This window comes from Crotalus tigris, unplaced genomic scaffold (assembly GCF_016545835.1).
Source record: "Crotalus tigris isolate CLP2741 ecotype Arizona unplaced genomic scaffold, ASM1654583v1 scf7180000024422.1470167, whole genome shotgun sequence".
Lineage (NCBI taxonomy): Eukaryota > Metazoa > Chordata > Lepidosauria > Squamata > Viperidae > Crotalus > Crotalus tigris.
Window position 1 is genome coordinate 52,403 of NW_024100588.1, and position 60,948 is coordinate 113,350.

General features: G+C 38.4%; 3 protein-coding genes across 3 annotated transcripts; all 3 read right to left on the bottom strand.

Annotated features, from left to right (window-relative positions):
* Positions 1-15,498: 15,498 nt before the first annotated feature.
* Positions 15,499-24,317, bottom strand: LOC120302056 (vomeronasal type-2 receptor 116-like). Its single transcript, XM_039329975.1, has 5 exons — positions 24,107-24,317; positions 22,088-22,188; positions 17,620-17,847; positions 16,591-16,717; positions 15,499-16,499 (listed from the first exon to the last, which is right to left on the bottom strand). Exons 1-5 carry the CDS (start codon positions 24,117-24,119, stop codon positions 15,601-15,603), a joined length of 1,368 nt encoding a protein of 455 aa, XP_039185909.1. The 5' UTR covers positions 24,120-24,317; the 3' UTR covers positions 15,499-15,600.
* A 12,062-nt stretch (positions 24,318-36,379) lies between these two features.
* Positions 36,380-48,592, bottom strand: LOC120302068 (vomeronasal type-2 receptor 26-like). Its single transcript, XM_039329999.1, has 7 exons — positions 48,505-48,592; positions 43,433-43,619; positions 42,626-42,911; positions 41,126-41,980; positions 38,397-38,624; positions 37,370-37,496; positions 36,380-37,278 (listed from the first exon to the last, which is right to left on the bottom strand). Exons 1-7 carry the CDS (start codon positions 48,590-48,592, stop codon positions 36,380-36,382), a joined length of 2,670 nt encoding a protein of 889 aa, XP_039185933.1.
* Positions 48,593-50,088: 1,496 nt separating this feature from the next.
* Positions 50,089-60,486, bottom strand: LOC120302069 (vomeronasal type-2 receptor 26-like). The gene is made up of 5 exons (XM_039330000.1): positions 60,349-60,486; positions 59,076-59,930; positions 51,759-51,986; positions 51,079-51,205; positions 50,089-50,987 (listed from the first exon to the last, which is right to left on the bottom strand). Exons 1-5 carry the CDS (start codon positions 60,484-60,486, stop codon positions 50,089-50,091), a joined length of 2,247 nt encoding a protein of 748 aa, XP_039185934.1.
* Positions 60,487-60,948: the final 462 nt, after the last annotated feature.

Sequence of the window (60,948 nt, forward strand, 5' to 3'; positions counted from 1 at the left end):
GTACAAAATGGTGGCCATATTAAGACTGCTGCACAGTCTGGCGATAAACTATGTTGTTCTCCTGCCTTAACAAGGTCTCCACAGTCTGGTGGCTGCCATTTTATCCCACTCACAAAATTTGGAAAATTGCCATGTGGCCTGGAGGCAAATAAAAACCTGGATTCCTTCCAAAACTTGAGGTCCAGAGAGTTTTTGAAAGCAAGTGGGAGGGAGCAAGATGGGCAATTGGGGAGCTGGACCAATTATTACAGGGTTATAGCTGGGTGGGATGGGGGGGAGAGAGACAGGAGGGCAGTGCAGCAACCCTATAGTGGGTTGCAAGGGCAAACTGTTGTGTAGTGGGAATGGAGAGGCATTGAAGACATTGAAAGTAGCAGCTAGTTTATTCAATCCACACAGAAGAGGCTCTAGCAGCCGCTTGAGTTATAGTTATATGGACTGCCACTAGGCGGCAGCCAATTATTTTAAAGTATAAATTCCTGCCTAAAACATAGGTTAACAGTATACAAAGACAGACAATCGAGGATTCAAATTGAACAATTAGTTAACCATTTTTATAACAGACATTATGCAATTGAGTTAATACGTAACACAAATAATGACTGGCACGCTGCAGTCATTGTAATTTTGAAAAGGAGCCATATGTAGCTTTTTTGGTGGGTTCTGTTGTAATTTCAAATGTTCATTAAATGGCCTTTGATATGTCGAGGATTGCTTATATTTTTATATATTCTTTCATTGGCATATAGCCATGCTGGTCACATGACCACAGAAAATGTCTTTGGACAATGCTGAGTCCTTCGGCTAAGAAACAAAGATAAGATACGCTAGATTCAGGCACAACTGGATAGGGAAACCTTTGCTTTTAGTGTGCATGTGAACTACGATGACCAATAAAAATAATTTCATACTTCACATAATTCTATATATTGAGTCAGAGATGTCTATCACATACTAAAATATCTCAACACATCAATTTCTGCTTTTATTTATTTATATGTTTTATGGTACACATTTTAAATTCCCTTCCAGAAGGAAAAAACATATGACCTACCCAAATCTTGGGGGAAGGGTAGAAATTGCAACATAGAAGGCTGATCTAATTGCAGATTGCTCTCTGGCTTAAATATGCAGGGGGGGGGGAAATCTGAACATGGACAAATAAAGGAATTTTTCTTAAAGCTTCCTCTTCATGAGATGATGTTTATTGTTAAGTTCAGGTCTCATCACAATGATAAAAGACTTGGGAAGAAAGATACACACCAATAAGCCAGCAATAGAGGAGATCATGGAGAAGATCTCCACAGCCAACATATATTTTCCCCTTGTGCTTAGATAGGTTGGAATAAAGCACAGCCAAACACTGCAGAACACCAACATGCTGAAGGTGATGAGTTTGGCTTCGTTGAAACTGTCAGGCAACTTCCTAGCTAGAAAAGCAGCAGAGAAGCTAACCAGAGCAAGAAAACCCATAAAGCCCAAAACACAATAGAACATAACCGATTCCTCATTGCACTCCATGATGATTTCTTCAGACATTGACTGCATATCAAAATCTGGGTATGGTGGGGATGTTATCAACCATGTAGCACAAAAACATATTTGAACAAGAATGCAAGATAAAAGAATGGAACTGACCATTCTTCCCCCCACCCATTTCCTTAATTTGGAACCAGGTTTGGTGGCCATGAATGCTAGAACCACAACAAAGGTTTTGGCCAATACACAAGAAACTGCCACAGAAAAGATGAGACCAAAAACTGGTTGTCGAATGAGACACACAATCGTGTTGGGTCTCCCAATAAATAGAAAGACGCAAAGGAAAGAGAGGAGGAGGGAAACTAAGAGAATGTAAGTGAGATTCCTATTGTTGGCTTTGATGATAGGAGTGTCTTTGTGTTTCATGAAAATTTTTATTACCAAAATTGTCATTAAAGCAAAGCAAAGAGAAAGAGCAGTCAGACTGATCCCCAAGGGTTCTTCATAGGACAAAAAGGTGATCCGCTTTGGAAGGCACATATTTTTGTCAGGATTTGGATAGTGATCTTCTGCACATGGATAGCAGTCATCCATGTCTAAAAAAGAACACAGTGGAATTGGTATAGCTGATTACAGATAGTGTTATATTCTAATGGTTTAGTCCCATTATATTTGGAAATTTCCTACCCTTCTCCTTTGAAATTTTCCCTTCTGGACACAGATGGCAAGCATAGCAGCAAAATGACTCTCCTTCTTTCTTTGTCTTGCTGTATCCTCTCTCACAAGGATCATTACAGAGAGATAAAGGTAATGCCTATTAATTAATGAAAAAATATTTTAGTATACAGAGGAAAACGGAAGTGCTTAGAGCGATATTGTTACTGTGGAACAAACAGCATGAATTTTGATTAATAAGCAGAAATAGTTTGATGGTATCTTTTTGAGATGTAATTATTCTGAAATAATAATTCATTAATTATTTATCTTTAGATAGATAATTTCATAAACATAATCCCCACTCTCCAAAGACAATTTCTATGCTGGTTAGTTAAAGATGGTTTTCTTAGCTTATGAATTTAAATGAATTTAAATATGAATCCCCAGGCTGAGGATATGGACTTTAGCTTTTATTTAAAACCATGAGAACCATTGCCCATAATTAATACAGGGTCAAAATGAAGGGTACAATATTCTATACCAATTATTAGTATAGAATATACTGTCCTACAAGGATCATTACACAAAGATAGAGGTAATGCCTATCAATGAATGAAGAAGAATATTTTAAGATTCAGAGAGGAAAGGAAGTGCTTGGAGTGATACTGTTAGTGGGCAATCAATAGATTAAAAATAAAGTAGTGTGATAACATAATTTTTATTGTAACTGGTCTGAAATAATAATGAATTAAATATCTACAATATTGGTATTTATGGCCTTCTATCCCCACTGTCCAAAGACAAGTTCTGTGCTGAGTAGTTAAAGTTGGTTTTCTCAACTTCTGAATTTTGAAGCCAGTTTTTATGTCAAAACCATGAAAACCATTGTCCATCATTAACAGAGAGCCAGAATAAAGGGTACAATGTTCAATAGCAATTCTTAGAAAAGTAAAAAAAAATCTGACTGATATTTTTCCTTTCCCATGACATTTGTACCTACTGTAGATTAGTCAGAAATGATGCTTTGAGACTTTAATCAATAAGGGTATTTAAATGAAGGCAGACCAATCTAGATTCAAAAAGCTAACCTGATTAAAGCCTACTGGCCACGTGGTAGAATTCACAGAAATATTGAAAAACTTGTCTGCTGGAGCTGTGGGATCTATTATTCCAACTTTGACCCTCACAAAGGATTGGTTTGGGAATGTGATCCAGTTGATAATATCAAATCCACCAATGAATTCTCCATTTTTGTCAAAGGAGATCTTTTCACCAACACTGTTGTTGAATCTGACATTTCTCAGAAAAGAATGAACCTGAAATATATTGATACTCAGAAAGGAAAAAATAGAGAACAGGACTGAAAGAGGGAGACATAGTTCATATATTCAAAACATTCATATGAATATTTCTTTAAACAAAGAAAATATAAGCATTTTTTTAAAATTTAGTTTTAGGCCAGTATAAAACAAATGACATAACAATCATTCTAACACAAAGGAAGAGATAACATATCAGCTTACTGAAATAAAATTAACATAGATTTGCAAAACAAAACATTTGTAATTTAATTGTGAAAGCTACTTAAGCCAGAGAACTTGTAATGAATATATAATAAATACTAAAAAAATTAAAACTACCATATAATTGTGCTCATGTCACACAATAGCGAAGATATACTCAAAATCCTACAAGCTAGGCTTCAGCGGTATGTGAACCAAGAACCAAAAGAAGTACAAATTATTTTCTTGAAAAGGCAGAAGAAATAGTGAACAAATTGCCAACATTTGCTGGATTATGAGAAAGCAAGTTAGTTCCAGAAAAACATTTACTTCTTTTTCATTGACTATGCTAAACCTTTGATTGTGCGGATCACAACAAAGTGTGACAAGTTCTTGAAAGAGCTGGGAGCATCAGACCAACTGAGAAACCTCTATGCAGGTTCAATAAGCAACAGTTATAACTGGACACAGAACAAATGATTGGTTCAAAATAGGGAAAGGAGTACCACGAGGCTGTATATTTCACCCTGCTCATTTAAATTATATGCAGAGTAAATCACGGAAAACCTCAGGCTGGATAAATCACAAGCTGGAATTAAGCTATCCAGGAAAAATATTAACAACCTCAGATAAGCAGACAATATTACTTTAATGGCAGAAAGTGAAGAGGAAATAAAGAACCTCTTGAAGAAGATAAAACGGGAGAGTGCAAAAGTTAGCTTGAAACTCAACATGAAAAAACTAAGATCATGGCATCTGGTCCCATCACTCCTGGAAAACAGAAGCAGAAGAAATGGAAGCAGTGGCAGATTTATTTTCTTGGTCTACAAAATCACTGCAGATAGTGGCTTCAGCCATGAAATTAAGAGAAGCTTACTCCTTGGGAGGAAAGCTATGGAAAACCTACACAGCATACTAAAAAGCAGACACATCACCTTGCTGTCAAAAGTCTGTACAGTCAAAGCTATGGTTTTCCCAGTAGTAATGTACAACTGTGAGAGTTGGACCATAAGGAAGGCTGAGCACCAAAGAATTGATGCTTTTGATTTGTGATGCTGGAGAAGACTCTTGAGAGCCCCTTGGAGTACAAGGAGAGTAAATCAGTCAATCCTTAAGGAAATGAACTCTGACTGCTTTGGAGGACAGATATTGAAGCTGAAGCTCAAATACTTTGGCCACCTAATGAGAAGAGAAGACTCGTTGGAAAAGATCCTGATGTTGGGAAAGAAGGAAAGCAAAAGGAGAAGTCAAAAGGACAGCAGAGGATGAGATGGTTAGATAGTGTCTTCAGCACAATGAACATTAATTTGGGTAAATTCTGTGAGACAGTGGAGGATAGGGGGGACTTGGGTGTTGTGGTCCATGAGGTTGCAAAGACTCAGACATGACTTAATGATTAAACAATATATAGGGCTATAACAGTTGAATACTCTTCTTACTTATAAAGAGCCTTATACTTGTAGCTGTGCTAAAATTTGATTTCAATTACAGTATAGTTAAAATCAAACAGACAAGAGGGAAGGAACTAACAAGTTAAAACAAAATCTCACCGAAAAGGTCTATATGCATGTATGTATATACAGATAGACACAAAACCCTTTCCAGTTACAGTATGTTTTATCTAGATATTGTGTTGTGTATTTGGCTATATTATCTTATGTTCAAAACAGAGAGAAAAATGGCCATAAGGCATACTAAGTTATGGTAACCTAGATGGGATTCAGGATCGCTTCCCTTGGAGGAGTGATATAATTCAATCTTAGCTCACATACAGAACTGGGCTACAGTGTCTGATATCCCCATTCCTGGACAGCTAGCAAGTGACAGAGGTAGTCAGTGTTCTTCTCCCACAACTAATGTGTTTTGAATGGGAAAATATCTACATTTCTAATGATCATATGAATGGTCTTGAAGGACAGAAAGGAGAGCAACTATCAAGGTAACATTCAAATAAGTACTTGAACCTTGATTAAGAAATATGAGTTGAGAAAACATTTCAGAGAAAGCTTAGTGTATCAAACAAAGAGAATATGGTAGAGAACTAAGCACATTCAGACTTGCAAGATTCAGTTACTACAGTTCTTGCAATAAAATAAATCCTGACCTACATGGTGATGGTTTTTCAGTCTGGTCTACCTTTTAGGGCTGAAAATGTTTTGGAGGTCTCTATATATGAGACAACAAGAAATACTTAAGTACAGGTGGTCCTCATTCAATGGGTGCTTGTTCAGCAATCATTTGAAATTGGTTGGTGCAAAATATATGGTACTGACGACTTCCTTGAAATTCCAGCTGTCACAACACCCCTGTGGTCATGTGATCACAATATTGGAACTTGGTAACTGGATTTCTGACTGTTGCAGCATCCCAAAATTACAGGATTGGGATTTGTAACCTTCCTTGCGGGCTTTCCACAAGCAAAGTCAGTGGATAAGCTGGAAGGAAGTTGGAAGTTGTCATCACATCAACTGCTTCAAAACCTGTGCAGTCCTCACTTAACAATGATAATTGGGAACCGTCACAATTGCTTTTGTAAGCTGCATGGTCAAATGACAGCATACTTTATGACTGTACCACTTAGCAATGGAAATTCTGGCTCTGATTACCATAGTTCAGTAAGGATGATCTGTAAAATGTTCAGTATAATGGAAGACAGACTTACTTTTAGAATGTAAAATCTAAACTTAATTAAAAAAATATTTTTGTAAACTATATTTTACCTATGAAACAAAGTTGCAATAGAAGAGGTTAAGCCAGGGGTGTAAAACTGCTGGCCTGAAGGCTGGTTGCATCATATGGTGTGACCCCCTTGTGTTAGGCAATGAGAAATAATGACCAAAGGGCAAATCCCTTTCTTTTACTGGATGTATTCAAAGAGAGGTAGAATCAACATTTGCTAAGATGCTAGAATTTGAAATTCTGCACTAAGCAAGGGCTTAAATATCCATTTTTAAACCTAGGATTCTTTTATCACTTGGGAGTCTATATGTCTCACAAAAAGTAGGCTCAAAATTAAATCCTACCTTTGTCCTCTTTTATTAACACCTGAGATGTTAAAAACACCTTCACTCCCTTCCCTGCTATTCCTAGAACTCTATTCCTGGAAGCATATAAGGCTGTCCTCATTCTTCTCCATTCATTTGCTCCCAAACTAAGCATGCTTTGCTATTAATTTCTGTGTGTAGAAATAGAGATGACTTTCTAATGGTCCATGAAGTCTAGGAAACTGATGCCTGATAGAAAGGGAACATCTGAATCCTGTTTTGAGTAATCATGTCACAATATAATCATCCGTCCTTCCTCTTCCACGCATGGAATGATTAATAAAGGCATGACTGTACTTTCAACAATCACAGAATTGTGAGTGATTAAAAGCAACTATTCCAAAGAAAGCATCTAGAAAAGGGGTGTAAAACTGCCGGCCTGTGGGCTGGTTGTGTCACACAGAAGCCATGCCCACCCCAGCTCTGACAATGAGGAAAAGGTTGTGATACATCATGACACATCACGTGACATGGTGAGTTTGACACCCCCGATCTAGAAGAAAAAGCAACTACTGCACATCATATGAATGGAACAGATCACCTCATTCTATGTATTAATAGACTGAATTTATGGCAGAGAGATGGAATGTAGTAAGGAGGTGAACTCTCAGCAGGGAAGGGATATATTTCAGACAAGTAAAGAACAACTCAGTTTGAATATTATGTGTGAGAGAAAGAGGATGAAAACACTCCTTCCTGAATAGTTCACAGATTATACTGTGGATACATATATATTAAAGTGTTCAGTCCAGCAAGATTTTGTCTATAGGTATGAAACAAGAAAGAAACCAGCTTGGAAGAATCACCATATCCCATTCTGAATTTTGCAGCCAGTTAATTTCATGGACAGTAGTACATTCTAAGAGACATGGTTACAATTTTGTAGGATACTATTTATAATTTTAACATCAGCATATAAATTTTTCAATTGGTTAATCTATTACTGTATCTCACATTTAAACGTAATGTCAATCTCTCAAGAAATTATTCTTCTCTAGAATCTATGGACAGATCTTGCAATTGCAGATATGGTGGTTTCTGTACTACTCTGCTTACAGACCTACCTGCCACCACACTTGATTATGAACCTTTTTTGTCCCTTCTTTTCCCCTGGATTTGGATGAATACAGAGATTGCAAAGCATGTGCCACAGCATAGACTGCATTGTAAATATTGTAACTCTGGCTACTCATCAGTGTTTCAAACACAGATGTGGGAAGGGTCTCAAGCCTCTCGTGTCCAGTACATTTCTTCCCAGAGGTCTCAGTTTTTGAGTTTGCAAAGAAACAATCAAATGCCTGTTCCCAAAAATCTTTCCGAAAATGATCATGCTGATTGTTGCTGTTTGGATTCAGGTTTTGAAGAAATTCCTGGAAGTCTTGGATCTCCTTTGTATGAACTGCAAAGGATAAAGCACCATGTAGAAAATGGATATCCCAAAATTTATGAATGGCAACTGAGGTGTAATCTGTCTGAGCAGTTATAAGCCAGATCTTATTCTTCTTTGGTATATCCTCCACTTCTGAAAACTGGAGGACGCTTCTCAGAGCTGCTAAGGACTGAATTTCAGCATATAAAATTACCACATTAGTAGTGCTGTTCATGAGGACATGGTAGATATGTAGCCCTTCATCTATGGTATCAGTAAAATCACTGTGAAAAGCTACATTTGGGAACTCTGCTATGAACTCAGTGCAGATGCCATGCTCAGAAAATGTGGGGAGAACCTCCTGGACAAATTTCTCTCCTTTTTCATCCTTTACTACAAGAATTCCAATCCAGATCCATCTAAAATACAGCAATAACTGCAGGAGGCCCTTATATTGGTGGGATTCATTTGGAAACATTTGTTGGAAGAAAACTGCTTGAGTCTCTGTATCCCTGACTGGAGCAGAGCCATATATCAACTACAGAAAGATAAACATATGCAGTTGCAAAGGTCTATGAGAGCCTAAAAATTCATTTGCATTTTTGGGTATCTTTGATGTTATATTGTGAAACATTATGCAACTGGTTGTGTTTATTAGGAAATATCAACCAAGATGTCACTCTTGAGGTATCAGTAAATACATTTTTGTCGAAGTAGTCTCATTTTGAATATTAGAATCTTAGTTCACTTTCTGACATTTGGATATATTTTGCTGTATCCAATAGCCCCACTATCTGTTCAGAGTTATGATTACTCATGCTATTATACTAATCTTATCAAGCAAAAATAGTATCTAGGGATCTGAAAGGATTCTTAGGAATATCACCAAGATGTCATTCTTTAGGTATCAGTAGGTACATTTTCCTAGAAGTATTGTGGATATATCAGCTTTGAACCTTGGATAAATTTCTAGAATTGAGAAATGTTTTGCTATGTCACATATCCCCACTGACTATTGAAACTTACTCATTACTCTCTACTGATCCTATCAAACAAAAAATAATATGTAGGAAATAGGAAAAGGTTCTCCTTTTCACAGAGAGAAGAATATAGATACCTGTGGGGGTATGGCAGAATGATAGTGTATGATACCTGTGGAATTTTGTAGATGCAGAGCACAGTTGCCATGTGAAGAGAGATGTCAGGTGACCCAATGACTGCAGCCAAGGTATTTGGGACCCCACATTTGTAGTTAGGAATGAATTTTCCCTGAGTGAAAGGCAGAACCATTGAAGCGAAGTAAGCCAAGGTTGGACTAAAATTACTGTTAAAAATGTAGAAGCCCAACGTGATGTTGGGTAGGATCTGAGGATTTTCATTAATCTGTTTTATAGTAAATGCTAATGCCAGAACATGCTGGTAATTCTGAAAAAATATTCTGTAAAAGTCTGCTTCACATTATGGCATTTGTAATCCTTCAGTACAAAACATTTTGTGGAATGTGTGTGAAATAATTCTTATTTCTGTGTTCTTATACATGAGAATGGCCCACTTCCAAACAACAGATTTTAAGAATGACTTATATGCAGAAGGAAATTGCTACATTTTGGCACAGAAATCTCAAATGAGAAAATTGATCACGGGAAATATGTGCTTCCCCTTTCTTAATGATAGTAACACCTTCATAAATTAAGCCACATTCCTGTATATTAATAGATATCTAAATGTGATGTGTTATAAATGGAGATTTGATCTCCATTTCAACATTACCTGGAGACTAAAGTAAAATATAACTTCATATAAAATAAACCTAGGCATCCTATTTTAGATGTTTATTCTGGATTTTTTGCCATTAGAGGAAACATTTTGAGGATCAGGTAATATACAAGCAAGACTCATAGCTTGACAATAAATTAATGATGTACTTACATAACTCCATCATGACATCCCTGAGAAGGATTTTGAATAAATTTAATGGGATTGGAAGATGCAAAGAAGACAGAAATAATGCCAGCGATATTAATGTCTCCAAACTGATGATAGGTATGCTGAATAGGAAGAGGCTGATGACAGTCACATTGAAGGCCAGGATCCATGCACACCACTTCAGGCAATACTATCAACAGTAACTCCATGAATTCTAACATCTTCCATGAATGTCTTCTTTCTGGGTGCAAATGCCTCTGTCTGCCACAAGTTATTTGAAGTGGATCAGACTGACCTGCCATCTTGAGATGTTCTTCAGACACAAATATTGAGTGCAACATACTATCAGATCAACACACAGAGCCTTAGGGCTCCCAACCTTGGGTTGGAATATCATGGGGACAATAAATTCCCTAATTCAGTGTCCCTCATGTTTTCATGGAGTCCCATAGGATTTGGAAGAGAAAAACTGGTTAATTTCTTCATGATAATAAGACAGTCACATATGTGAACATTTTCAAAACATGTGAGGGCCTCCTGAGGCAGGGATGCATGAGCAATAAGACAAAAATAAAATTATTTGATCTATTAAATCAAAATAGAGATGTAAATATATGTATGCGTAAAGGCATTATTATAGATCTCTTCTCTTCTCTTCTCTTCTCTTCTCTTCTCTTCTCTTCTCTTCTCTTCTCTTCTCTTCTCTTCTCTTCTCTTCTCTTCCCTTCCCTTCCCTTCCCTTCCCTTCCCTTCCATTCCATTCCATTCCATTCCATTCCATTCCATTCTATTCTATTCTATTCTATTCTATTCTATTCTATTCTTGTTTTATTCCATTCCATGTTCTATTCCATCCAATTCCATTCCATTCTTCCATTGCACTAAATAACATTACTTTCTATTCTCTACTATCCATTATTAATATTTATAATAATATTTTAATTAGTTAATCCTTTCTTACATCTAATGTCTGGGTTTTCAGAGGTCAAAATCCCTGGATAATATTGTTTCCTAGAGTTTATGGACACGGGTTGCAGCTACAAATAGGGTGGTTTCTGCACTACTCTGCTTACAAACTTACCTTCCACCACATTTGATTGTGAAAATGTTTCCTTCTTTCTCTCACCATGGTTGTTTCTCTAGGTTTGGAGAGAGAGAGAGATTGCAAAGCATGTGCCACAGCATAGACTGCATTGTAAATATTGTAACTCTGGCCACTCATGCGTGTTTCAAACACAGATGAGGGAAGAGTTTCAAGCTTCTCTTGTCCGGTACATTTTTTCTCAGACTCCTCCATTTTTGAGTTTGAGAAGAAACAGCTGAATGCCTGTTCCCAGAAAACTTTCCGAAAATGATCATTCTGATTGTTGCTTGGATTTAGATTTTTAAGAAATTCCTGGAAGTTTTGGACTTCTTTTGTGTGAACTGCAAAGGATAAAGTGCCATGTAGGAAATGGATATCCCAAGATTTATGAAAGGGAGTTGAAGTGTAATCAGTCTGAGCTGTTATAAGCCAGATCTTATTCTTCTTTGGTATATCCTCCACTTCTGAAAACTGGAGGAAAGTTCTAAGAACTGATAAGGACTGAATTTCATCATATAAGACTATCACATTGGTTGTGCTTTTCATGAGAACATGGTAGATATGTAATCCTTCATCAACGGCATCATTAAAATCACTGTAAAAAGCTACATTTGGGAACTCTTCTATGAATTCAGTGCAGATGCCATGCTCAGAAAATGTTAAGAGCATCTTCTCAATAAATTTCTCTCCTACAAGAATTCCAATCCAGATCCATCTAAAATACAACAATAAGTGTAGGAGACCCTTGAGTTGGAGGGATTCATTCGGAAACATTTGTTGGAAGAAAACTGCTTGAGTCTCTTTATCCATGACGGGGGCAGACCCATAGGTCAACTAGAGAAAGATAAACATAAGCGATTCAAAAAGTGTATGTGAGCCTCTAAAAACATGTACATTCATTTGAGTCTTTGGGTATTCTTATTCTTATAAGAAATAAGAAACATTATGCAACTAGTTGTCTTTATTAGGAAATATCAACCAAGATGTCACTCTTGAGATATCAGTAAATACATTTTTTGGATGTGGTCTCATTGTGAATATATGAAATTTGCACCTTAGTTCAATGTCTGGAATTGGGGAATGTTTTGCTCGATCAAATATCCTTACCATATATTTGGTTACAATTACTCATGGTGCTATTCTGCTCTTATTAAGCAAAAAATAATATCTAGTTATCTGAAAGGGGTCTCCTTCTTACAGAGAGAAAAAGACAGACATCTGGGGAGGTACAGCAGAATGATAGTGTATGTCTTCAGCACACCTTACCTGAGGAATTTTGTAGATGCAGAGCACAGTTGCCATATGAAGGGAGATGTCAGGTGCCCCAATGACTGCAGCCAAGGTTTTGGGGGCCCCACACTTGTAGTTAGGGATGAATTTTCCCTGAGTGAAAGGCAGAACCATTGAGGCGAAGTAAGTCCAGCTTGGACTAAAATTGCTGTTAAAAATGTGGAAGCCCAGCGTGATGTTGGGTAGGATTTGGGAATTTTCATTGATCTCTTTTATAGTAAAGGCTAAAGTCAGAATATGCTGGTAATTCTGAAAAACTATTCTGTAAAACAATTTTTTTTAAAAAAAATCATTAAGTAAGGTCTGCTTCACATTATAACACTTGTAATCATTCAGTAAAACACATTTTGTGGAATGTGTGAAATAATTTTTATTTCTTGTTCTTATACACGACAATGGCCCACTAACAAACAACAGATTTTAAGAATGGCTTATAGGCAGAAGGAAATTGCTACATTTTGGCACAGAAATATCAAAAGAGAAAACTGATCATGGGAAATAGGTGCTTCCCCTTTCTTAATGATAGTAATAGCTTCATAAATTAAGCCACATTCCTGTATATTAATAGATATTTAGAAGTGATGTGTGATAAATGGAGATTTGATCTCCATTTCAAAATTACCTGGAGACTAAAGTAAAATATAACTTCCCATAAAATAGACATTCTATTTTGGATATTTCTTTATGGAATTCTTGCCATTAGAGGAAATATTTCAAGCATCAGGTAATATACCAGCAAGACTCAGAGCTTGACAATAAATTAATGATGCACTTACATAAATTCATCATGAAATCCCTGAGAAGGATCTTGAATAAATTTAATGGGATTAGAAGGTGCAAACAAGACAGAAATAATACCAGCAATATTAATGTCTCCAAGCTGATGATAAGTATGCCGAATAAGAAGAGGCTCATAAAAGTCACATTGAAGGCCAGGATCCCTGCACACCACTTCAGGCAATACTATCAACAGTAACTCCATGAATACCAACATCTTCCATGAGTGTCTTCTTTTTGGGTGCAAATGTCTCTGTCTGCCACAAGTTATTTGAAGTGAATCAGACTGACCTGCCTTCTTGAGATGCTCTTCAGACACAAATATCGAGTGCAACATACTATCAGATCAACTCACAGAGCCTTGGGGCTCTCAGCCATGGGTTTGAATATCATGGGGACAATAAATTCCAACTTATGGTGTTAGTTCCTCCTATTTTCATGAAGTCCCATAGGATTTGGAAGAGACAAACTGGCTAATTTCTTAATGATAATAACCCAGTCACATATGTGAACATTTTCAAAACATTCAGGGTCCCCAGTAGAGGAACCCAGGAGCCAGAAAACAAAAATAAAATCAATAAAACCTTATAGCAAAGTATAGGCATTAATTAGATTCATTCTGTTATGTTCTGTTCTCCCATGACAATACACTAAACTATTTCACTCTCCATTATACTCCATTCTATTTCAATTACAGGTAGTGTCAAGATACAACTATAATGGGACTCAGACATAATGGTTGCATGTCATGGCTGTTATTAGGTGAAACATATCACTTAACACCCTCACCCATCTCTGCTCACCCCCAATGAAACATAAAATGAATGTGTGGGCCATTAAGTGAAGTATAGGTTGCCTCCTGGGTGGTGGGTGAGGTTAGAAACCTACTACAGGTTCAGGCCCACCTGCTCTGGCCCTCAGAAGGCCTCACCATCCCTGAAATAGCCCATGCTCTACTTTCCACCCCTTGGGTCCATTCAGGCCTCTTCCCATTCCCATCAGTTTCTCTGAGGCCTTAGGCCTAATTCCTACCAAACACTTTTTCTCCTCACCTTTTGAAGAACTCTGAGAACATTCAGAGTACTGGACTTCCTTATTTTTGTATGGCTGCATGGCATGGTAGCACATTTTGTCGCATTCAGGTCATTGCTGCATGGTCCATGGATAAACTCCTTCATTTTGCTGCCTGAACAAACTCTGCACTCTGCAGCATTCAGAAATTTCTACAGCACTGTGGAGACCTCTCTAAGGCAAATGAATGAAGCAGTTTGTCTGGTGGCCATCATTTTGTTCTCTGCCTATTTACAGGTGGGTACAAAATGGTGGCCATATTAAGACTGCTGCACAGTCTGGCGATAAACTATGTTGTTCTCCTGCCTTAACTAGGTCTCCACAGTCTGGTGGCTGCCATTTTATCCCACTCACAAAATTTGGAAAATTGCCATGTGGCCTGGAGGCAAATAAAAACCTGGATTGCTTCCACAACTTGAGGTCCAGAGAGTTTTTGAAAGCAAGTGGGAGGGAGCAAGATGGGCAATTGGGGAGCCGGCCCAATTATTACAGGGTTATAGCTGGGCGGGATGGGGGGGGAGAGAGACAGGAGGGCAGTGCAGCAACCCTATAGTGGGTTGCAAGGACAAACTGTTGTGTAGTGGGAATGGAGAGGCATTGAAGACATTGAAAGTAGCAGCTAGTTTATTCAATCCACACAGAAGCGGCTCTAGCAGCCGCTTGACTTATATTTATATGGACTGCCACTAGGTGGCAGCCAATTATTTTAAAGTATACATTCCTGCCTAAAACATAGGTTAACAGTATACAAAGACAGACAATCGAGGATTCAAATTGAACAATTAGTTAACCATTTTTATAACAGACATTATGCAATTGAGTTAATACATAACACAAATAATGACTGGCACTCTGCAGTCATTGTAATTTTGAAAAGGAGCTATATGTAGCTTTTTTGGTGGGTTTGTTGTAATTTCAAATGTTCATTAAATGGCCTTTGATATGTCGAGGATTGCTTATATTTTTATGTATTCTTCCATTGGCATATAGCCATGCTGGTCACATGACCACAGAAAATGTCTTTGGACAATGCTGAGTCCTTCGGCTAAGAAACAAAGATAAGATACGCTAGATTCAGGCACAACTGGATAGGGAAACCTTTGCTTTTAGTGTGCATGTGAACTACGATGACCAGTAAAAATAATTTCGTACTTCACATAATTCTATATATTGAGTCAGAGATGTCTATCACATACTAAAATATCTCAACACAAACATATTTATATGTTTTATGGTACACATTTTAAATTCCCTTCTAGAAGGAAAAAACATATGACCTACCCAAATCTTGGGGGAAGGGTAGAAATTGCAACATAGAAGGCTGATCTAATTGCAGATTGCTCTCTGGCTTAAATATGTAAGGGGGGGAGATCTGAACATGGACAAATAAAGGAATTTTTCTTAAAGCTTCCTCTTCATGAGATGATGTTTATTGTTAAGTTCAGGTCTCATCACAATGATAAAAGACTTGGGAAGAAAGATACACACCAATAAGCCAGCAATAGAGGAGATCATGGAGAAGATCTCCACAGCCAACATATATTTTCCCCTTGTGCTTAGATAGGTTGGAATAAAGCACAGCCAAACACTGCAGAACACCAACATGCTGAAGGTGATGAGTTTGGCTTCGTTGAAACTGTCAGGCAACTTCCTAGCTAGAAAAGCAGCAGAGAAGCTAACCAGAGCAAGAAAACCCATAAAGCCCAAAACACAGTAGAACATAACCGATTCCTCATTGCACTCCATGATGATTTCTTCAGACATTGAGTGCATATCAAAATCTGGGTATGGTGGGGATGTTATCAACCATGTAGCACAAAAACATATTTGAAGAAGAATGCAAGATAAAATAATGGAACTGACCATTCTTCCACCCACCCATTTCCTTAATTTGGAACCAGGTTTGGTGGCCATGAATGCTAGAACCACAACAAAGGTTTTGGCCAATACACAAGAAACTGCCACAGAAAAGATGAGGCCAAAAGCTGGTTGTCGAAGGATACACACAATCGTGTTGGGTCTCCCAATAAATAGAAAGACGCAAAGGAAAGAGAGGAGGAGGGAAACTAAGAGAATGTAAGTGAGATTCCTATTGTTGGCTTTGACGATAGGAGTGTCTTTGTGTTTCATGAAAATTTTTATTACCAAAATTGTCATTAAAGCAAAGCAAAGAGAAAGAGCAGTCAGACTGATCCCCAAGGGTTCTTCATAGGACAAAAAGGTGATCCGCTTTGGAAGGCACATATTTTTGTCAGGATTTGGATAGTGATCTTCTGCACATGGAGAGCAGTCATCCATGTCTAAAAAAGAACACAGTGGAATTGGTATAGCTGATTACAGATAGTGTTATATTCTAATGGTTTAGTCCCATTATATTTGGAAATTTCCTACCCTTCTCCTTTGAAATTTTCCCTTCTGGACACAGATGGCAAGCATAGCAGCAAAATGACTCTCCTTCTTTCTTTGTCTTGCTGTATCCTCTCTCACAAGGATCATTACAGAGAGATAAAGGTAATGCCTATTAATTAATGAAAAAAATATTTTAGTATACAGAGGAAAAAGGAAGTGCTTAGAGCGATATTGTTACTGTGGAACAAACAGCATGAATTTTGATTAATAAGCGGAAATAGTGTGATGGTATCTTTTTCAGAATTATTATTCTGAAATAATAATTCATTAATTATCTATCTTTAGAGAGATAATTTCATAAACATAATCCCCACTCTCCAAAGACAATTTCTATGCTGGTTAGTTAAAGATGGTTTTCTTAGCTTATGAATTTAAATGAATTTAAATATGAATCCCCAGGCCATGAGAACCATTGCCCATAATTAATACAGGGTCAAAATGAAGGATACAATATTCTATACCAATTATTAGTATAGAATATACTGTCCTACAAGGATCATTACACAAAGATAGAGGTAATGCCTATCAACGAATGAAGAAGAATATTTTAAGATTCAGAGAGGAAAGGAAGTGCTTGGAGTGATACTGTTAGTGGGCAATCAATAGATTAAAAATAAAGTAGTGTGATAACATAATTTTTATTGTAACTGGTCTGAAATAATAATGAATTAAATATCTACAATATTGGTATTTATGGCCTTCTATCCCCACTGTCCAAAGACAAGTTCTGTGCTGAGTAGTTAAAGTTGGTTTTCTCAACTTCTGAATTTTGAAGCCAGTTTTTATGTCAAAACCATGAAAACCATTGTCCATCATTAACAGAGAGCCAGAATAAAGGGTACAATGTTCAATAGCAATTCTTAGAAAAGTAAAAAAAAAAAATCTGACTGATATTTTTCCTTTCCCATGACATTTTTACCCCCTGTAGATTAGCCAGAAATGATGCTTTGAGACTTTAATCAATACGGATATTTAAATGAAGGCAGACCAATCTAGATTCAAAAAGCTAACCTGATTAAAGCCTACTGGCCACGTGGTAGAATCCACAGAAATATTGAAGAACTTGTCTGCTGGAGCTGTGGGATCTATTATTCCAACTTTGACCCTCACAAAGGATTGGTTTGGGAATGTGATCCAGTTGATAATATCAAATCCACCAATGAATTCTCCATTTTTGTCAAAGGAGATCTTTTCACCAACACTGTTGTTGAATCTGACATTTCTCAGAAAAGAATGAACCTGAAATATATTGATACTCAGAAAGGAAAAAATAGAGAACAGGACTGAAAGAGGGAGACATAATTCATATATTCAAAACATTCATATGAATATTTCTTTAAACAAAGAAAATATAAACATTTTTTTATTTAGTTTTAGGCCAGTATAAAACCAATGGCATAACAATCATTCTAACACAAAGGAAGAGATAACATATCAGCTTACTGAAATAAAATTAACATAGAATTGCAAAACAAAAACTTTGTAGTTTAATAGTAAAAACTATTTAAGCCAGAGGACTTGTAATGAATATATAATAAATACTAAGAAGCTTAAAACTACCATATAATTGTGCTCATGTCACACAATAGCAAGGTTATACTCAAAATCCTACAAGCTAGTCTTCAGCGGTATGTGAATCAAGAACCACAAGAAGTACAAATTATTTTTTTGAAAAGGCAGAAGAAATAGTGAACAAATTGCCAACATTTGATGGATTATGAGAAAGCAAGTTAGTTCCAGAAAAATATTTACTTCTTTTTCATTGACTATGCTAAAGCCTTTGATTGTGTGGATCACAACAAAGTGTGACAAGTTCTTGAAAGAGCTGGGAGCATCAGACCAACTGAGAAACCTCTATGCAGGTTCAATAAGCAACAGTTATAACTGGACACGGAACAAATGATTGGTTCAAAATAGGGAAAGGAGTACCACAAGGCTGTATATTTTACCCTGCTCATTTAAATTATATGCAGAGTAAATCACGGAAAACCTCAGGCTGGATAAATCACAAGCTGGAATTAAGATATCCAGGAAAAATATTAACAACCTCAGATAAGCAGACAATATTACTTTAATGGCAGAAAGTGAAGAGGAAATAAAGAACCTCTTGAAGAAGATAAAACGGGAGAGTGCAAAAGTTAGCTTGAAACTCAACATGAAAAAACTAAGATCATGGCATCTGGTCCCATCACTCCTGGAAAACAGAAGCAGAAGAAATGGAAGCAGTGGCAGATTTATTTTCTTGGTCTACAAAATCATTGCAGATAGTGGCTTCAGCCATGAAATTAAGAGAAGCTTACTCCTTGGGAGGAAAGCTATGGCAAACCTACATAGCATACTAAAAAGCAGACACATCACCTTGCTGTCAAAAGTCTGTATAGTCAAAGCTATGGTTTTCCCAGTAGTAATGTACAACTGTGAGAGTTGGACCATAAGGAAGGCTGAGCACCAAAGAATTGATGCTTTTGATTTGTGATGCTGGAGAAGACTCTTGAGAGCCCCTTGGAGTACAAGGAGAGTAAATCAGTCAATCCTTAAGGAAATGAACTCTGACTGCTTTGGAGGACAGATATTGAAGCTGAAGCTCAAATACTTTGGCCACCTAATGAGAAGAGAAGACTCGTTGGAAAAGATCCTGATGTTGGGAAAGAAGGAATGCAAAAGGAGAAGTCAAAAGGACAGCAGAGGATGAGATGGTTAGATAGTGTCTTCAGCACAATGAACATTAATTTGGGTAAATTCTATGAGACAGTGGAGGATAGGGGGGACTTGGGTGTTGTGGTCCATGAGGTTGCAAAGACTCAGACATGACTTAATGATTAAACAATATATAGGGCTATAACAGTTGAATACTCTTCTTACTTATAAAGAGCCTTATACTTGTAGCTGTGCTAAAATTTGATTTCAATTACAGTATAGTTAAAATCAAACAGATGAGAGGCAAGGAACTAACAAGTTAAAACAAAATCTCACCGAAAAGGTCTATATGCATGTATGTATATACAGATAGACACAAAACCCTTTCCAGTTACAGTATGTTTTATCTAGATATTGTGTTGTGTATTTGGCTATATTATCTTATGTTCAAAACAGAGAGAAAAATGGCCATAAGGCATACTAAGTTATGGTAACCTAGATGGGATTCAGGATTGCTTCCCTTGGAGGAGTGATATAATTCAATCTTAGTTCACATACAGAACTAGGCTACAGTGTCTGATATCCCCATTCCTGGACAGCTAGCAAGTGACAGAGGTAGTCAGTGTTCTTCTCCCACAACTAATGTGTTTTGAATGGGAAAATATCTACATTTCTAATGATCATATGAATGGTCTTGAAGGACAGAAAGGAGAGCAACTATCAAGTTAACATTCAAATAAGAAGTACTTGAACCTTGACTAAGAAATATGAGTTGAGAAAACATTTCAAAGAAAGCTTAAAAAGCAAACAAAGAGAATATGGTAGAGAATTAAGCACATTCAGACTTGCAAGATTCAGTTACTACAGCTCTTGCAATAAAATAAGTCCTGACCTACATGGTGATGATTTTTCAGTCTGATCTACCTTTTAGGGCTGAAAATGTTTTGGAGGTCTCTATATATGAGACAACAAGAAATACTTAAGTACAGGTGGTCCTCATTCAATGGGTGCTTGTTCAGCAATCATTTGAAATTGGTTGGTGCAAAATATATGGTACTGACGACTTCCTTGAAATTCCAGCTGTCACAACACCCCTGTGGTCATGTGATCACAATATTGGAACTTGGTAACTGGATTTCTGACTGTTGCAGCATCCCAAAATTACAGGATTGGGATTTGTAACCTTCCTTGCAGGCTTTCCACAAGCAAAGTCAATGGGGAAGCTGGAAGGTAGTTGGAAGTTGTAATCACATCAACTGCTTCAAAACCTGTGCAGTCCTCACTTAACAATGATAATTGGGAACTGTCACAATTGCTTTTGTAAGCTGCATGGTCAAATGACAGCATACTTTATAACTGTACAACTTAGCAATGGAAATTCTGGCTCTGATTACCATAGTTCAGTAAGGATGATCTGTAAAATGTTCAGCATAATGGAAGACAGACTTACTTTTAATTAAAAAAATATTTTTGTAAACTATATTTTACCTATGAAACAAAGTTTCAGTAGAAGAGGTTAAGCCAGGGGTGTCAAACTGCTGGCCTGCGGGCTGGTTGCATCATATGGAGGCCAGTCCCACCCCAGTTCTGGCAATGCAAAAAAAGTAATGATACATCACGACACATCACGTGACGTGGCAGGTTTGACCCCTTGTGTTAGGCAATGAGAAATAATGACCAAAGGGCAATGCCCTTTGTTTTACTGGATGTGTTCAAAGAGAGGCACAATCAACATCTGCTAAGATGCTAGAATTTGAAATTCTGCACTAAGCAAGGGTTTAAATATCCATTTTTAAACCTAGGATTCTTTTATCACTTGGGAGTCTATATGTCTCACAAAAAGTAGGCTCAAAATTAAATCCTACCTTTGTCCTCTTTTATTAACACCTGAGATGTTAAAAACACCTTCACTCCCTTCACTGCTATTCCTAGAACTCTATTCCTGGAAGCATATAATTTGCTCTCAAACTAAGCATGTTTTGCTATTAATTTCTGTGTGTAGAAATACAGATGAGTTTCTAATGGTCTGTGAAGTCTGGGAAACCATTGCCTGATGGAAAGGGAACATCTGAATCCTGTTTTGAGTAATCATGTCACAATATAATCATCCGTCCTTCCACTTCCATGCATGGATGATTAATAAAGGCATGAGGGTACTTTCAACAATCACAGAATTGTGAGTGATTAAAAACAACTATTCCAAAGAAAGCATCAAGAAAAGGAGTGTAAAACTGCCAGAGTGCGGGCTGGTTGTGTCACGCAGAAGCCACGCCCACCCCAGCTCCAACAATGGGGAAAAAGTTGCGATACATCATGACACATCACGTGATATGGTGAGTTGGACACAACCGATCTAGAAGAAAAAGCAACTACTGCACATAATGTGAATGGAATAGATCACCTCATTCTATGTATTAATAGACTGAATTTATGGCAGAGAGATGGAATGTAGTAAGTAATGTAGTTAATCCATTACTGTATCTCATATTTAAACCTAATGTCAATCCCTCAAGAAATTATTGTTCACTGGAGTCTATGGACAGATCTTGCAATTGCAGATATGGTGGTTTCTGTACTACTCTGCTTACAGACTTACCTGCCACCACGCTTGATTATGAAACTGTTTCCTCCCTTCTTTAACAAATCTTTTTTCCCTGGATTTGGATAAATACAGAGATTGCAAAGCATGTGCCACAGCGTAGACTGCATTGTAAATACTGTAACTCTGGCCACTCATTAGTGTTTCAAACACAGATGTGGGAACGCTCTCAAGCCTTTCCTGTCCCGTACATTTCTTCTCAGAGATCTCAGTTTTTGAGTTTGCAAAGAAACAATCAAATACCTGTTCCCAAAAATCTTTCCGAAAAAGATCGTGCTGGTTGTGGTTGTTTGGATTCAGGTTCTGAAGAAATTCCTGGAAGTCTTGGATCTCCTTTGTATGAACTGCAAAGAATAAAGCACCATGTAGGAAATGGATATCCCAAAATTTATGAACGGCAACTGAGGTGTAATCTGTCTGAGCAGTTATAAGCCAAATCTTATTCTTCTTTGGTATATCCTCCACTTCTGAAAACTGGAGGAAAGTTCTCAGAGCTGCTAAGGACTGAATTTCACCATATAAAATTACCACATTAGCAGTGCTGTTCATGAGGACATGGTAGATATGTAGCCCTTCATCTATGGTATCAGTTAAATCACTGTGAAAAGCTACATTTCGGAATTCTGCTATGAACTCAGTGCAGATGCCATGCTCAGAAAATGTGGGGAGAACCTCCTGGACAAATTTCTCTCCTTTTTCAATCTTTACTACAAGAATTCCAATCCAGATCCATCTAAAATACAGCAATAACTGCAGGAGGCCCTTATATTGGTGGGATTCATTTGGAAACATTTGTTGGAAGAAAACTGCTTGCGTCTCTTTATCCATGACTGGAGCAGAGCCATATATCAACTACAGAAAGATAAACATATGCAGTTGCAAAGGTCTATGAGAGCCTAAAAATTCATTTGCATTTTTGGGTATCTTTGATGTTATATTGTGAAACATTATGCAACTGGTTGTGTTTATTAGGAAATATCAACCAAGATGTCACTCTTGAGGTATCAGTAAATACATTTTTGTCGAAGTAGTCTCATTTTGAATATTTGAATCTTAGTTCACTTTCTGGCATTTGGATATACTTTGCTGTATCCAATAGCCCCACCATCTGTTCAGAGTTATGATTACTCATGCTATTATACTAATCTTATCAAGCAAAAATAATATCTAGGGATCTGAAAGGATTCTTAGGAATACCACCAAGATGTCATTCTTTAGATATCAGTACGTACCTTTTCCTAGAAATATTGTGGATATATCAGCTTTGAACCTTGGATAAATTTCTAGAATTGAGAAATGTTTTGCTATGTCATATATCCCTGTCTATTAAACTTACTCACTACTCTCTACTGATCCTATCAAACAAAAAATAATATGTAGTAATCAGAAAAGTTTCTCCTTTTCACAGAGAGAAGAATATAGATACCTGTGGGGGTATGGCAGAATGATAGTGTATGATACCTGTGGAATTTTGTAGATGCAGAGCACAGTTGCCATGTGAAGAGAGATGTCAGGTGACCCAATGACTGCAGCCAAGGTATTTGGGACCCCACATTTGTAGTTAGGGATGAATTTTCCCTGAGTGAAAGGCAGAACCATTGAAGTGAAGTAAGTCCAGCTTGGACTAAAATTGCTGTTAAAAATGTGGAAGCCCAACGTGATGTTGGGTAGGATCTGAGGATTTTCATTAATCTGTTTTATAGTAAATGCTAATGCCAGAACATGCTGGTAATTCTGAAAAAATATTCTGTAAAACATTTAAAAAAAATACATTTAGAAAAGTCTGCTTCACATTATGGCACTTGCAATCCTTCAGTACAAAACATTTTGTGAAATGTGTGAAATAATTCCTATTTCTGTGTTTTAATATGTGAGAATAGCCCACTATCAAACAACAGATTTTAAGAATGACTTATATGCAGAAGGAAATTGCTACATTTTGGCACAGAAATATCAAATGAGAAAACTGATCATGGAAGTATGTGCTTCCCCTTTCTTAATGATAATAACAGCTTCATAAATTAAGCCACATTCCTGTATATTAATAGATATTTAAATGTGATGTGTTACAAATGGAGATTTGGTCTCCATTTCAACATTACTGGAAGACTAAAGTAAAATATAACTTCACATAAAATAAACCTAGGCATCCTATTTTAGATGTTTCTTTCTGGATTTTTTGCCATTAGAGGAAACATTTCAAGCATCAGGTAATATAACAGCAAGACTCAGAGCTTGACAATAAATTAATGATGTACTTACATAAGTCCATCATGAAATCTCTGAGAAGGATCCTGAATAAATTTAATGGGATTAGAAGATGAAAAGAAGACAGAAATAATGCCAGCAATATTAATGTCTCCAAACTGATGATAGGTATGCCGAATAGGAAGAGGCTGATGAAAGTCACATTGAAGGCCAGGATTCTTGCACACCACTTCAGGCAATACTATCAACAGTAACTCCATGAATACTAACATCTTCCATGAGTGTCTTCTTTCTGGATGCAAATGCCTCTGTCTTCCATAAGTTATTTGAAGTGGATCAGACTGACCTACCTTCTTGAGATTTTCTGCAGAGACAAATATCGAGTGCAACATACTATAAAATCAACTCACAGAGCCTTGAGGCTCCAAGCCATGGGTTGGAATATCATTGGGACAATAAATACCATCTTTCAGTGTCAGTTCCTCCTATTTTCAGTTCCTCCTATTCCAAGTCCCATAGGATTTGGAAGAGACAAACTGGCTAATTTCTTAATGATAATAAAACAGTCACATATGTAAACATCTTCAAAACATGTGAGGGCCTCCTGAGGCAGGGATGCATGAGCAATAAGACAAAAATAAAGTCATTAGATCCATAAATCAAAATATAGATTTAAATATATGTATGTGTAAAGGCATTATTATAGATCTCTTCTCTTCTCTTCTCTTCTCTTCTCTTCTCTTCTCTTCTCTTCTCTTCTCTTCTCTTCTCTTCTCTTCTATTCTATTCTATTCTATTCTATTCTATTCTTGTTTTATTCCATTCTATGTTCTATTCCATTCAATTCCATTCCATTCTTCCATTGTATTAAATAACATTACTTTCTATTCTCTATTATCCATTACATTACCATTGTTTTCATATATTCTTCCAGAAATTGGGATGTTTATTGCAATATTTGGTTGTCCTGTGGTTGAATTCTACTATTCAAGATTGACATATGATGCTATAGGATGCTAATTTATGAAGATTGCATTGGGAAATCAACTAATGACAATGTAGTAAGCATATAGCAGAGTGAAGATTGGTTTACTAGTAATAGAACAGATAAAAAACAGTTTATGTAAGGACTCATACCTTAGAGTTAGTTAAAAATTAAAGAATATAAGAGTCAGAATACAGTTTTGTTTAATTCTTTTACAAACTGGAATAGGAAATCAGTTCTCCACTAATAACCATAGAGCCTATATTTTAGTCTCTTCATAGAATGTTCTAAGTATTGAAAGTCCTCAACTTACAACTGTAAATGAACTTAGAATCACGTTATAACTCAGGACAGTCATTACTCAGGTCACATAATGACTATGTTCAATTTTATTAGACATTAGACATCAGTAGACATTAAGGGTGGGTGGTGGTCATTAAGCAAATCCATTCTCTGAAATGGATATTTTTTGCTGGAAACTGTAGGTCTCTGGCAAAGAAAACATCATAAATGACACTTGCATGATTGTGAGATTTTGCAAAAACGCATAAATGTGGATCAATTGCTGAGCATTCACAGTGTGATCACAGAAGGGATGGGTCAGTTACCAGAACTTAAGTATCCCTGAAGATGTTCAATTTAATTTTGAACTGTCACTAAGAACCTGTAACTTGAGAACTACCAACTGGTATAGTTGCAGGAGCCAGTGGTCAATGAAGGAAGCAGTTTTTGCCACAATCTTTCAATCAAATACCACTTTCAGATTTGTGAAAACAGCACACAGAACACCTTCAGGAAGGTTAATGTACTTTGCAGAGAGCTGGTGCAGAGTGTTGCACTGATCCACAATAGAACAACCTGGCGTTGACTGGGTTGCTCCATTTGCTAATTATCAATAGTCAGCTGCTAGGACACCTAAAGGTGCTTTTTCAATATGCAATTTGTTTTTCCTTGAAGACATTTTGTTTCTCATCCAAGTTTGAGTGGCAGGAAATGGAAGGATTTTTATTTCTTGCAGTCATCTGGACATTAACACTCTTTCTGAGAATTGTTGAGGCCACTTGGACGTTTATCTGTGCCCTTGGGTCATCTGAATAGTGCCAATAGATGTAGAATCTTTTTGGAATTGCTGAAAGGACTATGTTATAAACAGGAGATAGGTGGTATCATATCCCTCTTGTTGAGAGAAGGCTGTTCAGTTTTAATGTAGATGGACTCTTTGACCCCTCTTTCAAACCAGCTATTTTCTCTGTCGACAATGTGGACTTTGCTGTCTTTAAAAGAGCAGCCTTTGTCATTCAATATCAGCTACCTCCTGTTTACAACATAGTCCTTTTGGCAGTTCCGAAAAGGTTCCACACCCATTTGCACTATTCAGATGACCCTGAGGACACAGATAAACCTCCAAGTGGCCTCAACAGCTCTCACAAAGAGTGCTAACACCAGACGACTGTGAGGAATAAAAATCCTTTCATTTCCCTCCACTGAAACTGAAGTAACGTCTTGAAAGAGAAACAAAACATCTTCAATGAAAAACAAAGAACGTCCTGTTGCCTCTTGAAAAAGCACCTTTGGAACAACCGTGAACTAGAAAACTGAGACTAGGAGCTAGCTAGGACAGTTGTTAGCTGGTTTGGAGCTGGATTGGTTTTGTTCTCTTTTTTTGGCATTATAACATCATTTCTCCATTGCTTGGAGGGTATAATATTAGTGAATAAGAAGAGAAAACTCTAGCCAACCAATTTTATTTCAGCATTTGTGGGAGGATCAATTCCTCTCTGGGAACATCTGCACACCACCTTTTTTGTCCTTGTTCTCTTTTTTTGTGCAACTTGTTCCAGTAGCAGCACCTTTTGCAACTCCACTTCTCTGTTTTCTTTTAACTAAACTCTAACAGTGATGATGCTAATCAACCAGAGTTCTTTGCAGCTTTAGAAATAGCAATCATAACTACAACATTTCTTGCAGAGACCCCAGAAAGTACCAGTCCAACTATCATATCACACATCACAAGAAGATGAGAACAAAACCAATCCAAAGTAGAAAACAGAGCAGTCCTCAAAAAAGCCCCCAGAAAGCACCCACCCAAATTTCTGGTCTGTGGTATGCAGGCAAAATAGGAGGATAGGAGAAATTAATAATTAGGAATTTTAAGCAGAAATAAGGAAGTTAGAAGAAAATTAGATCTTTTCATAAAACATAGAGATTTGCAGCAGATAGTGGGTGGATAATATAAGTTGAGTCTGAGGTGGACATCTACAGTAATGAGTCACCTCATTTTCTGCCACTTTCTTGGGTTATTTCCTAAACTAGTGCATTTTATTGGAGGTTTGTATCTGACACTGATGGGCAGAGCTCACTGTCATAGGCATTCGAGCAGGAAGAATAATTGTTCCTTGCTGGAAATATGTTTACATGCAAATTTCTCAGTTTGTGTGCTTTATGAAGTGTTTGATGCTAATATGTCATACCAATAGAGGATGAATATTTGTAGTTCAAGGTTGAACTACAGCACGGGTGTCAAACCCGCCATGTCAAATGATGTGTCGCAACATATCACAACTTTTTTTGCATAGTTGGAGCTGGGGTGAGTGCGGCCTCCACATGATGCAACCGGCCCATGGGCCAGCAGTTTAACACCCCTGAACTACAGGGTCATTATTGCCCTCTGAGCTTGGTTGTTATTAAGTTACAAGACAAACACGTAAATAGCAGCCCAATCAGGACACCACCAAGTATGCTCCCACCAATACTGACAAGGCAAGCCACCAATATAAATAATGAGAGAAAACCCTACTCCCTGCTAGTATTGATGACATTACCTAGTTTGATAATGAAAAGTCTGCAACAAAGCAACCAAGCTCAGAGAGCAGCAGGATCCCCAAAGTTCAATCCTGAGCTACAAATATTATCTTCTATCAGCATGCTCAGCTAGAATCACACTATCTAATTCCTGCACGGTTTCTAAATGATGGAAGATTAACGATACAATTCCAGCTTGGAACCACAAGTCAATAATGGACTTGTCTTTCTCTGTATAACCAATATGATACTTAGCAAAAGCCTGACTACACTGAAAGTTTCTGGTTCATCAAATAACTCTGGACTCATCACAGCCTTCCCTAGCATCACACTTACAAAAGGAAGCATTGGAAAAACAATATAGACATTGTAGCCTCTATATATTTTCATCTCATTTCTATCAATGAAATGCTTGATATATTACATAGACTATATCAGTGGTGATGAAACTATGGCATGGGTGCCAGAGGCGGCACTCAAAGCCCCCTCTGTGGGCAAACGTGCCGTTGCCCCAGCCTTGCCTCCCCATAACCCCCTTCTCTCCACCAGCCCCCCTGAAGGAAAATTGCCCCCAAGCATGGCCCACACGGAGCAGCCCAGCCAACGACATGGCAGCCAGGCAGCCTAGACAAGACTCTGCCCTCATGCCCCAATGCACATAGTTGAAGCTGCAGGGTGCGGACAGAGGGCATGACCGCCATGGCGCTGCTGGGCTCCCTGGGAGATCTATGCAGGGCCCTGGAGGTAGCAGGTGGCCCTGTGGGCAGGCGGGGCAGGAGATGGGGGGACAGTTTTTGGGCACTCAGTCTCTAAAACATTCACTATCACTGGACTATATCTTATCTCTGCTACTGTAGCCCCAACAAAGAATTAATTATTTAACTTCTATGCTGCTCATCTCACAACACAGAAATCTAGTAAGCTTACAGTCATTCAATCAAATATCATACAAAGCATTAAAACATTAAATGCAGACCATAAATTTAAAATTCAATTAAAGTTCAATTTTAACTGAATTAAAATTCAATAATCAAAATGGAGAGGATGGGAATGAAGTACACATGGGGAGGAAATAAGTTCTGCTTAATCTATTACCATGTTTCCCTGAAAATAATACCCGGTCTTATTTTATTTTATTTTATTTGCCTCCAAAAGAGGCACCAGGTCTTATTTTCAGAGGGGGTCTTTTCCACACATCTCCAGAACTGACAGCCCCACCATCCAGCCCACTTCTTCTGCAGCCAAAGGAGCAGCTTCATTCTGCAGCTGAGAATGGAGCTCTGACCTTCATTTTGCAGTCAGAGGCATTTCCAGAAAGCCACTGCAGCTGTGAACTGAGCTATGGACTTAATGCATAGTTCGGTTCTTGGCTGCAGTGGCCTTCCAGAAAGGCCTCTGACTGCAAAATGCAGGCCTGGGGGTGCCACAGAAGAAGTGGGCGGGTGAGGAGAGGCCTGGCTGCAAGGTAAGTGGGTGTGGGGCTTGATTTTTAGGTGTGTGCTTCACCCCAAAATTAGGGCTTATTTCTGGAGTAGAGCTTATATTATTTCCCCCTCCCAAATCAAGCTAGGGCTTATTTTTGAGGTAGGTCTTACTTTTGGGAAAGCATGGTAACCATCTCCAAGATACCACCCTCCCATCAGGGCAGCCTGATTTACAACCCATTCCAGAAGATCAAAATGGTGCTTGTTGATCCAATCTTGAGGACACAAGCTTCAATGGGTTGGGTACCATGGTAGAAAATGCTTTTCTCCTCAACCACCCACCATACACACTATGCCTCTTATGGCACCATGGCTTGGATGAGCTAGTTCCTTTGGAGTGATATGGTTCCTCAGATAACCAGGTTCCAAGTTCTCTGCAAATTCCATCCCAGCTCATTCAAGTAACTCATCAGTCGGTATTTAAAATTATCATGTGCCTCTCATACAAGTACTGCAACATTCAATCTACCAAAACAGACTCATAACAACAGAATGTACTGTTTACACAGTTACCATATTCGGTTGAATTTCCTAAAAAGAGATCATTATGTAAATTGGATACAAGCATGTATTGGATTTCTGATGGAATTTATTTGAATTTACTAGTATTATTTTTGTGCCAGAGATTTCATTGGTTTTGATACTGAGGAGAAAACATATGGCCAGTTTACCACAACCAACTTACCAACTCACTGCTTCCAACTCGCCATGGTCAACTCACTGCAGCCAACTCACCAAGGCCAACTCGCTGAAGGACAATTCAATAATTTATTTTAATTATTTAAAATAATTTTTAAAACGTTTTACTTTTTGTCATTCACATTTCATTTTGTCCCTCTTTTTGCATCCTTTCTTTAATAAATATGTTCCACTATTTCTTTGATATTATGTAACTTTTGTCGCACAGCGAGTTGGCTATCTGATTGCTTTAGAAACAAATAATTGGCATTCCTTGTTTAAATGAAAGTCTCATTTGTATTTAATCCCCACTTCTTTTACATGTTCTAGTGTGCATATAAATTTGGATGACCAGTAAAGAAAAATTTATAATTCAAATTTAATCTATATATTGAGTCAGAGATGTCTATCACATACTGAAATATCACAAAAAATAATATTGTGTTGTCATTTATTTGTTTCTTTGTTTACATGGTTTTATGCTTCCCATGTTTAATTGTTTTCCAGAAGTAGAAAAAGAGTTTTGAATTACCCAAATCTTAGAGACAAGGTAGGCTTTGCAACACAGCATGCCAATCTAACTGTACATTGCTCACTGGCTTCAAAGGGCAAGTAAGAAGATCTCCAACATGGACATACAAAGACTATCTTTCCTAAAACTTTCTTTTCATGAGCTGTTTTTTATTGTTCAATTCGGGTCTGATTACTATGATAAAACACTTGGGGGGAAAGATACACACCAATAAGCCAGCACTGGAGGAGATCATGGAGAGGATCTCCATAGCCAAAGTATATTTTCCCTTTATGCTTAGATAGGTTGGAATAAAACACAGCCAAACTCTGCAGAAGACCAACATGATGAAGGTGATGAATTTGGCTTCATTGAAACTGTCAGGTAACTTCCTAGCTAAAAAAGCAGCAGAGAAGCTAAGCAGAGCAAGAAAACCCATAAAGCCCAAAACACAGCAGAACATGATTGAGTCTTCATTGCATTTCATGATGATTTCTTCAGACACTGACTGCATATCAAAATCTGAGTGTGGTGGGGTTGTTATCAACCATGCAGCACAAAAACATATAAGGCTGCTTTCATTCTTCTGCACCCATTTGCTCTAAAATTATGCATGTTTTGTTGTGAAGAACTGGGTATAGAAATGCAAATGGCTCTTAAATGGTCTATGAAGAGGTCAGAACCCTATGCCTCATAGAAAGAGAACATTTCAGCAGGCTAAATCTTGTTTGAGAAAGAGTCACAATACGATATATCAGTCCTTCCTCTTCCACACATGAATTGTGTGGGAAGATAAGGACATGATTGTACTTTCAATAACCCATGAACTTTATGGGTTATATAATAAGAAAGTGGAGTCCCAGGAGGGAGGGATTGCATTTCAGAAAAGTAAAAGACAATTCAGGATGGATATTATGTCTGAGAGAAAGAGGAGGAAGATAGCCCCTCCCTAATAATTCACAGTCTAAATTGTAGATACAGATAGCAGAGTGCTCAGATTGGCAAGATTTTATCTATAGATGTTAAACAAAAAGAAATCAGCTTTAGAAGAATTACCATATGCCATTCTTGGTTTTGGGCTTGAGAGACAGTTAATTCCATGGAGATAAGCATATTCTAAGAAATTTTGCAGAATGCTATTTACAATTTTAATATCAGCATATTTAATATTAATAATAATATTTTAATTAGTTAATCCTTTCTTACATCGAATGTCTGGGTTTTCAGAGGTCAAAATCCCTGGATAATGTTGTTTGCTAGAGTTTATGGACACAGGTTGCAGCTACAAATAGGGTGGTTTCTGCACTACTCTGCTTACAAACTTACCTGCCACCACACTTGATTGTGAAAATGTTTCCTTCTTTCTTTTATCATGGTTGTTTCTCTAGATTTGGAGAGAGAGAGAGATTGCAAAGCATGTGCCACAGCATAGACTGCATTGTAAATATTGTAACTTTGGCCACTCATGCGTGTTTCAAACACAGATGTGGGAAGAGTTTCAAGCTTCTCTTGTCCGGTACATTTTTTCTCAGACTCCTCCATTTTTGAGTTTGAGAAGAAACAGCTGAATGCCTGTTCCCAGAAAACTTTCTGGAAATTGTCATTCTGATTGTTGGTTGGATTTAGATTTTTAAGAAATTCCTGGAAGTTTTGGACTTCTTTTGTGTGAACTGCAAAGGATAAAGCACCATGTAGGAAATGGATATTACAAGATTTATGAAAGGCAGTTGAAATGTAATCAGTCTGAGCTGTTATAAGCCAGATCTTATTCTTCTTTGGTATATCCTCCACTTCTGAAAACTGGAGGAAAGTTCTCAGAACTGATAAGGACTGGATTTCACCATATAAGATTATCACATTGGTTGTGCTCTTCATGAGAACATGGTACATATGTAATCCTTCATCAATGGTATCATTAAAATCACTGTAAAATGCTACATTTGGGAACTCTTCTATGAATTCAATGCAGATGCCATGCTCAGAAAATGTTAAGAGCATCTTCTCAATAAATTTCTCTCCTACAAGAATTCCAATCCAGATCCATCTAAAATACAACAATAACTGTAGGAGACCCTTGAGTTGGTGAGATTCATTCGGAAACATTTGTTGGAAGAAAACTGCTTGAGTCTCTTTATCCATGACAGGAGCAGACCCATAGGTCAACTAGAGAAATATAAACATATGTGATTAAAAATGTCTATGTGAAGCTCTAAAAACATGTACATTCATTTGAGTCTTTGGGTGTTCTTATTCGTATAAGAAATAAGAAACATTATGGAAATGGTTGTGTTTATTAGGAAATATCAACCAAGATGTCACTCTTGAGATATCAGTAAATACGTTTTTGGGAAGTGGTTTCATTGTGAATATTTGAAATTTGAACCTTAGTTCAATGTCTGGAATTGGGGAATGTTTTGCGGGATCAAATATCCTCACCATATATTCAATTACAATTACTCATGGTGCTATTTTGCTTTTATTAAGCAAAAAATAATATCTAGTTATCTGAAAGGGCTCTCCTTCTTACAGAGAGAAAAACACAGACATCTGGGGAGGTATAGCATGTCTTCAGCACACCTTACCTGCGGAATTTTGTAGATGCAGAGCACAGTTGCCATGTGAAGAGAGATGTCAGGTGCCCCAATGACTGCAGCCAAGGTTTTTGGGGCCCCACACTTATAGTTAGGGATGAATTTTCCCTGAGTGAAAGGCAGAACCATTGAGGCGAAGTAAGTCCAGCTTGGACTAAAATTGCTGTTAAAAATGTGGAAGCCCAGCGTGATATTGGGTAGGATTTGGGAATTTTCATTGATCTCTTTTATAGAAAAGGCTAAAGTCAGAATATGCTGGTAATTCTGAAAAACTGTTCTGTAAAACATTTTTTTTTAAAAAAAAATCATTAAGAAAGGTCTGCTTCACATTATAGCACTTGTAATCATTCAGTAAAACACATTTTGTGGAATGTGTGAAATAATTCCTATTTCTGTGTTCTTATATGTAAGAATGGCCCACTTCCAAACAACAGATTTTAAGAATGACTTATATGACTTATTTCTTTGTTGAATTTTTGCCATTAGAGGAAACATTTCAAGCATCAGGTAATATACCAGCAAGACTCAGAGCTTGACAATAAATTAATGATGCACTTACATAAATTCATCATGAAATCCCTGAGAAGGATCTTGAATAAATTTAATGGGATTAGAAGGTGCAAACAAGACAGAAATAATACCAGCAATATTAACGTCTCCAAGCTGATGATAAGTATGATGAATAGGAAGAGACTGATGAAAGTCACATTGAAGGCCAGGATCCTTGCACACCCCTTCAGGCAATACTATCAACAGTAACTCCATGAATATCAACATCTTCCATGAGTGTCTTCTTTCTGGGTGCAAATGCCTCTGTCTGCCACAAGTCATTTGAAGTGAATCAGACTGACCTGCCTTCTTGAGATGCTCTTCAGACACAAATATCGAGTGCAACATACTATCAGATCAACTCACAGAGCCTTGGGGCTCCCAGCCATGGGTTGGAATATCATGGGGACAATAAATACCATCTTTCGGTGTTAGTTCCTCCTATTTTCATGAAGTCCCATAGGATTTGGAAGAGACAAACTGGCTAATTTCTTAATGATAATAACCCAGTCACATATGTGAACATCTTCAAAACATTCAGGGCCCCCAGAAGAGGAACCCAGGAGCCAGAAGACAAAAATAAAATCATTAAAACCTTATAGCAAAGTATAGGCATTGATATAGATTCATTCTGTTATGTTCTGTTCTCCCATGACACTACACTAAACTATTTCAATCTCCATTATACTCCATTCCATTTCAATTACAGGTAGTCATCAAGATACAACTATAATGGCACTCATGCATTATGGTTGCATGTCATGGCTGTTATTAGGTGAAACATATCACTTAACACCCTCACCCATCTCTGCTCACCCCCAGTGAAACATAAAATGAATGTGTGGGCCATTAAGTGAAGTATAGGTTGCCTTCTGGGTGGTGGAGGATGTTAAAAACCTACTACAGGTTCAGGCCCACCTGCTCTGGTCCTCACAAGGCCTCACCATCCCTGAAATAACTCATGCTCCACTTTCTACCCCTTGGGTCCATTCAGGCATTTTCCCATTCCCATCAGTTTCTATGAGGCCTTAGGCCGAATTCCTACCAAACACTTTTTCTCCTCACTTTTTGAAGAACTCTGAGAACTTTCAGAGTACTGGACTTCCTTTTTTTGTGTAGCTGCATGGCATTGTAGCACATTTTGTCACATTCAGGTCATTGCTGCATGGTCCATGGATAAACTTCATTTTGCTGCCTGAACAAACTCTGCACTCTGCAGCATTTAGAATTTCTGCAGCACTGTGGAGACCTCTCTAAGGCAAATGAATGAAGAGTTTGTCTGGTGGCCATCATTTTGTCCTCTGCCTATTTATAGGTGGGTACAAAATGGTGGCTATATTCAGACTGCTGCACAGTCTGGAGATAAACTATTTTATTCTCCTGCCTTAACAAGGTCTCCACAGTTTGGTGGCTGCCATTTTGTCCCACTCACAAAATTTGTAACATTGCCATATGGCCTGGAGGCAAATAAAAACCTGGCTTCCTTCCACAACTTGAAGTCCAGAGAGTTTTTGAAAGTAAGCAGGAGCGACCATGATTGGCAATTGGGGAGCCGGCCCAATTATTACAGGGTTGCAGCTCAGCAGGATGGGGAGGAGAGAGGCAGGAGGTCACTGCAACAACCCTATAGTGGGTTGCAAGGGCAAACTGTTCTGTAGTGGGAATGGGGAGGCATTGAAGACATTGAAAGTAGCAGCTAGTTTATTCAATCCACACAGAAGCGGCTCTAGCAGCCGCTTGACTTATATTTATATGGACTGCCACTAGGTGGCAGCCAATTATTTTAAAGTATACATTCCTGCCTAAAACATAGGTTAACAGTATACACAGACAGACAATCGAGGATTCAAATTGAACAATTAGTTAACCTTTTTTATAACAGACATTATGCAATTGAGTTAATACATAACACGAACAATGACAGGCACTCTGCAGTCATTGTAATTTTGAAAAGGAGCCATATGTAGCTTTTTTTGGTGGGAGTCTGTTGTAATTTCAAATGTTCATTAAATGGCCTTTGATATGTCAAGGATTGCCTATATTTTCATGTATTCTTCCAGAAACAGGGCTGTTTATTGCAATACATACTTGTCATGTGGTTGAAGTGTACTATTTAAGACTGGCATAGAAACCTGGCAGCCAAGATTTTAGACCCAAGTGCTGCACAAAAGGGTGAGCTCCCGTTCCATGCCCAAGCTCTTGCCCACCTAACAGTTTGAAAGCATGCAAATGCAAGTACATAAATAGGTACCATTTTAGTGGGAAGGTAACAGCTTTCTATGCTCCTTTGGCATATAGCCATGCTGGTCACATGACCACAGAAAATGTCTTTGGACAATGCTGACTCCTTCAGCTAAGAAACAAAGATAAGGACCATACTCTAGATTCAGGCACAACTGGATAGGGAAACCTTTGTTTTTAATGTGCATGTGAACTATGATGACCAGTAAAAATAATTTCATACTTCACATAATTCTACATATTGAGTCAGAGATGTCTATCACATACTAAAATATCTCAACACATCAATTTCTGCTTATATTTATTTATATATTTTATGGTACACATTTTAAATTCCCTTCCAGAAGGAAAAAAGATATGACCTACCCAAATCTTGGGGGAAGGGTAGAAATTGCAACATAAAAGACTGATCTAATCGCATATTGCTCTCTGGCTTAAATATGCAAGGGGGGGAGATCTGAACATGGACAAATAAAGGAATCTTTCTTAAAACTTTCTCTTCATGAGATGATGTTTATTGTTAAGTTCAGGTCTCATCACAATGATAAAACACTTAGGAAGAAAGATACACACCAATAAGCCAGCAATAGAGGAGATCATGGAGAAGATCTCCACAGCCAACATATATTTTCCCTTTGTGCTTATATAGGTTGGAATAAAGCACAACCAAACACTGCAGAACACCAACATGCTGAAGGTGATGAATTTGGCTTCATTGAAACTGTCAGGCAACTTCCTAGCTAGAAAAGCAGCAGAGAAGCTAACCAGAGCAAGAAAACCCATAAAGCCCAAAACAAAGTAGAACATAACCGATTCCTCATTGCACTCCATGATGATTTCTTCAGACATTGACTGCATATCAAAATCTGGGTATGGTGGGGATGTTATCAACCATGCAGCACAAAAACATATTTGAACAAGAATGCAAGATAAAAGAATGAAACTGACCATTCTTCCCCCCACCCATTTCCTTAATTTGGAACCAGGTTTGGTGGCCATGAATGCTAGGACCACAACAAAAGTTTTGGCCAATATACAAGAAACTGCCACAGAAAAGATGAGGCCAAAAGCTGGTTGTCGAAGGAGACACACAATCGTGTCGGGTCTCCCAATAAATAGAAAGACGCAAAGGAAGGAGAGGAGGAGGGAAACTAATAGAGTGTAAGTGAGATTCCTATTGTTGGCTTTGACAATAGGAGTGTCTTTGTGTTTCATGAAAATTTTTATTACCAAAATTGTCATTAAAGCAAAGCAAAGAGAAAGAGCAGTCAGACTGATCCCCAAGGGTTCTTCATAGGACAAAAAGGTGATCCGCTTTGGAAGGCACATATTTTTGTCAGGATTTGGATAGTGATCTTCCGCACATGGAGAGCAGTCATCCATGTCTAAAAAAGAACACAGTGGAATTGGTATAGTTGATTACAGATAGTGTTATATTCTAATGGCTTAGTCCCATTATATTTGGAAATTTCCTACCCTTCTCCTTTGAAATTTTACCTTCTGGACACAGATGGCAATCATAGCAGCAAAATGACTCTCCTTCTTTCTTTGTCTTGCTGTATCCTCTCTCACAAGGATCATTACAGAGAGATAAAGGTAATGCCTATTAATTAATGAAAAAAATATTTTAGTATACAAAGGAAAAATGAAGTGCTTAGAGCAATATTGTTACTGTGGAACAAACAGCATGAAATTTGATTAATAAGCGGAAATAGTGTGATGGTATCTTTTTGAGATGTAATTATTCTGAAATAATAATTCATTACTTATCTATCTTTATTGGCACCCGTGGCCTTTCATAAACATAATCCCCACTCTCCAAAGACAATTTCTATGCTTGTTAGTTAAAGATGGTTTTCTTAGCTTCTGAATTTGAATTCCCCAGACTGAGGATATGGACTTCAGCTTTTACTTAAAACCATGAGAACCATTGCCCATAATTAATACAGGGTCAAAATGAAGGGTACAATATTCTATAGGAATAGAAGGATCATTACACAAAGATAGAGGTAATGCCTATCAATGAATGAAGAAGAATATTTTAAGATTCAGAGAGGAAAGGAAGTGCTTGGAGTGATACTGTTAGTGGGCAATCAATAGATTAAAAATAAAGTAGTGTGATAACACATTTTTTTTTGTAACTGGTCTGAAATAATAATGAATTAAATATCTACAATTATTGGTATTTATGGCCTTCTATCTCCACTGTCCAAAGACAATTTCTGTGCTGAGTAGTTAAAGTTGGTTTTGTCAACTTCTGAATTTTGAAGCCAGTTTTTACATCAAAACCATGAAAACCATTGTCCATCATTAACAGAGAGCCAGAATAATGGGTACAATGTTCAATAGCAATTCTTAGAAAAGTAAAAAAATATCTGACTGATATTTTTCCTTTCCCATGACATTTGTACCCCCTGTAGATGAGTCAGAAATGATACTTTGAGACTTTAATCAATAAGAATATTTAAATGAAGGCAGACCAATCTAGATTCAAAAAGCTAACCTGATTAAAGCCTACTGGCCAGGTGGTGGAATCCACAGAAATATTGAAGAACTTGTCTGCTGGAGCTATGGGATCTATTGTTCCAACTTTGACCCTCACGAAGGATTGGTTTGGGAATGTAATCCAGTTGATAATATCAAATCCACCAATGAATTCTCCATTTTTGTCAAAGGAGATCTTTTCACCAACACTGTTGTTGAATCTGACATTTCTCAGAAAAGAATGAACCTGAAATATATTGATATTCAGAAAGGAAAAAATAAAGAACAGGACTGAAAGAGGGAGACATAATTCATATATTCAAAACATTCATATGAATATTTCTTTAAACAAAGAAAATATAAACATTTTTTAAAAAAAATTAGTTGTAGGCCAGTATAAAACAAATGACATAACAATCATTCTAACACAAAGGAAGAGATAACATAGTAGCATACTGAAATAAAATTAACATAGAATTGCAAAACAAAACCTTTGTAGTTTAATTGTGAAAACTACTTAAGCCAGAGGACTTGTAATGAATATATAATAAATACTAAGAAGTTTAAAACTACTATATCATTGTGCTCATGTCACACAATAGCAAGGTTATACTCAAAATCCTACAAGCTAGGCTTCAGCAGTATGTGAACCAAGAACCATAAGAAGTACAAATTATTTTTTTGAAAAGGCAGAAGAAATAGTGAACAAATTGCCAACATTTGCTGGATTATGAGGAAGCAAGTTAGTTCCAGAAAAACATTTACTTCTGTTTCATTGACTATGCTAAAGCCTTTGATTGTGTGGATCACAACAAAGTGTGACAAGTTCTTGAAAGAGCTGGAAGTATTAGACCAACAGAGAAACCTCTAAGCAGGTTCAATAAGCAACAGTTATAACTGGACACGGAACAAATGATTGGTTCAAAATAGGGAAAGGAGTACCACAAGGCTGTATATTTGACCCTGCTCATTTAAACTATATGTAGAGTAAATCATGAAAAACTCCAGGCTGGATAAATCACAAGCTGGAATTAAGATATCCAGGAAAAATATTAACAACCTCAGATAAGCAGACAATATTACTTTAAAGGCAGAAAGTGAAGAGGAAATAAAGAACCTCTTGATGAAGGTAAAACGGGAGAGTGCAAAAGTTAGCTTGAAACTCAACATGAAAAAACTAAGATCATGGCATCTGTTCCCATCACTCCTGGCAAACAGAAGGAGAAGAAATGGAAGCAGTGACAGATTTATTTTCTTGGGCTACAAAATCACTGCAGATAGTGGCTTCAGCCATGAAATTTAGAGAAGCTTACTCCTTGGGAGGAAAGCTATGGCAAACCTACACAGTCACAGAATTGTGGGTGATTAAAAGCAACCATTCCAAAGAAAGCATCTAGAACAGGGGTGAAAAGCTGCAAGCCTATGTGCTGGTTGTGTCACGCGGAAGCCGCGCCCACCCCAGCTCCAGCAACAGGAAAAAAGTTGTGATACATCATGGCACATCACGTGACATGGTGAATTTGACACTCCGATCTAGAAGAAAAAGCAACTACTGCACATCATGTGAATGGAATAGATCATCTCATTCTATGTATTAATGGACTGAATTTATGGCAGAGAGATGGAATGTAGTAAGGAGGTGAAATCTCAGCAGGGAGGGGATATATTTCAGACAAGTAAAAGACAACTCAGTTTGAATATTATGTGTGAGAGAAAGAGGATGAAAACACTCCTTCCTGAATAGTTCACAGTTTATACTGTGGATACATATATATTAAAGTGCTCAGTCTGGCAAGATTTTGTCTATAGCAGTGGTTCTCAACCTTTTTAATGCCGTGACCCCCAACTGGTCGTAAGTCGAGGACCACCCAACCGGTCGTAAGTCAAGGACTTTCCCTGCCCGGGAGCAACGCGCATGCGTGGTGCTGCCCCCTGCGCCATCCAAGGCGTAGCTGGCAAGCGGCAGAGACGGTGCAGGCCGACCACTGGCTGGGCCACCAGCTGCCCCAGTCCAAGGGAGGTAAGGCACCCGCCGGGCCCCACGCGTGCCAGCAACCCTCCCTGCGCCCACCAGCCTCCCAGCTCCCACCCCTGGCCCTCTTTTATTTACATTTTTGGTAGTTGCTCAGCAGGGAGGGGTGAAAACTTCCAGACAGCTCGCCTTCGCTGCAGACAACTTGCAGCACTGTTTACAGAATGGGACTTTTGGTGGGCTCAGCAGGGCAGAGACAGCCTGGACAATTCCTATTGGCTTTTGAAAGCCAATAGAATTAGACTCTATTCAAGAGAGTCTATTCTATTGGCTTTAAAAAGCCAATAGAATAAAAGGGAGTAGCACAGCTAAGGAAAAGGGGGAAAAAATGGTGGACTGCACTGTTTGGCGACCCCCGTGAAATGGTCGTTCGACCCCAAATGGGGTCCCGACCCAGAGGTTGAGAACCACTGGTCTATAGGTATGAAACAAGAAAGAAACCAGCTTGGAATAATCACCATATCCCATTCTAAATTTTGCAGCCAGTTTATTTCATGGACAGTAGTACATTCTAAGAGACATGGTTACAATTTTGTAGGATGCTATTTATAATTTTAACATCAGCATATAAATATTTCAATTGGTTAATCCATTACTGTATCTCACATTTAAACGTAATGTCAATCCCTCAAGAAATTATTCTTCACTAGTGTCTATGGACAGATCTTGCAATTGCAGATATGGTGGTTTCTGTACTACTCTGCTTACAGACTTACCTGCCACCACGCTTCATTACGAAACTGTTTCCTCCCTTCTTTAACAAATCTTTTTCCCCTGGATTTGGATGAATACAGAGATTGCAAAGCATGTGCCACAGCATAGACTGCATTGTAAATATTGTAACTCTGGCCACTCATTAGTGTTTCAAACACAGATGTGGGAAGGCTTGAGATCCTCTCCTGTCCAGTACATTTCTTCCCAGAGATCTCAGTTTTTGAGTTTGCAAAAAAACAATCAAATGCCTGTTCCCAAAAATCTTTCCGAAAATGATCATGCTGGTTGTTGCTGTTTGGATTCAGGTTTTGAAGAAATTCCTGGAAGTCTTGGATCTCCTTTGTATGAACTGCAAAGGATAAAGCACCATGTAGAAAATGGATATCCCAAAATTTATGAACGGCAACTGAGGTGTAATCTGTCTGAGCAGTTATAAGCCAGATCTTATTCTTCTTTGGTATATCCTCCACTTCTGAAAACTGGAGGAAGTTTCTCAGAGCTGATAAGGACTGAATTTCACCATATAAAATTACCACATTAGCAGTGCTGTTCATGAGGACATGGTAGATATGTAGCCCTTCATCTATGGTATCAATAAAATCACTGTGAAAAGCTACACCTTGGAACTCTGCTATGAACTCAGTGCAGATGCCATGCTCAGAAAATGTGGGGAGAATCTCCTGGACAAATTTCTCCCCTTTCTCATCCTTTATTACAAGAATTCCAATCCAGATCCATCTAAAATACAGAAATAACTGCAGGAGACCATTATGTTGGTGGGATTCATTCGGAAACATTTGTTGGAAGAAAACTGCTTGAGTCTCTTTATCCATGACAGGGGCAGAGCCATATATCAACTACAGAAAGATAAACATATGCAGTTGCAAAGGTCTATGTGAGCCTAAAAATTCATTTGCATTTTTGGGTATCTTTGATGTTATATTGTGAAACATTAGGCAACTGGTTGTGTTTATTAGGAAATATCAACCAAGATGTTACTCTTGAGGTACGTATCAGTAAATCCATTTTTGTCGTAGTAGTCTCATTTTAAGTATTTGAATCTTATTTCAGTGTCTGGAATTTGGATATATTTTGCTGTGCCAAATAACCCCACTATCTATTCAGAGTTATGATTACTCATACTGTTATGCTAAATTTATCAAACAAAAATAATATCTAGGAATCTGAAAGGATTCTTAGGAATATCACCAAGATGTCACTATTAACGTATCAGTAAATACCATTTCCTAGAAGTAGTCTCATTGTGGATATATATCAAATTTGAACCTTGGATCAATTTCTAGAATTGGGAAATGTTTTGCTATGTCACATATCCCCACTGTCTATTCAAACTTACTCATTACTCAGGCAGCTCTACTGATCCTATCAAACAAAAAATAATATGTAGGAATCAGAAATGTTTCTCCTTTTCACAGAGAGAAGCATATAGATACCTTTGGGGGTACAGCAGAATGATAGTGTGTGTCTTCAGCACGCCTTACCTGAGGAATTTTGTAGATGCAGAGCACAGTTGCCATGTGAAGAGAGATGTCAGGTGCCCCAATGACTGCAGCCAAGGTATTTGGGACCCCACACTTGTAGTTAGGGATGAATTTTCCCTGAGTGAAAGGCAGAACCATTGAGGCGAAGTAAGTCCAGCTTGGACTAAAATTGCTGTTAAAAATGTGGAAGCCCAACGTGATGTTGGGTAGGATCTGAGGATTTTCATTAATCTGTTTTATAGTAAATGCTAATGCCAGAACATGCTGGTAATTCTGAAAAAATATTCTGTATAGCAATTTTAAAAATCATTAAGAAAAGTCTGCTTCACATTGTAGCACTTGTAATCATTCAGTACAACACATTTTGTGGAATGTGTGAAATAATTCTTATTTCTGTGTTCTTATACATGAGAATGGCCCACTTCCAAACAACAGATTTTAAGAATGACTTATATGCAGAAGGAAATTGCTACATTTTGGCACAGAAATATCAAATGAGAAAACTGATCATGGAAATATATGCTTCCCCTTTCTTAATGATAGTAACAGCTTCATAAATTAAGCCACATTGCTGTATATTAATAGATATTTAGAAGTGATGTGTTATAACATTACCTGGAGACTAAAGTGATGTGTTATAACATTACCTGGAGACTAAAGTAAAATATAACTTCACATAAAATAAACCTAGACATCCTATTCTGGATGTTTCTTTGTGGAATTTTTGCCATTAGAGGAAACATTTCAAGCATCAGGTAACATACCAGCAAGGTTCAGAGCTTGACAATAAATTAATGGTGTACTTACATAAGTCCATCATGAAGTCTCTGAGAAGGGTCTTGAATAAATTTAATGAAATTAGAAGATGCAAAGAAGGCAGAAATAATGCCAGCAATATTAATGTCTCCAGGCTGATGATAGGTATGGTGAATAGGAAGAGGCTGATGAAAGTCACATTGAAGGTCAGGATCCTTGCACACCCCTTCAGGCAATACTATCAACAGTAACTGGATGAATACTAACATCTTCCATGAGTGTCTTCTTTCTGGGTGCAAATGCCTCTGTCTGCCACAAGTTATTTGAAGTGGATCAGACTGACCTATCATCTTGAGATGTTCTTCAGACACAAATATTGAGTGCAACATACTATCAGATCAACTCACAGAGCCTTGGGGCTCCCAACCATGGGTTGGAATATCATGGGGACAATAAATACCATAATTCAGTGTCCCTTCCTCCTATTTTCATGGAGTCCCATAGGATTTGAAAGAGACAAACTAGTTAATTTTTTAATGATAATAACACAGTCACATATGTGAACGTCTTCAAAACATGTGTTGAAGGAAAAGTCTTCATCATGGTTCAATCCAAGCTGGGAATAAACAACATGGCGACTGCTTTAGAAAGAAGATTGCAGTTTATTGAGGAGGAGAGCCCGAGAGGAAGATGGCTCTGGAAGAAAAAAATGAGCATATGTGGGGAGTGGGTTTTTATACCCTCTGGAGCCTTTTGTTTGGAGTTTTTCCTGTGGCATGAAATTTGACCTTAGTCTGTGTTTACTCTTTAGCATCTGTGGGTTAATCCTATTATGTCCTGTAAGAGAGTCTGGGTGGGGTATGTAGATTTTAGGTGTCTTTGTCTTCTCAATCTTCCAGCTTCAACCTTCCTGAATGGTTTACATCTGCATTTCTACCGGGCTGGTTTCTGCTTGGGAGAGAGATTTGGGGATATTAAGAAAAAACTGGGCATGCTTTTCTGCCTCTTTAAGATCCTTTGAGGAAATACATTTTTTCTGCCCTTTTAATATTTTCTTTTCTGGGGGGCTGACTTTCCACACATGTAAGGGCCTCCAGAGGCAGGAATGCATGGGATGCAAGACAAAAATAAAATCATTAGATCCATAAATCAAAATAGAGATGTAAATATATGTATCGGTAAAAGCATTACTTTACATCTATTCTATTCTATTCTATTCTATTCTATTCTATTCTGTTCTGTTCTGTTCTGTTCTGTTCTGTTCTGTTCTATTCTATTCCATTCCATTCCATTCCATGCCAGGCCATGCCATGCCATGCCATGCCATGCCATGCTATGCTATGCTATGCTATGCTATGCTATGCTACGCTATGCTATGCCATGCCATGCCATGCCATGCCATGCCATGCCATGCCATGCCATGCCATTCTTCCACTACACTAAACCACACTACTATCCATTCTCTACTCTCCATTCCATTGCAATTATGTTTGTGCATTCTTCCAGAAATTTAGAAGTTTATTACAATACTTAATTGTCATGTGTTCTACTGTTCAAGATTGCATATGATGCAGTAGAATGCTAATTTCTGAAGACTTCATTGGAAAACAGAGGAATGACAGTGTGCTAAGCATACAGCAGAATGTAGATTGGTTTACTAGCCACAGAACAGAAGGGAAAAAAAATCAGCTTTGGTAAGGGCTCAAACCGTTGTTTTCTTCATATAACATGCTAAGTACAGCTCACCTTACTCCTTGCTGCTCACCTTACAACTTTAACTGAGTGCAGAATAATGGTCATAAGTCCAGCAAAAAATCATAAATGATGTTTGCATGACTTTGAGATGTTGCAAGCACTCATAAATGTGGGCTCCTTGCTGAGCATTCAAAATGTGGTGATGTCACCACAGGAGTTAAGTAGCCCTGGAGATGTCCATTGTAACTTTGAATTGTCACTAAGAAATTGTAACTTGAAAACTGCTTTTAGTTGCAGGTGTCAGTGGTCAATGAAGGAAGTAGGTAGTTTTTGCCACAGTCTTTCAATCCAATACCCTTCAGATTTATGAAAACAGCACTGAGCAACCTCAGGAGGTATAATGTATTTGGCAGAAAGTTGGAGCTCTGGTGGAATTTATTTGAATTTACTAGGTTTATTTTTGTGTCAGAGATTTCATTGGAGAAAACACATTGCCAGCTGAAAGATCTTTTAAATTTACCCCCTATTTTAACAGAAAAACAAAACAACAGAATTGGAGGAGACCTTGGAAGTTTTCTATTCCAATCCCCTGCTCAAGAAGAAAATCCTATACTATTTTGTAGGTGACCACTAAACATGATATGCTTAAGAGATTTCCCTCTGTCTGATTGCTTCAGAAACAATTCATAGGCTTTCCATGTTTAAACAAAAGCCTTAATTGTATTTAAGCCTATTTCTTTTTACACATTATAGGATGCATATGAATTAAGGTGACCAGGACAGACAAATTTATAATTCACATTTAACCTATAAATTTAGTCAGAGCTCAACATCACATACTGAAATATGTCAATAAATCAGTTTGAATTTTGTAATCTCCAGACTGATGAATCTAGTACACTGGCTTGCAGCTTTTACTTCAAAACATGAAAAACATTGTCCATAATTAACAGAGTAAATGATACAATATTCAATACCAACTACAGATATATATTTTTTCCTTCCTAGGGACATTTGTTGTCATGGTTCCGGCTAATGAAACACTTCAAAGAACTTCCAGGCATTGATTTCCCTAAAAGTCTTTTATTGCTTCAAAATGTCAGCACAGGCATAACGAAGTTTATGCTAAGATCTAAGTTCTCTTCCTCTGAGCAGTTAAATTATCAGCATGTTCCCTCCCTAAACTAGCTGTCATATATCACATTATCCAATTAGCCTCTTTCTTTCCCAGGCTTTACCCCCACCCTCTAAGCTCTGTATTAACCCCAAAAATACCAGACAGTTCTGCATATTGTCAAAGCAAGAATATACAGTATTTGCAGCATTGATATTTGTACTTAGCCTAGTCGGAGATGATGCTCTGAGACCTTCATCAATGAAGGCACTTTTTTGCTATATAAATAAAGCCAGATCAATTTAGATTCAAACAGCTAACCCAATTTAAGCCTACTGTCAATGTCGGCCTTTTTGGTGCTCCGACTGATAGCCAACAGCAAGAACGAAAGTCTTGCGGTAGTCCAAATTACAGTATAACCTCGGCTTTCTGGCAGTTCCACGATGAAATCCATCACTATATCTTGCCATGGTCTGTTTGGGTTGGCTACTGGTTGTAGCAGCCCTAGGGGCTTCCCTGTGTGAGGCTTTGAGGTGGCGCATACCGGGCAGCCTTTGACATATGTTTCCATGTCCGTCCACATTCGAGGTCACCAAACCTGACATCTGGCAAAATGTAAGGTTTTCAGAAAACCAAAGTGGCCTGTTTGTTTCACGTAGTGACAATGGTGCAGTACTCGGGATCGCATTGCCAATTTCTACCATGCCAAGCTAGGCCATCTTGCTCTGTCAGTACTCCCAGATTATCCAGTAACCAAGGGTCATCCAGGAGAGCTGCTTTTAGGTCGTTGTCAAGACCGGTTGTCACCAAACGGGAAACTGCCTTCGCCTCATCCTGGCTATAAGGGAGCATGATTGCTTGTATTATCTCCTCTCTCCTACTGTCATACTGGGGTAACCGGGACAAAGTGTCTGCCAGGAACTTCTATCCCCCTTGCATGTACTTGACCTGAAACTGAAACCGGTGGAAATACTGCACCCACCTGACGTGTTTGGGAGACAACCATTGGAGGCTTTGCAGTACCTCCAGGTTTTTATGATCAGTCCAGACCTCAAACGGCTCCCTTGCCCCTTCCAACAGATGCCGCCAGGTCGATAAGGCCCACTTTACCGCGAACACCTCTTTCTCCCAAATAGCCCATGCTCGTTCAGTTTCCGTTAGCTTCTGGGAGGTGTAAGTGCATGGCTGCAACATCTCATGGCTGTTATGCTAGAGTAGAACCGCCCCCACAGCCACATCACTGGCATCGGCCTGCACCACAAACGGCTTTCCCGGATTGGGTGTAGTAAAATGGGCTCCCTTGCGAACAGGAGTTTCAATGCCTCAGAAGCGTGCTGGCACTCTGTTGTCCAGGCCAACGGTTGTCCGGGATGTGGTTTTGTTCCGGGTACGCAACAAGTCCATCAGAGGTAGGGCCACCGTGGTGAAGGAAGGGATAAAATGTCTATAAAAATTAGCAAACCCCCAAAAGCTTTGTAACTGACACCGTGTCTTCAATGCCTGCCACTCCAGTACGCTCTTCACCTTATTCGGGCCCATTTCGACCCCCTCTGCCAAGATCCGATATCCCAAATAGTCCAGGCATGATCGATGGAACTCACATTTTGAGAGTTTGACATACAATTGAGCCTGTAACAGCTTTTGCAACATGTAGCGTACCAACCTGACATGGTCCTCCGTGGTCTTAGTATATAAGAGGAATGTCATCGAGGTATACAAGTACCCCAGAGTATAGGTGGTCATGCAACACCTCGCTAATAAGTTGCATGAACACCACAGGGGGCCCTTGCAAACCAAAGGGCATCACCTGGATCTGGTAACTCCCCAAAGGACAGTTAAAGGCAGTTTTCCATTCGTCACCCCCCTTGATTCGAACCTGATAATATGCTTCCCTGAGGTCCAATTTTGTAAACACTTGGCCCTTCGCCAAGTGAGCTAGGAGGTCCTTCATCAAAGGAAGGGGGTACATGTGCTCAACATAAACCACATCGATACCATGGAAATCTACATATAGCCAGAGGCCTCCGTCTTTCTTTTCCTGGAAGAGAACTGGGGCTGCTATCTGGGAATGGGCCAGCTGGATTAATCCTCGGGCGAGGTTTTTGTCAATGTATCACTGCAACTCATCCAACTCATGGGGCATCATGGGATACATGTGGGGTTTTGGTAGTTTGGCCCCAGCAGTATATCGATAGCACAGTCAGTAGATGGTAAACTGTCACATTCCTGCTCACTGAATACTTCCGCTATGTCCTTATATACCTCTGGGAAGTCAGAAGTTTTGGGCTAGCTAGCTAGAACCTGGATGACTCACCTGGGGCCCCAGAGGCGGGAGCACCCCTGTGTTGGAGTGGTAGCTCCAAATAGCTTGCCTCTCCAAACTGGTCCCAAAGGATGTCCATCGTGTATTGACCAGTGCTATAGAGTAGCTCCACTCCTCCTCCTCATCTCCGATCACATGTCTCTCCTTCCATCCAGACAGGGCCTCCCCTAGTCCTGACACATGCAGTGGCCAGCCTCTGGCAGTGCAGGGCAGGACATAGTCACCATTCCCCTGAAGACACCGTAGGACCTGTCTGCTGGGACTCACCCACTGGCTCCATGTGCTGCTGGGCCTTTTTCTTGGGCCATACTGCTGGCTGCTCTTCCCCTGCCTCTGCTGCGGCCGGCTGCTCCATTTGAACAACTGGCTCAGTGGCCTCCTGCACTGTCACGACCCCCTGGGTTCCCTCTGCCATCCCTTGCACCCACGAGGAACCAAAGGAGGTGAACAAAAGAAGGTGTGCTGTCTTACTGTTAATGTTGTCCTTTTTGGTGCTCCAATTGATAGCCATCAAGCAGGAACAAAAGACTTGCGGTAGTTTTATTCTGTACAAAGAAAAAGACAGCACTGGGAGTGGATTGCTCCCAGTGCTTTATATAGGCTACATGCACCTGCCCCACCCTCATTAAACTTACACCACCCCCAAAACCACCATCCAGTGCACTGACAGGAAAAATCAGCGAGCTGGAGCGTCAGCATCCTGCAGTCTCATCTGGCTCCTTTCTGTGGCCTTGCAGGCTTTCTCTATCCTCCACATGGAACAGCTGGCCACAGACTGTCTAGGTGTCACACTCATTGGTCATGCAATGTCACAGCTCGCTTTCAGCAATGGAGGACAACAGCTGATGGCCTCCTCCCTGCCGGTGAGTGTTGGCCTCGCAAGGAGAGCAGTAAAAGCAGTGGTGATGGGCGATAGAGCCACGAAGCATGAGGGAAGGCCACGAAGCAGCAACAGAGCCGTGGCCCACCGCTCATCATCCTGGACAGGTTGGCCTCATGCAGTTCGACACCTACAGGCCAGACAATAAATCTTTGGATATCCATTTCCTACACGGTGCTTTATCCTTTGCAGTTCACACAAAGGACGTCCAGGACTTCCAGGAATTTCTTCAAAACTTAAATCCCAAAAACAACCAACAAAATCATTTTCAGAAAGATTTTTGGGAACAGGCATTTCATTGTTTCTTTGCAAACTCAAAAACTGAGACCTCTGGGAAAAAATGTGCTGGACTGGAGAGGCCACCATCTGCCTATTTATAGATGGGTACAAAATGGTGGCCATATTCAGACTGCTGCACAGTCTGGAGATAAACTACTTTGTTGTCCTGCCTTAACAAGGTCTCCACAGTATGGTGGCTTCCATTTTGTCCCACTTACAAGTGGACAGGACAAAATTTGGAACATTGCCAAAGGAAGGAACATTTCCTTCCAGAAGGAAAAAAGATATGACCTACCCAAATCTTGGGAGAAGGGTAGAAATTGCAACATAGAAGGCTGAACTAATTGCAGATTGCTCTCTGGCTTAAATATGAAAGGGGAAAAAGATCTGAATATGGACAAATAAAGAAATCTTTCTTAAAACTTTCTCTTCATGAGATGATGTTTATTGTTAAGTTCAGGTCTCATCACAATGATAAAACACTTGGGAAGAAAGATACACATCAGTAAGCCGGCACTGGAGGAGATCATGGAGAAGATCTCCACAGCCAACATATATTTTCCCCTTGTGCTTAGATAGGTTGGAATAAAGCACAGCCAAACACTGCAGAAGACCAACATGCTGAAGGTGATGAATTTGGCTTCGTTGAAACTGTCAGGCAACTTCCTAGCTAGAAAAGCAGCAGAGAAGCTAACCAGAGCAAGAAAACCCATAAAACCCAAAACACAATAGAACATAACCGATTCCTCATTGCACTCCATGATGATTTCTTCAGACATTGACTGCATATCAAAATCTGGGTATGGTGGAGAGGTTATCAGCCATGCAGCACAAAAACAAATTTGAACAAGGATACAGGATAGAAGAATGAAACTGACCACTCTTCCCCCCACCCATTTCCTTAATTTGGAACCAGGTTTGGTGGCCATGAATGCTAGAACCACAACAAAGGTTTTGGCCAATATACAGGAAACTGCCACAGAAAAGATGAGGCCAAAAGCTGGTTGTCGAAGGAGACACACAATCGTGTTGGGTCTCCCAATAAATAGAAAGACGCAAAGGAAAGAGAGGAAGAGGGAAACTAAGAGAGTGTAAGTGAGATTCCTATTGTTGGCTTTGACGATAGGAGTGTCTTTGTGTTTCATGAAAATTTTTATTACCAAAATTGTCATTAAAGCAAAGCAAAGAGGAAGAACAGTAAGACTGATCCCCAAGGGTTCTTCATAGGAGAAAAAGGTGATCCGCTTTGGAATGCACATATTTTTGTCAGGATTTGGATAGTGATCTTCTGCACATGGTAAGCAGTCATCCATGTCTAAAAAAGAACACAGTGGAATTGATATAGTTGATTACAGATAGTGTTATATTCTAATGCCTTAGTCCCATTATATCTGGAAATTTCCTACCCTTCTCCTTTGAAATTTTCCCTTCTGGACACAGATGGCAATCATAGCAGCAAAATGACTCTCCTTCTTTCTTTGCCTTGCTGTATCCTCTCTCACAAGGATCATTACAGAGAGATAAAGGTAATGCCTATTAATTAATGAAGAAGAATATTTTAGGATACAGAGGGAAAATGAAGTGCTTGGAGCAATATTGTTACTGTGGAACAAACAATATGAAATTTGATTAATAAGCAGAAGTAGTGTGATGGTATCTTTTTGAGATGTAATTATTCTGAAATAATAATTCGTTAATTATCTATCTTTATTGGCATCCATGGCCTTTGATAAACATAATCCCCACTCTCCAGAGACAGTTTCTATGCTGGTTAGTTAAAGATGGTTTTCTTAGCTTCTGAATTTGAAGTCAACAGACTGATGAAATGTAGTACACTGGATTTCTGTGTTTACTTCAAAACCATGAAAACCTTTGTCCATAATCAACAGGGACCCAAAATAAAGGGTACAAAGCTGTTTACAACTATTAGAAAAGTCGACATTCTTACAGATAATGTTTTCTTTCTCCAGTACATTTCTACTTAGTACAAACTTTCTTCAGAGATGATGCTCTGAGACTTTCATTAATAATAACATTTTTATAGTATATAAATGAAGACAGACCAATATAGATTCAAACACCTAACCTGATTAAAGGTGACTGGCCACATGATGGAATCTACAGAAATATTGAAGAACTTGTCTGCTGGAGCTGTGGGATCCACCATTCCTACTTTGACCCTTTTAAAAGACTGGTTTGGGAATGTGATCCAATTGATAATATCATATCCACCAATGAATTCTCCATTTTTATCAAAGGAGATCTTTTCACCCACACTGTTGTTGAATCTGACATTTCTCAGAAAGGAATGAACCTGAGATACAGCAATACACAGAGAGGGATAATGTGAGAAAAGGATAGAGAGTAGGAGAAATAATTTATATGTTCCAAACATATAAATGTAGGACTCTTTAAAGAAATTATAAACACTTTTTTTTAGTTGTAGGCCAATACTAAACAAATAACATAACAGTTATTCCAAAATAGGAGTAGAGGTAAAATATCAGATTACTGAAATAAAATTAGCATAGGACTGCAAAATACATACTACATACTTTGTACTTTAATTGAGAAAGCTACTTAAACCAGATGACTTCTGATAAATATATAAGAAATAGGAGGATGCATAAGGCTACAAAAGTTTAATACTATTCTTACTTCTAAATGGCCTTATACTTACTATTGCCTTGCTAAAGTTTGATTTGAACTATTGCAGTTACAATCCAACAAACTAGAAGCAAGCTAATAACAAAATAAAAGAAAATGTAAATGAAAAGATATAGGTGTACGTATATATGTATGTATGTATGCACACCACATATACAGTAAGATATATTTTTTCAGTCACATTATTTTTTATCCTGTTCTTGTCTTATATATTTGAATATATAATCTTATATTCAAAAGACAGAGAAAAATGGTCATAAGGCATATCAAGTTATGTCAACCTAGATCTGCTCGGGATCATTTCCCTTGGAAAAGTCATTTGATACAAGCCCACATCAAACAAAGAGTATAGGACAGAGAGCTAAACACATTTAGTCTTATAGGATTCTGTTACTATGAAGGTACAGGTAAAGATTTCCTCTGTCCAATCAAGTCTGACCCTAGGGGCAGTGCTCATCTCTGTTTCTTAACCAAGGGAGACAGCATTGTCTGAATACACTTCCATGGTCATCTAGCTGGCATTACATATAGAACACTGTTATCTTCCCACTGAAGTGGTATCTATTTATCTACTCATATTTGCATGCTTTTGAATTGCTACGTGGGCAGTTCTTATTTACCATCAGTTCGTATTTACTATCAGTTTAAATGTGATTGGTTAATTCTGAATACAGCCACATCCCTACTTATAATAGGATGTGCACATTTACACATCTTGGCACTAACAATCTGTCCCAAAAAGATGTACTCTCTGTGCAGAATGATTTCCAAAGCTTGGGGCAGGAACTTAGCAGAATAGGCTGTAGGGTTTCTTTTTCAGAGGTTTTATCAGTATATAAGGAGCAAAATGGAAAAGGCCAGCATATAGCACAATTCAATATGTAGCTAAAGGAGTGATGTAAAGGGGAAGGCTTTGGATATATTAGTCATGATGTCAGTAGCTGGTCCAATGAAAAAATGTACAAAAGAGCTGGTTTGTATCCATCAAAGAAAGGGACTGAGTTACTCAGCTATAAATTCACAGATTTTCTAGAGGAATATTTAAACTAAACAGCAGGGACAGTGAGTTAATTGATATAGAACATCTCTGTCCCCGGCAATCTAAAAACTATAGGGCTATCAGTGCATGTAATATAGATGTGTGTGTGGACAAGAATATCAACCTTGCTGTCAAGCAAAATCAAGCTTTCAATAGTGAGTGCCACACAAAGTGCACTAACCAAATAGCTGGTAAGACAATAGGGGAACTAAGGCACCACACAGGTTATGTAGAAAGTAAACACAGGGTCAGTCATAAAGGATTCAAATGTCTATACACCGATGCACAGAGTATGAACAGCAAACAGAAAGAAAAAATGACATTGCCATAGGTGTATACTATAGGCCACCCAACCAAACACAGGAAATTGATGAACTTTTTGCTAGTCAGCTAACTAAGGTATGTAGGAAGCACATCACAATAGTAATGGGGGACTTTAACTACCCTGACATTAACTGGGAGACAAACTCTGCACCAAGTGGAAGATCAAACAGATTACTGACAAACCTAGCAGACAACTTTGTCTCTCAAAAAGTAGAGAAGGGAACTAGGAGATTAGCCATTTTGGATCTAACTCTCACTAACAGAGATGAAATGATAGAAGGTATTCAAGCCACAGGAACCTTGGAAGGTAGTGATCATGCAATATTGGAATTCAACATTATGGCAGCACAAGCAATAGCACAAGTCCAATAGAGTCTTGGACTTCAAGAGAGCTAATTTCAATAAACTTAGAGAGGGCTTGGGAAGGACTCCATGGATGAGAATCCTCAAGGGGAAAACAACTCAGGAAGCTTGGGAAATTCTGAAAAGCGAGATAATAAAAGCCCAGTCTAACAAAAATACCAACAAAGAGGAAAAATAACAGCTCTTAAAAGAAACCAGCATGGCTGCATAAAGAACTCTCTGATAAATTGAAAGATAAAAAGGACAAGTATAGAAAGTGGAAAGAGGGGGCACATAACTAAGTCAGAATATCAGCAAATAGACTGAGCCTGCAAAGATGAAGTGAGGAAAGCTAAGGCTCATAATGAACTTGCGAGCAAAGTCAAAAATAACAAAAAAGAGCTTCTTTCAACATGTAAAAAACAAGAAAAAAGTGAAGAAAATGATTGGTCCATTAGTGGGTGAAAGTGGCAAGAAGGTGACAAGCAACAAGGAGAAAGCAGAACTATTTAACTCATTTTTTGCATCTGTCTTTACACAAAGGGAAAAAACAGACCAACTTATCAAAAATAGTGCCATAAAAAACAGAATAGAAACACAAGTTAAGATAGGCAAGAAAATAGTAAGTGAGCACCTGTCCAGCCTAGACCAGTTCAAATCACCAGGACCAGAAGGATTACACCCAAAGGTTCTCAAGGAACTGGCAGATGTGATCTCAGAACCACTGAACTATATTTTTTCAAAGATCCTGGAGCACTGGGGAACTACCAGAGGACTGGAAAAGAGCTGATGTAGTTCCCATCTTCAAAAAAGGAAAAAAAAATGGATCCAGGAAATTACAGACCTATCAGCCTGACCTCAATACCTGGGAAGATTCTGGAAAAGATAATCAAACAATGAATCAGCAAACACCTAGAGTCAAACAAAATCACTACTAAAAGCCAACATGAGTTTGTCAAAAACAGATCATGCCAGACAAAACATATTGCATTCTTTAACCAAGTGAAAAAATTAGTGGATCAGAGGAATGCTGAATTTACTTGGACTTCAGTAAGGCAATTGATAAAGTAGATCACAGCCTACTACTCGATAAGAGAGAAAAATGTGGGTTAGACAGCATCACAGATGGATTCATAGCTGACTGACCGGCCGTACTCAGTATGTGGTCCTCATGGAACCGCATCTACATGGAGGGAAGTGTGTAGTGGGGTGCCCCAGGGCTCTGTTCTGAGCCCAGTGCTCTTCAACATCTTCATCAATGATTTGGACGAGGGGATAGATGGGGAACTCATCAAATTTGCAGATGACACCAAGCTGGCAGAAATAGCCAACACTCCAGAAGACAGTCTTAATAATAATAATAATAAATCTTTATTGATTAGCCCTTGGGCCATATCAAAGTGCCATATCAAAGTTCCAGCAACAAATTATTACTAAAGTTTGATAAAAGCAATTTAAAATGAAGTTTGATAAAATACAATTTAAAATGGAATTAGAGTAAAATATGACTTAAAATGAAATTGGAATAAAATACAATCTAAAATGAAATTAAAATAGAGTACAGTAATTTAAAATATAGATAAAATATGATAAAATTATATCTTGGAGTCACCCTTGCAATCTACCCCAATCAGTCCCACATATACAGATCTCAACCGAACCATTTTGTTTAAATACTGTGCTGCATTAAATATTATTTTCAAGTTCTGGCCGCACATAAGGTAAGTTGTTTTGATATGGGGATCCCAATGACTCATTCGTTTGGTATATAGATCAAGGTACCTTCTCTCACTCTCTTGTACAGGCAACAATCAAATAGTATGTGAGCCAGGTCTTCTACCAGGCTTAAGATACAGACAGACTTGAACACTGGGCACCATTTAACAAAATGAAATTGGTGAAAAAAATAAGTTTAGGCAAGAAAAAAACAAATGTAAAGGTATAGTATAGGTGGTACCTTGCTCAATAGTAGCAACTGTGAGAGGGATCTTGGAGTCCTAGTGGACAATCACTTAAATATGAGCCAGCCGTGTGCTGCAGCTGCCAAAAAGGCGAACAGTGCTAGGCTGCATTAACAGAGGGATAGAATCAAGATCACATGAAGTGTTAATACCACTTTACAATGCCTTGGTAAGGCCACACTTGGAATACTGCATCCAATTTTGCTCACCATGATGTAAAAAAGATGTTGAGACTCTAGAACAGTGGTGGCGAACCTATGGCACACGTACCAGAGACGGCACTCAGAGCCCTCTTTGTGGGTATGTGCACTTTCACCCCAGCCCCCCTCCCCACCAGCAGCCCCCCCAGAGAGTCACCCCTGGGCACGGCCCACAAATAGCAGCACAGCCAAGGACATAGTAGCCGAGGAGAAGACTCTGCCCTCACACCCCATCGTGCGCAGATGATGCTGTGGGGCATGGGTGGAGAGCGTGGCTGCCATGACACTGCTGGGCAACCTGGGCAATCTGCTGCTTTGGGTTGTGGATGGCCCTCTGGGTGGGGTGGGGTTTGGGGCACTCAGTCTCTAAAGGTTCACCATCACTGCTTAGAAAGAGTACAAAGAAGAGCAACAAAGATGATTAGAGGACTGGAGGCTAAACATATAAGGAATGGTTGCTGGAATTGGGTATGAGGGGTAACATGATAGCAGTGTTCCAATATCTCTGAGGCTGCCACAAAGAAGAGGGAGTCAAGCTATTCTCCAAAGTGCCTGAAGGCAGGACAAGAAGCAACAGACGGAAACTAATCAAGAAGAGAAGCAACCTAGAACTAAGGAGAAACTTCCTGACAGTTAGAACAATTAACCAATGGAACAACCTGCCTCCAGAAGCAGTGAATGCTCCAACACTGGAAGTTTTTAAGAAGAAACTGGACAGCCATTTGTCTGAAATGGTGTAGGGTTTCCTGCCTGAAAAGGGGGTTGGACTCGATGACCTCCAAGGTCCCTTCCAACTACTACTACTACTATTTCTTCTTCTTCTTCTTCTTCTTCTTCTTCTTCTTCTTCTTCTTCTTCTTCTTCTTCTTCTTCTTCTTCTTCTTCTTCTTCTTCTTCTTCTTCTTCTTCTTCTTCTTCTTCTTCTTATTATTATTATTATTATTATTATTATTATTATTATTATTATTATTATTATCTGTGTATAGAAATGCAGGTGATTCTCAAATACTCTATTAAGACATGGGAACTGTATGCCAGATGAAAAGGGAATATTACAGTAGTCTGAATCTTTTTTTGAATAGTCATGTCATAATATAATTATCAGTCCTTCTTCTTCCACACACAGATTTGTATGGGAAGATCCTCATCAAATGCCAAAAAATGCGAACATAATTGGACTTTCATCACTCAAAGAACTGGGTCTGACTAAATGCAAATAAAGCATCTAGGAGAAAAAATTGCTTCAGCATATCATGTGGAGGGAGTAAATCACCTCCTCATATTTATCTATAGACTGAATTTATGGAAGAGTGATGGAATGTAGTAAGGAAGTGGATTCTCAGGATGAAAGGGATGCATTTCAGATAGGTAAAAGGCAATTCAGTATGGATATTATGTCTGAGAGAACGCGAATGAAGATAGCCCCTCCCTGATAATTCACAGAGTATATTGTACAGTGTTGTGTACAGTATAGTGTTGTGCTTGGATTGGCAAGAGTTTATAGTTGTAAAATAATAAGAAATCAGCATGGAAGAATCACCGTGTGTCATTCTTGGTTCTGGGATTGACAAGAAGTTAATTTCCCAGACAGAAGATATATAGTTAAAATTTTGAACAATGCCATTTACAATTTTAATAGCAGCATATTGTTGGAAGTCAGCACCCACCTACCATCCTCAAGAAGGAAATATTTGGGGGAATATGAAAAAGCAGAATATTATATTTCCCAAAGGAATATAGTAATGGAGAAAGAAAATTTTAAAAGACAGAAACCAGCCCCAGCCCCTCTCCCCCAGGCAGAGGCCAGCTCTGTAGAAATGCAGATTTGACAATCCTATTCAGAAAGGTTGGAGCCAGGAAGCTAGAAGCTGATGAGAGTAGAAAGACAAAGACCCCTAAAATCTACATACCCAGTGGTGAGATTCAAATAGGTGAACAACCGGTTCTCTGTATGGATGCCATTTCCAGAAGTCCATTCTGGGCCTGGGCAACAAAAAATTAGCTACCAGTTCTGACAAAATGGTGCGAACAGTACATACCCTACCCAAACTCTAAAGACGTGACATTTTAGGACATTAGGATTAACCCACCACTATCAGAATACCAAAAGAACATGCTCAGAATCTCAAGTCAAAGTATATGACACAGGAAATACAAAGCCCCTGTTCCATGTGGTCAGCTTTCCCAGACCCACCTTTCTGTCTGGCTCTGCTCTTCAATAAACTACAACCTTCTTTCTAAAGCAGTCTCCATTTTGTTTATTCCTGACTTGGACTGGACCCCAATGAAGATTTTTCTTTCAACAATATGAATATTTTGATTAGTTAATCTATTAAGTGTTTTCCGGTGAGACTGGTCGATCAGGGCAATTTGGTCTACCCCAAATATGGGACAAAGCATACTGCTTCCACTTTCACCTTTCAGCCCCAATCTAGGAGCCTTCACAGGCAATCACTTCTGCAACAGACTATTTATGTGTTAAATTTAAATTTACCAACAAAGAATTAAAGGGAAACTAGTATGGCTATTTTGAGCTATTTAGCTCTCATCAGCTAGCCATGCCCTTCGAACCCAGGCCACTTGTATGTTAGGCAGTTAGTATTAACCTCTAGGCCACAAGGTCTCCTCACTTTGTTGGCTGTATCAAGGGGAAGAGTAAGTGTTTAAATAACTCAAAATAGCTATACTAGTCTCCCTTTAATTCTTTGTCAGTAAATTTAAATTTAACACACAAATAGTTAATCTATTATTACATCTCACTTTTAGGCCTAATGTCAATGTTCCTGGAGAATATTGTTTGCTAGAGTTTATGGACATATGTTGCAACAACAAATATGGTGTTTTCTGCACCAATCTGCTTACAGACTTACCTGCCACCATACTTGATTGTGAAACTGTTTCCTTCCTTCTTTCACTATGTTTTTTCCCCTGGATTTGGATGAATACAGAGATTGCAAAGCATGTGTCACAGCATAGACTGCATTGTAAATATTGTAACTTTGGCCACTCATTAGTGTTTCAAACACAGATGTGGGAAGGGTCTCAAGTCTCTCCTGTCCGGTACATTTCTTCTCAGATTTCTCCATTTTTGAGTTTGATAAGAAACAATCAAATGCCTGTTCCCAAAAATCTTTCCGAAAAAGATCGTGCTGGTTGTTGCTGTTTGGATTTAGGTTTTGAAGAAATTCCTGGAAGTCTTGGATCTCCTTTGTATGAACTGCAAAGGATAAAGCACCATGTAGAAAATGGATATCCCAGGATTTATGAAAGGCAACTGAGGTGTAATCTGTCTGAGCAGTTATAAGCCAGATCTTATTCTTCCTTGGTATATCCTCCACTTCTGAAAACTGGAGGAAACTTCTCAGAGCTGATAAGGACTGAATTTCACCATATAAAATTACCACATTAGCAGTGCTGTTCATGAGAACACGGTAGATATGTAGCCCTTTATCTATGGTATCAGTAAAATCACTATAAAAAGCTACATTTGGGAACTCTTCTATGAACTCAGTGCAGATGCCACGCTCAGAAAATGTGGGGAGAACCTCCTGGACAAATTTCTCTCCTTTTTCATCCTTTACTACAAGAATTCCAATCCAGTTCCATCTAAAGTACAGCAATAGCTGCAGGAGGCCATTATGTTGGTGGGATTCATTTGGAAATATTTGTTGGAAGAAAACTGCTTGAGTCTCTTTATCCAGGACTGGAGCAGGGCCATATGTCAACTACAGAAAGATAAATATATGCAGTTCCAAAAGTCTATGTGAGCCTCTGAAAACGTGAATATGCATTTGAGTCTTGTGAGTGCCCCTGAGCTTATATAATTAAATATGAATTATATTTATTTAGGAATATCAACCAGGATATCACTATTAAGTATCAGTAAATACCTGGAAGTAGTCTCATTGTGAATATTTCAGTTTTGAACTATAGTTCAATGTCTAGAATTGGAGAATGTTTTGCTGCGTCAAATATCTCTACCTTCTGTTCAGTGTGACAATTATTCATGCTGCTATGATGAGTCTATCAAGCAGAAAATAATTTCTAGGAATCTGAAAGGTCTCCCCTTTTTACAGAAAAAAAGCATACAAATGTCTGTGGAAGTAAGGCAAAATGATAATGTATATCTTCAGCACATCTTACCTGAGGAACTTTGTAGATGTCCAATATAGTTGCCATGTGAAGAACAATGTCAGGTGTCCCAATGACTGCAGCCAAGGTATTTGGGACCCCACACTTGTAGTTAGGGATGAATTTTCCCTGAGTGAAAGGCAGCAACATTGAGGCAAAGTAAGTCCAGCCTGGACTAAAATGGCTATTAAAAATGTGAAAGCCCAGTGTGACATTGGGTAGAATTCGGGAGTTTTCATTAATCCTTTTTACAGTGAACACTAAGGCTAGGATATGCTGATAATTCTGAAAAAATATTCTGCAGAAAAAACAAAGTTAAAAATGCAATAATAAAGGTCTGCTTCTTATTATAGCATTTATAATTTTCAGTACAACACATTTTGTGGAATGTGCTTTAATATAGTATATTTATTATTCATCTCAGATCCTGGAAACTGCAAAGCAAAATACTAGTACATATATACTCCTCAAGGAACTAGAATAATTTGTAATACAAAACAAACACTGGATTGAAATCAGAAGCATTGTTTCTTAATATGTGAGAAAGGTACAGTATCCAATCCCAGTTTTAAGTATTGTTTATATCCAGAGGGAAATTGTTAAATTCATGGA

Coding starts and splice junctions, on each gene's coding strand:
- LOC120302056 (XM_039329975.1), bottom strand. Junction 17,848..22,087: donor GGAAAGATTTTTGGGAACAG/GTATTTGATTGT, acceptor AATATATTTCAG/GTTCATTCTTTTCTGAGAAA. Junction 16,718..17,619: donor GGCCAGTAGGCTTTAATCAG/GTTAGCTTTTTG, acceptor ATTAATTAATAG/GCATTACCTTTATCTCTCTG.
- LOC120302068 (XM_039329999.1), bottom strand. CDS start 48,592: ATGGACATCCTTTGGGACCAGTTTGGAGAGGCAAGCTATTTGGAGCTA. Junction 41,981..42,625: donor GCATCTACAAAATTCCTCAG/GTAAGGCGTGCT, acceptor ATCTTTCTGTAG/TTGATATATGGCTCTGCCCC. Junction 38,625..41,125: donor GTAATGAAGCGTGGTGGCAG/GTAAGTCTGTAA, acceptor AATATATTTCAG/GTTCATTCTTTTCTGAGAAA.
- LOC120302069 (XM_039330000.1), bottom strand. CDS start 60,486: ATGTTGCTGCCTTTCACTCAGGGAAAATTCATCCCTAACTACAAGTGT. Junction 59,931..60,348: donor ACATCTACAAAGTTCCTCAG/GTAAGATGTGCT, acceptor ATCTTTCTGTAG/TTGACATATGGCCCTGCTCC. Junction 50,988..51,078: donor GAAAATTTCAAAGGAGAAGG/GTAGGAAATTTC, acceptor GTTCTTTTTTAG/ACATGGATGACTGCTTACCA.